General features: G+C 32.4%; 8 protein-coding genes and 1 long non-coding RNA gene across 12 annotated transcripts in view; 2 read left to right on the forward strand and 7 right to left on the reverse strand.

Annotated features, from left to right (window-relative positions):
* LOC105160592 (beta-fructofuranosidase, soluble isoenzyme I) overlaps positions 1-4,354 on the reverse strand; it is a 5,695-nt gene extending 1,341 nt beyond the window's left edge. Inside the window, exons 1-4 of one of the 2 annotated variants that reach the window (XM_011078035.3) lie at positions 3,891-4,354; positions 3,744-3,752; positions 276-1,135; positions 1-35 (exon numbers count right to left, since the gene is read on the reverse strand). The exon at positions 1-35 is cut by the window's left edge and continues 127 nt beyond it. In XM_011078035.3, the coding sequence (XP_011076337.1) occupies positions 1-35; positions 276-1,135; positions 3,744-3,752; positions 3,891-4,305 (1,319 nt within the window). In that variant the 5' untranslated portion in view covers positions 4,306-4,354. The remainder of the gene's footprint in view (positions 36-275; positions 1,136-3,743; positions 3,753-3,890) is intronic. The other variant, XM_088879693.1, reaches the window with a different exon arrangement.
* A 3,774-nt stretch (positions 4,355-8,128) lies between these two features.
* LOC105160593 (trehalose-phosphate phosphatase A) lies at positions 8,129-13,373 on the reverse strand. Its single transcript, XM_011078039.3, has 14 exons — positions 13,187-13,373; positions 12,991-13,073; positions 11,076-11,120; positions 10,495-10,971; positions 10,271-10,411; positions 10,089-10,160; positions 9,849-9,971; positions 9,694-9,750; positions 9,495-9,596; positions 9,301-9,378; positions 9,129-9,198; positions 8,973-9,043; positions 8,791-8,883; positions 8,129-8,657 (listed from the first exon to the last, which is right to left on the reverse strand). The coding sequence occupies exons 4-14, from the start codon at positions 10,783-10,785 to the stop codon at positions 8,604-8,606; spliced, it is 1,152 nt and encodes a 383-aa protein (XP_011076341.1). The 5' UTR covers positions 10,786-10,971; positions 11,076-11,120; positions 12,991-13,073; positions 13,187-13,373; the 3' UTR covers positions 8,129-8,603.
* A 7,210-nt stretch (positions 13,374-20,583) lies between these two features.
* BAG7 (BCL-2-associated athanogene 7) lies at positions 20,584-23,570 on the reverse strand. Its single transcript, XM_011078041.3, has 3 exons — positions 22,725-23,570; positions 21,537-21,818; positions 20,584-21,034 (listed from the first exon to the last, which is right to left on the reverse strand). The coding sequence occupies exons 1-3, from the start codon at positions 23,427-23,429 to the stop codon at positions 20,804-20,806; spliced, it is 1,218 nt and encodes a 405-aa protein (XP_011076343.1). The 5' UTR covers positions 23,430-23,570; the 3' UTR covers positions 20,584-20,803.
* A 3,422-nt stretch (positions 23,571-26,992) lies between these two features.
* LOC105160595 (ALA-interacting subunit 3) lies at positions 26,993-30,210 on the forward strand. Its single transcript, XM_011078042.3, has 9 exons — positions 26,993-27,107; positions 27,223-27,318; positions 27,664-27,722; positions 27,814-27,888; positions 28,066-28,200; positions 28,309-28,379; positions 28,517-28,814; positions 29,251-29,540; positions 29,884-30,210. Exons 2-9 carry the CDS (start codon positions 27,261-27,263, stop codon positions 29,936-29,938), a joined length of 1,041 nt encoding a protein of 346 aa, XP_011076344.2. The 5' UTR covers positions 26,993-27,107; positions 27,223-27,260; the 3' UTR covers positions 29,939-30,210.
* A 5,337-nt stretch (positions 30,211-35,547) lies between these two features.
* Positions 35,548-36,391, reverse strand: LOC105160596 (14 kDa proline-rich protein DC2.15). Its single transcript, XM_011078044.3, has one exon. It carries the CDS (start codon positions 36,303-36,305, stop codon positions 35,847-35,849), a length of 459 nt encoding a protein of 152 aa, XP_011076346.1. The 5' UTR covers positions 36,306-36,391; the 3' UTR covers positions 35,548-35,846.
* A 2,871-nt stretch (positions 36,392-39,262) lies between these two features.
* LOC105160597 (uncharacterized) lies at positions 39,263-40,315 on the reverse strand. The gene is made up of 2 exons (XR_016065389.1): positions 40,153-40,315; positions 39,263-39,614 (listed from the first exon to the last, which is right to left on the reverse strand). It is a non-coding gene; the product is annotated as an uncharacterized LOC105160597 (long non-coding RNA).
* Positions 40,316-43,000: 2,685 nt separating this feature from the next.
* On the reverse strand, positions 43,001-51,209 carry RIN2 (RPM1 interacting protein 2). 3 transcript variants are annotated; one of them, XM_011078046.3, is made up of 13 exons: positions 51,018-51,209; positions 49,690-50,123; positions 49,341-49,418; positions 47,717-47,803; positions 47,512-47,633; positions 46,357-46,453; positions 46,167-46,272; positions 45,454-45,611; positions 45,187-45,324; positions 45,038-45,105; positions 44,719-44,946; positions 43,930-44,275; positions 43,001-43,344 (listed from the first exon to the last, which is right to left on the reverse strand). In XM_011078046.3, exons 2-13 carry the CDS (start codon positions 49,927-49,929, stop codon positions 43,288-43,290), a joined length of 1,725 nt encoding a protein of 574 aa, XP_011076348.1. In that variant the 5' UTR covers positions 49,930-50,123; positions 51,018-51,209; the 3' UTR covers positions 43,001-43,287. The 3 variants fall into 3 exon arrangements, with proteins under 3 accessions (XP_011076348.1, XP_011076349.1, XP_020549016.1); XM_011078047.3 differs by lacking the exon at positions 51,018-51,209 and adding an exon at positions 50,938-50,956; XM_020693357.2 differs by lacking the exon at positions 51,018-51,209 and adding an exon at positions 50,348-50,366.
* A 1,345-nt stretch (positions 51,210-52,554) lies between these two features.
* Positions 52,555-53,012, forward strand: LOC105160600 (uncharacterized). Its single transcript, XM_020693081.2, has one exon. It carries the CDS (start codon positions 52,793-52,795, stop codon positions 52,967-52,969), a length of 177 nt encoding a protein of 58 aa, XP_020548740.1. The 5' UTR covers positions 52,555-52,792; the 3' UTR covers positions 52,970-53,012.
* Positions 53,013-56,344: 3,332 nt separating this feature from the next.
* Positions 56,345-59,614, reverse strand: G3PP1 (putative glycerol-3-phosphate transporter 1). Its single transcript, XM_011078050.3, has 3 exons — positions 59,450-59,614; positions 57,448-58,509; positions 56,345-57,365 (listed from the first exon to the last, which is right to left on the reverse strand). Exons 2-3 carry the CDS (start codon positions 58,451-58,453, stop codon positions 56,809-56,811), a joined length of 1,563 nt encoding a protein of 520 aa, XP_011076352.1. The 5' UTR covers positions 58,454-58,509; positions 59,450-59,614; the 3' UTR covers positions 56,345-56,808.
* Positions 59,615-71,434: the final 11,820 nt, after the last annotated feature.

Here is a 71,434-nt window from a genome sequence, read left to right on the forward strand (position 1 = left end):
GTCTTTTGGTCGAACACGACTGTCCTAGGTATAGACTGTGTGAAAGCGGTCACTATGATTAATTAATGCTATGCAGAGATGATCAGTCTTACCAAAAAATATTCATGCAAGTACTAAATCTTTGAACACCAAGCTTTTTGCCTTGTCCATATTATACAGGGACAGATATCTTAGTAGGTCGTGAGGCTCGTCAATCTTGAGATATTACAATCAAAAGGTTGAATTATCAAAAAGTTGAGGGGCAAAAAGGAAAAATGAGTAGGGATGAATTGTACCTGAACACAAGCCCATCCTTTCAAGAGATCAAGTTCTTCAGCATCAGTTTCTCTAATCCAACCCCACAAGATTCTCCTTTGCTTATTCTGGTCATAAAATGTCTTTGATGCATAGTATTTTCCATAATCATACCTCAACCCGATTCCCACATCCAAATCCGGGTCATCAGGGGTCCACTTGTTCTTGATCGGGTCATAGGTTCCAAGAGCATAATAATCGTTCTTATCATCGTCTAAACTTGCTTTCAAGACATGCTTAATACCCGGCCCATTTGCAGAAGTGTCCAGCCCATTTTCCTCCGTCAAAGAAACCGGATAAAAGTCAATACACTCCCACATACCCGTACCCGGGACTTGATGCAAGTACCCGTCCAACAACTCATACTTTATAAAGTCCTTGGTTTCGTAAACAAGTGATATACCCGTTTTGTCGACCTTCGAACCAATTGTTATACGCCATTTGTCACCATCTGGACTCAGCCAAGCGGTCGTCGGGTCCCTGAAGTCCTTAAGGCCAATGCCGGGTGGAGGTACCAAGACCGGGTTATTCGGGTCCTTGACCCATTCAAGAAGGAGGGGATCCGATAAGTTGGCGGGGTATGCTAGACACTGCACCTGCACAACATCGTAGGTGTCTCCGGTGTACAACATAATGATCCGACCATCAGGGAGGATTGTCGCGGACCCGGTCCACACTCCATTGATATCATACCATTGATCAGGCACCATGGCGTAGGGGAGGTGGAGCCAGTGGATCAGGTCCCTTGATACAGCATGGCCCCATGTAATATTGCCCCAAACAGCTGAATCTGGATTGTATTGATAGAACAAGTGGTACCATCCATTGTAGTATAATGGACCTGATTTTTAGACATGCACAATTTGTTACATTTGGTATTTGTCATTTTCATTCACATGAAAATCTGCTAACACATCTTGTCATGATTGCTACACATCTAAGGGTTCATGTGGTGATCAAAATGCTAACTCAAAACTTCATTTTTTTATTAAAAATAAAATAAACTTAATGGGTTCACTTCTCGTCACACCTACTAGATAGGACATTATATATCACTTACAAGGATACTTACATAGTCTTTATCAATACAGTCCTTACATCATTAGAAAAATCGAACACAACATTCTAATAGAAAGTAGTATGTTCCTAGCAGTTGAACCAACATCCTCAACTATCACTTTTAGTGTGATCAATATTGTGAAATTCTATATCGAATCAAATTCAAATTACAATTTCAAATAGATGAACATCCATTTGAAAATATCATATCATGTTCCAGATATAATATAATTCTCTTATATTGTGTTCCATTTAATGGATTTAGAGATCAAATCCATAATATTAATCCATCCAACTTGTTTGGATTATTTCATGCTATAAAGGATCTGAAGCATTAAATTTTCATTTTGAATTATATTTTTTAACATTTGAAATATTTAATTTAAATCATTCCCTCAAATCCAAGTTCTTCATATGTCCTCAATAATTTAAATTTACCTAACAAATTCCAAGACAAAAAAGTTCGTGTCTAGAAAGCGAACTTAATTTCCACATAAATAACTCCCTCAAGAAGTACAAAATCAGACATTCTTATCACACACGCTATATCCACGTGTGTATTGCATACCATTTTAATTTCAATTTAATTATATTTTTAATTTAAAAAATATAACACCACGTATCAAACACTCATTGTTGTAACAACAATGTGTAATAAAAGATCCAGAGTGTTGTTAAAATTATGTCAAGGCCACAGTTTAGATTCACCTAATCAAATTGAAGGGACAAATAACGTGCAGGTCAAAGACGCTAAGTGAAGATGATTATACAGAAATCAACAGACCAACATCAAATCAAACACGTAATTCCATTCCTGCCGTACCTAATCTCACATTCAACATAAAGACACTTCTGCCAATTTTTTTACTAGTCCTGTGTTCAAATCAATCAAACATTACCATTGTCTCGATCGCCGCCAACCTCATTAAACTAATGTCTGAAATTAAGAATGTTCAGTGTTCTTTATGTGAATATTTGTCCATATAGCTATGATATTCAATTATAAATAAAACATATATATAGTTAATGATAATTTTAATTAAACATTACCTTAATCATGATCGTTCGTTCTGAGAGTACTAATTATGACATTTTCTCCTCTAATCATGTGTGCCGAATAATTTCGTTACTTCTAGAAAGGCGGGCTGAAACCTTTTTTTTCAATGGTGTAGTTGTAATTATAATTCTATCTTGACATTTCAGCATTTCAACTAAAACTACTTTAATGGTTATAGCACAAAATTATACAAAATTTTTATTTGAAATTTGTCATAAATCACATTAAATATTTTCAACTGATCAGGAAACATGAAACGTTGTCCGGAAAAAATAAAAGTGCAAATTTTTATGTCTTGGAACTTCTTTTATAATTGAACACTAGTTATCAATGATAACTCCAAAATTTTACGTGTAATGTTTCAGCAAATATGATACATAAATTACCACAATTCATATATAATTAAATAGTTAATCAAGTAAAATACCATGTATAAAAATATTCCAATTTTAGTTTAAATATTACTATATGATAATCTAATAGTTAAAAATCAAAGTTGGACCAATTGAAATTCCAAGAAGCAGATTGATGAATGATGGAGAGACAAGATTTGACAGAGGCACGAGGGGAATGGGCGATGGAGTGGATAACTCTAACGTGGATCTCATCTATACCTCCCAATAATCTTGGCCCCTTATATCATTGCTCCATCACTAATAATTATAGCTCCAATTATTGCTCTCAAATATGACTTGCTGCATATTATATATATATATATATATAATTTTTACCGTAATTTTGATCACGTAATCATAAGTGTTTAGTGTTTTTATGCTTAAAAAACATGAAATTTCAATTTAATCCATTATTTTTATAAATTTTGCAATTTAAAGGATGTATTTTGCTGGAAAGAATACTTATAAGTCATATATATATATATGTATCCTCAAATTTAAATTGGTAGATGACGTACACCAGCTAATTTCAGAGAGATTTAGAATTTTTGCTAAAATATATTCTCAAATTGTGAAATTTACAAAATTAAAAGACCAAATCACAAGTTTTATTTTTTAAAAAATTAAAATGCCAAATACTTCTAATTACATAACCAAAATTGCAATGAAAACCCCCCTCTCTCTCTATATGTATACGTATACTCTCTCTCTATATACATATATATATATATATATACTTCTACTGTTTTATTAAATTAAAAATAAAATAGCATAATGGAAAAACCTGGAAATTTCTCATATGCGCTTTTACTACACATATATCTTTTAGCAGTTTCAGGAAATGGATGTTTGACTTGCTGTAATTAATTAATTAATTAATATTACCCCATTTTCAAGAAAATTAAACACGAAAATGAGTTGAGATTTGAACCACTTACCATCAGGATCTGTTCAGCAAAACCAGCCGGTCAGCCCCAGACATCAATGTAATAAGACCCAGAAAAAAAAAATCAGAAATATTTTACGTGGATATATATATATATAATTACAAGAAAATTAATTAAAAAGTAATTTTCGATATTTACCGTTCATCCAATTCTTCTCAGGTTGAAAATGGTAAGCCGTCTTCTGCCACGACAGCATGACATTGGTCCAAGCGAAGCTTAAATTCCCGCCACTGACTCGCCGGAAAGCCTTCTCCGACACCCCTTGCTCCACCCCTCTTGACGGCGGCTCAGCCAGAGGTCTCGCCGGAGAGAAAGAATAAGTGGGAGTTGAAGGGCTTTGATAGCTGTCTTCATTGAGTTTAGGTTGAGGGTCGGGTTCTTGCTTGATGATCAGAAGAATCAAGGACAGCAGAAAGAAACATGTAAACAAAATGGTGGCGAGGAGCTTCTTGGTCCTTGGCTGCGCCTCCGCTGGAGGGTCGCCGGGGATGGGGGAGTAGGAGGTGGCGCTTTCGAGGTCATGCGGTGGTGAGGCGGAGGAGGCGGTCGCCATCAGGTGGTGGTGGTGGTGGTGGTGGTTGGAGGGAGTTCAATGCAAGTTCAGTTTGATGTATATATATATAGTAGCAGAAGCACATGATTGGATAAGTGTGTGTGTGACTTGGAATTTTCTGTTTACATAAATAAATCGTGAGTTATAAATAATATTATTATTGCTATAATGAATTATTTTTTAATTTTAATTTTATATTAGAAAGGATCGGTAGGAGATACAGACACGTCTGCAATAAAAATGACCGGAGATTTGTCCATTTTTCTTTATCAAGTGATTTGGATTAATTAGAGCAATTAATACGATGATGCGTGTGTAAATAAAAAATAATAATATTTTTATGTTTTTGATTATAATCATATATTCATAAAAGAAAAATTAATAAGCAAAATATGTTTTCTTAATAGATTCAATAATAAAATTAGGGATAGTTCCACCTTCCACCCCTAGAGTTTAGTTTAATTACACATTGACCTTTTATGATTTGATAAATTACATTTAACATTCTTGATTTTAGTTTCAGTCTAACAAATAGGATAATTTGATTTTAAAAGAAAAAATATTTGACCTGCAAGAATAGTAATACGTCAATCATTTTATTCAACTTTTTTGTTAATATCAGTAAATTTAATGAATTTTGACTAATGTATGATTTATTTGTTAGACAAAAACAGATATTAAGGGTATTAGATGTAATTTTTCAAATTACATGGGATTCACATATAATTATATCAAATCTATCCTTAAAATTATGTAGAAATAACTAAAAAATTGTAATTAATAGAATTATATACGTTGGTAGAAATTAGCTTCTAATTGAAATTACATTTGTAGGTCTATTGGATAGACTTCCGAAGAAAAGAATAAGGGTATTTTTATCTATTTATTTATTTATTGCTTACCAAATTAATTTTTCTAAACCTATTCCTCTTAATTAATACTATAGATAACGTCGAATTATTCAATATTTTTGGTAAATTAAAAAAAACTAAAAATTAAAAATGATACCATACCTTATACTCGATTACATGTATAAAATCTGCGTCATTTATTTATTTTAAAAAATATCTTATACAAAAATTAATTGTGCATATACTGAATACAACCTCTGATGGCATCTCACAATTTTCACTGAAAAAATTATTATGAATTTCATAATTATTGATAAAAAAAAAACCCAATTGTTTATGGAGAATTGCTTCATTATTTGACTTATAATATTTGTCCGAAACCAACCAAAAATATTTGGACAAGAGCTACACCATCAGCATAGACACGTACCCAACACTCCATTAGGTCATCTAAATACCAAACTACTGCTGCAAACATTACACCCTCAAACATGTGTTAATGTTCCAGTGATTCTACCTACCTACCCCTAAAACAACTACACTTCTAAACTTAGACTATTTTTTTTTAAAATTTAATATAATTACTTAATAGTTCTAATTATTTAAAAAGTTGTAAAAATTTTCTTCAAAGGAAAATCAATTGTATAGCCCATAATAGTGATGTGAATATTACTATAACTTCGTTGGATTTAGAAAAAAAGAACGTTTGAGAAAAAGGGGGAAAAAATAATTCATACGGTATATTTTCCGTAAAAATATTTTACTTTTAAAAAAATATATATAATTCATAATTCAAAAAGAAATTTTAATTAGTTCATCATAAAAATTGAATGAATACCTAACGAGGCTGATGGAATGAACTCATTGTTAAATAAATATTAAAATTATTTGTAAATATGTGAAATAAGTAGATATATTGATGGGCATTTTTAAAATAAAAATATATTTACATTTACATGAGTACAACTCACAGTGTTTGTTTTTCCTTTGAGACATCAACTCCCCTTCACCTTTGATTTGACAATTCTGAACACATCAAAAGGACCACCTTCTTTTGCTACATTTTGCATCAAATAATTGATAAGCAATTTTAGACTTGTCTCATTTTACGTGAATTTTTATTATAATATTTTTATATTATATTAATATAATAATCAAATTGATATATTATTTAGTTAATATATAATTATGTAATTATTATTTCTATACAAGAAATGAGGAGCTACTACACATGTGTACAAAATAGGAGAGTGAATTCTTTTTTACTATCGTCATACCAATTTTAACACATATTTTATAATGCACTCCTGAATTTGATTTTAATATAAAATAAAAATATTTGATACACTTTTTTTACCATACAATTTTTAAATATCTGTCTTTATTTTAGGACGGGCATTAAATTAAAAAAAAAAAGCGTAGTAAAAACTATGAAGTACGTGGTAGTTTAAGTCGGTCACGTGGCGAGCAATCTCCAACTATCTCTCACGTGAGGCATGTGACGCGGTCATTTTTCACATTAAATTATAACTAACTCCTCCCACGTTTCCATATCTTATTCATTTCCACCCCCAAGAAAGCTTTTTGAGCAGTAACGTCATGCGTTGAGTTCTCACCAATGTATGGGATGTTATTTTATTTTAATAATAATTATTTGATATTAATAATTAGTATATAATTATTATAGTTGTTAGATATAATTTTTTTATATTAATGATTGTAGTTGATTTATTCAAAAAATAATAGTTCGTCACTTTGACTTAAAAAAAATATTGGTAATAATGCATATATTAGTAACATTTGGAACAAACCAACTCGAGTAAAATATACGCAAATTCTTACAACGTTTGGTCATTGCATTATACCTAGGGCATTTAATCATAATCTAAGTATAGTCCACATTAGATGCAAAAGCTCAATGCAAATTTAGAGGTGTTCATCTCCATAAATCAAATCGATATTTTGGAATGTAAAAATAGAAAATATTCAATTGAAATAACTGATTTAATTCGATAAATTTAATCCAATTCGATCCAATTGGTGTTGTACCGAACTAATCAAATTTTTAAGAAAAAATAAATTTAAAATTATTGATTCGGTATACAATACAAATTAAAATTTTTAATTCGATCCATATTCAGTTGATAAATCGAAGGGATACATAAAAAAGGAAAAGTCGACAAATTTTACCTAACACATGGACTGGCCCGATTGATTAAAAAGTTGTGGCGTAAAATCATCCCCCAAATAATAAAGTCAAAAATTATAGCTAATCATATCTTTTGCTAATTAATTGTTGCAAAGACCCATCCTCATATTTAAATTCCTCCATCTTTATCAGTTATATGATAATTTTATATTGATATTTGTTGCTAAAAAATAATAATGTTGTAATCACAAAAACTTATGAATTTGAAATATAGCCTTAAATAATTATATACATTTGAATTTTGATTATTCCAAAAATAAAGATGACTCTCTATGATTGAATTTTTTTTTTTTAAATAATTGCTATTTTGGATTATATAATGATTACAATGGTGAGTTGAAATCATGTAGTACGTGTTTGGCTTAGCTTTGGACTTGAAATATATTTATCGATCGATTGAAATGTTAGTGTCACAATTATTATACGTATGTATTTCTCAATCAATTAATCGTAGTTTCGCTACTCTGCCTATTCATAACATGTGAAACAATTATTATTAATGTGCGCAAGTTAATAATTTCAGATCGGCACGATTGTCTGAATCCACGCTTTGTGATTATATTTTCTATTTTAAATCTTTTTACATTCTTTATGTTACTTACACTATATGTATTAGTTTTTTTCCTTAAATAATATAAATGATGTTTTTTTTTTTTTATAATTTGGAACGAAAAACTCAATCCTAAACATGGAGGTAAAATACTTAATTTTAAAAAATACAAGAAATTAAATTGCTGTATTTTAAAAAATATAAGAAGAAACATACAAGGATACGATCATCTTGAAATTTCTACGGTTCCAACGTTATAACAAACAAGATGGTCATAACACTAACATACACATATCCTTTGAATGGATTCTAGTGCTCTCAAGTACAACAATAACCTAAGACAAATCAAAGTTGAAATGTTCAAACAAAAAAAATCAACAAATGAACCCTCATATACCCTCCCTTGGGGAGATTTACAAGGAACAATCAATGTTGGTGAGAGAACACTATGGGGTTTGAGGGCTTCCTTGGTGCTCCCAAGTGAAGAAGAGAAGAAAGAATTCACAATTAGCTCCGAGCAACGAGAAACGTAACTACTGGTCGCTGCTTCGTGAAGCTTTGATTAGGCACCTCCGCTCCCAACCCCATGCAGATCTTATAACGTAAAAAGAAAGGGAAAAAAAAGATATATTTTGTCGTATCATATATGTATCTTCAAAGCGTACGCATTGTTCCTATGTCAAGATAGTCATAGCGTGTTTTTCTGCTTCCACATCACTAAGGTCTTGAGGAACTCCATGACCTGCATGTGAGGCGAAGTTATTACAACCTCATACACAGACGCATGATGTTCTTTTACAGTCTTTAGATTATAATGTCTAAGTAGTTTCAAAAGTGCCGTGATAAGTTTGTAGAGACTGGAAAAGAAGTAGTACCTCGGAAGGATCTCTGAGAGAGTAAAATGCGCTGCTTTCCTTGGGCACAGAAGAGACTATAATACCGTAACCACTATTACCCTCTCTCAAGACCTGTAGCATGTGATTTTAGTTGAGATTCTCTCATTTTAATTGTTAGTAAATAATGGGAAATGAGAGATCTTCATGAAGTTCAAGACTACCTTGAATGCATCTTCATCAGTGCGATCGTCTCCAACGTATATCGGAAGAACATCATCGCAGTTTGTTAACCCTATAATATCATGTAACATTAAATTTCAGTAGATAGTATCAGAGGAAAGCATGCACTAGAACAATAAGTAGTTGTTTCTACTCACCAAGTGATTCTAGTAGAAATTCTACAGCTTTACCCTTGTCCCAGTTGAGAACCGGTCGGACTTCTAACACCTGAATCGGTAAAGTTGAGTAAATAGAAGTATAAATAGAACAAGCCAAAAGCAGGCATTTCGAAATCAAAATATGCAAGTGAAATGTTCTTGGAAGTAACACCTTCCGACCATGTGTCAGTCGCAAACGGGGATACTCTTTCAAAATTCTTTCAACAGATTGGCCGACTGTTGTCCAACTCTGTAAATATTTAAGCCAACCCACAAAAAGGGTGCATTGGTCGTCAGTCCGAAAGCATTATTTTCAAGAGGACTCGATTTAATACCCAAGAGCAAGAAACCGGACGTGAGCATTACCTTCTCATCCACGTTTCGGTAGTGTACAGAAACGCAGAACTTGTTGTTCTCAACCTTTGCACCAACTATATCTTTTGTAATCTCAACAAGAGATCTGAAAACCTGGTTTAAGCATAACACTAGACGTTGTCATGTATCTGAATGAATAAGATTTCCTGAAATGATGCATTTTACTGAATAGAAAAAGACAGTTAAGTACCTCATTGATCATGGGTAAGAATTCACTAGCAGGCTGGAATAAATTAACTTCCTTGCCCTGTATACCCCGCAAGTAACTTCGTAAATATTAGATCCATAATTAATCGAAAATAGCTTGAGAACATAAAAATTGATAAAGATTTCTAGTATTGCTACCTGCTTGTCAGTCGACCTGACACAGTTCTTGTGATCACTGGAAGAGGGCCGAACAGGTCCCATGATGTCCATTCCATGACTTCCAGCATAGTAAAGTTCGGTTAGCCCTACAAACTCGTAAACCTGAACAAACGACATGAAAAAAAAATGAAAAAGAGGCCATATACTCAGTCTCCATAAATAACACATATACAACACGATATTAACACAATAAGAGTCGATCGGAAGCCAGCCAATCACCTTGTCACGGCTTCTTCCACTAATTATAGCTGTGGGGAAATACTTGGCCACATTGCTCACAGCAGCACGCATCTGGAAACAAATGATCCAGGTTCAGAATTGAGAGGACGAGAATAGGAAAAGGCCTTATATTAGTACTAATATTCACTATCGCCTAAAAGGTTATATGAATAGATTCTCACAGCATTTGACATGAAGGCATGATCAGGGTTGTCCACTATTGGGGATAAAGTTCCATCATAATCCAAGAACAAAGCTATTCTCTTTCCATTTGCACTATTTGCTATTTGATCAAAAGATGCAAGCGCAGATGGGTACTTGAGCTGCAGAATAAAACATGAATTTGAATACTCATTTTATGATAGAATAAATCTTGAAGGAGTTCAGAAGAGCATGAGAATAATACCATCCAGTTGCAGTAAGCAATATTGCTATCACCTAGAGTTGTCTCAGAGCTCGACTCTTTTGCAAATTTCTCATGAGTGGGGGATGATGATTTCATAGCATCAAACAGGCTGGACCTAACATCATCAAGAATACCAGGCCTTCTCCTTGGTATAGTTAGTAAGAGAGAGGGAGAAAAAGGAGAGCCACTGTGAGGGTACGGCAGCAGAGCCGAGTGAATGCCTAATCTTGTGTTATTCATTGGAGCAGCATCAGCAAGAACAGGTGACGTATGATTTGATTTTAGGTCCATTATATCCAGATTTCGGGTTCAAATATACAACTCAATTAACGTGTCAGCTAGAAGTCAGATGCTAAGCTTCTTTTTGCTCTAAAATCTTTCACTCGATTTAACCAACCCTTTTGTCAATAAAAAACCACTTCTTCAGAGCGTATTTATCACTGCTGCAGGGAAAGCAGTCCATCAAGCAGAAGACATCTGATGCATAATAACCACACCAAATGTTAATAAATGGAAGCAAAGTTAAAAGCCAGAACAGTTATAGTGCCGCCACTCAAATCTGAAAAGAGCATCTCTCTTACTTTGTAGGTTGTGACCAAATGTCTCGTCTCAGGCGATTGAAGTAACTGCAGGATTTCAAGAAAGATCCCATCAGTCATAATAAATCTTTTTGCGTTAAAGGTTTGCTCCCCTAGAAATCAGAAAAATAACTATGCAAGTTCAAGGTCCATGCCAGAGAGTGGGAATACATGTATGTCACGGAAGAGGGAAGCTAAGTGAAAAATCGAAGATCTATTTATGTATAGAAAGTAACTAAAAGATACTTAGAACAGAATATACAAAAAAACCTACTCAAACTTGAACGTTCCTAGCTCAGCTATTAGGATGAACTTAGATTTGCATGATATCTCTTATATCAAACTGAAGGGTGTATATTAGAGATTGCTGACAACTGGCAAGAGTTGTTCAGCAGTAGATGGTTGACATTTGAAGTAACCAAGAAGACGAAATCAGAAAAGTTAAGAAGATTTTTGAGATAAAAAGATAAGCACAACACAACCACCAATTTCTGTTCAACATAGTTCGGCAGATTGGCAATATCACACCAGCAGACGAGTTAATGATGCCATAACCAATTAAGATGAAAAAAGACCTCAAAGAAAGGAAGAGAAATAGAAGGAAACAATTACTCACATTATCTACCAAACTATATCCCTTCAAACCAAGAAAAATTGCCTCAACGAAAGCCGGAACATAACTAGGAATTCCGAGAACTTGACCACTTAAAACTCTATAAGTGCATATTCAAGGGTTTATCAGAACGACGGTTGATTGCATCCTTTTCTAGCCAACATCAAACAGAGGAAACACTATACTCAGCCACATATTATGGCCCTACTGAGCAGCATGGGGAGCATTAAACGTATGGCCCCAGCACATTAAAATTCAGAAATGCAACAAAACCAATTTATTCATGAAAGGTATTGAAAATTCAGGTGTCCCCATAACGTAGTTGCTATCACATAAATGTCTGTGACCACCAGATAGTATAATTTTTCGGGACAGAAATTTTTCATTCGACCTTCTTCTTCTCATCCTTCTTTCTACTATAGAAAATTATTTTCAAGCACTAAAGAATAATATCTTAGCACATCTGTACAACCAGTTATTTATTGTAGATCAAGACTAAGAAGATGATTGGCAATAATATCGACAAAAACGTTGGATTCATTTGATTATATAATGCACCAACCAGCCGACAGCTTGAAAGGGACTCCATAAAAAATTGGAGGTGAAGGCAAATGAGTGAATCACCTCAGACTATTACTAATACAGCTCTATGGCCGACAAATTAGAATCAAGGTTTAGTCTTTATGTCCTGCCGTTGGGAGAAAAACAGAAATAACTGTAACTCACCATAGTTGAACAAAGACCACAAATTTAGAATTAAACTGAATTCATAAGTAAGATCTAGAAACAGGAAAAATGAAACTACTTCAGAAAGCAACGTATTATTACAGCAGAAAATAATACCTAAATTTTGTGGCAAGAAATATAGAAAATAATTAAAAAAAGGACATCTTGGGCCTAAACACAAGATAGAAGTTATACTCTCAGTTTTTCTTTTCATTACAAAGGCATCGAAGAAACATAAAAAGATTTTTTAACTTCTTCCACTATAAACATCATAAAATGGAAAACTCCGACGAAAAAAGGAAAAGAAAGAATAGCAGCGAGCAAGATATCAAGAATTTAAAGAAATGGCTAAAACTTCTTTAATACAAACAGAGCAATAACCAGCAACCAGATGAATCGCAACACAATGAACAAGATATCAAGAATTTGACCCCCCACCACACACACGCACATATAAAATATATATATAGATATATATCTATATGTATAGAGGGAGAGAGACAGAGGGATATACAGCAAAAAAATTCATATGCTACTACATTGAGACATGCATGAAAACGCATAAATGCAGGGCCATACCTGATTTTTCTCTTGAGCCCGACGGAAGAAACGTATGAAGAAATGGTACGGGGCGAAAGATCCTGCAAAATGCGGGTTAAACCCTGAAAAAACCACAAAAAAATAAACGTCAGCGAACAGCAATCAGACAAAAGCATTGTGAACAGAGTCATGGCTCAAAGAACAAGATTCTAGTAATAAAGAGAGATGACGTCACCGTTTCAAACTACAACGATCCTTGGAAATAAAAAAGAAACGCAGAAACCCAGATGAAAAAGATTCACGGAGAACAATGAAAGCGTATGTATACAGAAGTGGAGAAGAAATGTACGTATGCGTTGTACGTATATGTGCGTGTATGGAGAGGGATTGCGGAAGAGACGAAAAGAAGAAAAGAAAACTAAGAGAGGGAGCGGTATATATAGAGGAAGAGAGAGAGAGACGTACGCGATAGAAATGGTAGGAATTAGGAAAGAACAGAGAACCGGAGGGTTGAAACCACAGACGACTTTGCTGGTGGAAAGCTTCAACACTGCACGCGATTTGACCACTATACAACTGCTGAGTCCGTGTTTGTGTCGTGTCTCCAATCCAACGCTTTTACCAACCTAATGCTTATTCCCACAAATATATATATATGTAGTATAAAATATAATTAAAAATATTAATATTATTATTATTATGATTAATTTTTTAAATAAACTAAAATATAAATTTAAATATTTAATGGTAGATATTTGCAAAATGTTTCATTTTATAATAGTCCAAACATCCTCTATTAAATTTCAGCCGTTACCTTTCGAATATCATAAAACAAAATTGTGTATTCTAATTCAGAAATATTAGATTTTCTATTCAGATTTTAGTTGTATTTTTTTTTTGTTTAATATTACATAGGAAGTGTCGCAAAATATTTTTTGAAATAGAATAAATGATATTATACTTGTATACATAATGTATATATGTTAAATAAAATAAAATTTCAAATAAAAAATATCCGATTTTTCATGTGCAGTGTTGCTAAGAAATTAGTAAAATTCAAAGACGTTTATTGTACTTTTCACGTTTTATTTTCACAATTATGTACTGTCACTACAATCGTCTTATCAAATGCGAATAACGTTCTGTACATTCGATGCACAAGGAAGTGGAACCCGTCCTCAAATGACGGCATTAATATGAGTAAATTTCATTTATTACATAATTGGTGTAGAGTATAAATAGAGTTGTAATTACACTAAAAATAATATTTACTATGTGAGTGGTCTGTAAATTGTACAAAACCTTTTTAAGTACTCAGTTTTTTAATAGAATTTTATTTAAATTGGCGTACTTTTCATTGAAAAACTCATCTCAACTTTCTCCTTTTTGTCATTTTTCAATTTAAACGAAAGTCTTGAGTTGTATATTTTACTTTTATGTATTCGAAAAGCACCCTTTTGATATCTTTAATTTTTACTTTTTTTTCTCTTTTATCAAATTTTCATCTCTCGACTTTCTCAACTTCTACGTCTCTTATCTTTTTTTTTTCAATAATTTCTTATAATTTACTTTTATTTTTAATATATTTTTACTCAATTAATATATATTCTTAAAATAATAAAATATTTTTTTTGATTTTAAATTAATTATAGACACCACGTAGAGTAAGTAAAGCAGACAGTAGTTTTGGTATGATTCTAGTAAAGTGATTTACTTTCCACCAAACTTTTTAATTATATATTAATTAACAATAACAAGAATTTAAAAGTCTTGACCAACTTAGAGTAAGTGTGGGGCCCATACTAAAATCTTATGGGAAAAGCGGGGCATAACACGTGGAAGTAGGACTTGGAGGGGCGGGGGCTAATGGCGCGTAAAGACACTTGTGATTGGTGTCAGGGCTGACGTGGCCACGTTGCCAGTGGGCCCACTTATTGTCTGGTCGTTTTCCATGCCAGCTGGATTTACGTCGGTTGAAGCCCTAGCCCCAGTTGTTGTTGCGCACTGCCCCACCACTACCCCCCCTCTAAAATATTTAGTACTACCTATATTTGTACCCTTTTTATGTGCTAAAATTATATTTTTAATCCCTATAAATTAAGGTCTTCCATGTTTTTAATTATTTATTTTATGAGATAAATTAGTCACAAATTTTGAATTTTTTTTAATATATTTAGTCCTATATTTTATCAAAACTTTTAAAATGGTCCCATAAATTTAAAAAAAAATGATGCATTTAGTTTTCTATTTTATGGTATATCAATTCTTTTTAATTTTTCAATTACTTTGAAAATCTTATAAAGTAAAGAACTATAAGTTTATGAGACAAAAAAGTGTAATTTCGCCTTTTTTTATTTATCATTAATCTTTAATTATAAAGATAAATTACATATACACTTTTTAAAATTATGTCTAATTATATAAATATTTTATTATTTATAAAATTGCAATTATATTGTTTAAGATTATAGTTTCTAATTTAAAATTGATATCTCTATTCGGATGAAATGAATTTATAATTTTATAAAAAATAAATAAATATTTATATAATTAAACTAATTAATATTTGAGGGATTCATCATAATTATAATTGTAAAACCCTTCATTTTATATACAAACACGTTTTAAAAAATAATACTATTTCTTGAAAAATAGTTACATGTCACTTTATTTTAAAACGATCATATTTAAAGAGTACAATGTCAAACAATCATTACCAAAACTATTGGTGGGTTGAAAGTGGACACCAACTTACCTAACAACAAATGTACACAGCATAAAAAGGGCGGGGGGGGGGGGGGGGTTGGATTTATATATAAGAAAAAGAATGTGAAAGAAGAGTAAATATGTGGACAGTAATCTTTGGTGTTGGGACATTACCCCCAAAAAAAAAAGAAAAAGAAAAAGAAAAGATTGAAATTGACAAATGACCAAACCACGTGGTGGTGATGTGGGGCCAAGATGAAAACGTGCATGGGAGGTCGTGTGGGCTGGGGCCCAGTCCAAGCTGGTAAATGGGCCAAGTGGAGACCCAACAACCAAGAATTTATTGTTAGGTCAAAGGTCTCTCAGCCTCTGCTCTCTGACAGATACTGCCAGAACTAAGATTCGTTTACATATATAGTAAATAATGACAATTTAATTAGTTTCTGTTTTTGCCCAATGAAAATGGCTATCGCCAATGCTTCCTCTCCAATTTTACCCTAATTCTCATTAATTACTTGCCTCATTTTTTTATTTCAGTTTTCTTGTCAATTTCAATTTTGCGAGATTTTTATTATGCCATATTAAATATTTCTCAATCAATTTTTTGTTGAAAAAATATTACATACACTGCACATGTGATATTTAAGAGCAATAAATGGGTAAAATATAATTTACACTTTAAAGAAATATGGGTATCTATCAAAGAAATAATATAAGTTAGAGGCATTTAAGTAATCGACAATTATAGTGTTACTGTAGGAGTCTCTCCCTTAATAAACAAAACAAGAATCATGAAGGGAAGATTCGAGTTTTATACTTTTAATTTATTTTAAAAAGTTGTCTTATAAATAATTTTTAAATTTATAATAACTCAGATTTTATTTTAAAAATAAATTCTTGAAATATTACGATTATTGAACTTGCAGATATTTATGATGACAGTTTTTGTAATCAATATGATTAAAAATGTTATGACTAAAAAAAATGTTTGAATTTTTTTATTATTTTTCAAACAGCTTATGAAATCATAATACTTATTTTTAGATATTACAAACTCATTTTTCTTAAAAAAAAATAATCAAATAATTTCAATTACTTTTATGAATTTTAAAGTATTTTATTATTTATTTAAAAAAATATAGAAAAAAAAAAGGGGAGCGGGACGCTGTCGTGAAACCAGTTACGAATGGTGTGGGTAGGTTTAATTTAATGAGGGTTGTTGTAATGCACCAGGATTTGTATTATACGACAATCGCCACTTGACTTGCATGGTACTATCACACGATACAATGTGCTTATATATATTAAAACGTCAATTCGATATATCAATAATTCAAATAAATGAATATATTTTTTATATAAGACGGAAAAAATAATAAATTAATATAAAAGTAAAAATAGTATATATTCATATTTTGATCAAATCATCATAAAAATAAATAAAAATTAACGGACTGATTTAATTGTCGAATGTCCGTTAAATCAGTAGAGTATCGATAATTTCTCAAGTAATGAAGGAATAGTTATAATTATGTCGAATTTCAAAAAAGCTCGTTGTAATTTATCCTATAATTTTATCAACAACTTAATAGTATAAACATAAAAATATCTATAAAAAAACTTATGAAAAATCAAATAAACTTAAATTTTACTAGACCTGATCTCCAACTGTACCACAATGGATTGTTCGAGGTTAGTACAAGCTCATAGTGATGCATCAAAGCAGACCTGTCAATGAATGAGTTAGTATTTTATTTGAATTTGAATTCAATAAATACTCGTAATTGTCACTTATATAGCCTATTCAGACCCGTAATATGCAAAGTGCGTTTCTTGGTGTGTTATTCATAGCATGTACGCGTAACCTTTTTGATCAATGAAATCGCAAAAGACAATAGTAGCAACTTTTTGACCAGATATTGGGTATCCAGTCACGGGAAGTCGTGATTTGATGAAAAGTAATCAAGTAAATATATATATATACATGTCATGTGTTTCAATATTTTAGGCAAATTTAGGTATGGTGTGGGCCAAGAAATTGAACTGCTACGACTTTTTTACATTAATGTGAGCTCTTATATATATATATATAATTATCACATCAATAAATAAAATATATAAATAAAAATTACTCAATTTGTTATTGGTTTGGGTCCATGCATCTTATAAATACTAATCATAGTAATTTTTGTTTTTTTGTATATATTTTTAAATATGTAATTGTCGCTGTCTTATATATAGTTCTTATTATATTAATTCCTTTGGAAAAATTAATACCCATTAAAAGTTACTTGAATTTTTATTTTTGTTTTTATTTGGTTCAAAATAAAAGTAACAATCTTGGAAAAAAATAATTGTATCTATAATTTGTAAATTATAGAAGAAATTAATTCTGATGTGGAGACAATCTTCTGAAAGTCGCGTTCAAATCAAATACTTCCTACTCTACATTTGATTAAAAAATATGCCATGATCTGTGCCTTTTTTTATTTCAGGTCGTTCCTTCAACACTTGGACCAGATGCGAATCCGAGTATGTATGGATTCACAATGACTATTTCATCAATTCCTAAGTATGTGGTTAAAAATCGTCATCTAGAAAAATATATAATATGAGAGCCTTACATGCTCCAGGTATAATTTTTGTTACTTTTATATTTCTTACAACCTTAAGCATTTATCTTCTATATTTATATATTTAATTTAATTATTAGAGTACTATAATTAGAATCTTTCCTATGCTATATTCTATCTTGTAGGTCTTCTATTATGAAAATCTACACATTTTCATATCATTTGGACAAATTTCAAGAACGATTTTGTGTAAATCTTTCACGAAGGGCAAAAGCATTTACTTCATAAAAGTTTTTACTGAAAAAACATGAATGTAATTTGAAAAAAATTCAAACGTACCTATATAAAATTACCAAATGCCAAGTCTCCTATGAGATTTAACATAATTACACGTAAATTTTTATAGCTTGAAAATTACATTTAATACCATTTATGTTTGTTTTTGTCTAATAAATAGATCCATCCGTTGGTAAAAATTTACTATATTTGTTGTTATTAACAAGAAAAATTGAATGAAAATCGATATTTATCCTCGATTGACTTATTGCATGTCAGACAAATCTTTTGTAACTAAACCACCTTATAACAGTAAAGATATACCTCCTCAATACATCAACATGTGAAGATGTGTTATAGTAATCTGAATCATAAAAATATTCATTTAATTTGCAATAAGTCAGTAATAAGTCAATTGATGGTAAATATAGATTTTCATCCAAATTCTTTTGTTAATATCATCAAAATATTTGGTGAATTTTAACAAACGGGTAAACTTATTTATTAGACAAAAGCAAATCTAAAAATATTAAATATAATTTTCTAATATACAAGAATTTACATTTAATTATACCAAATTTTAAAATAGAAAAGTGTAATTATTCATTTCTAAAATGAATAAATTCCAAATGAAATAAGGAAATGAAGATGGCGGGAGACGCCTTTTCTAGAAGCAAAATAGTCTCACACGCATTGAAAAATTCGTGCTTGCCAAATTCTTGGTGACTTGTCGATGGTGTGCTGCTGCTCTCTGTCTGCACGCACACATTTCTCTTTTTGTACGATCAATATGTGGGCTATTTTCAATTTCCAGACCAACATTAATAATACCCAAACAGCCAACAATCTTCTAGCTTTGTGTTGTTAATGTTTTCATTTTCAGTTTTCGGTTATTTAAATAGTAATTAAAGTCAAAGTAAGTTTGTTCGTACCTATTATTTTTGAAAAGTTGGATTGATTTCATACTACAGTTCAATAAAAACACACAATCTTATTAATTAATTTAAATGTATTTCCCCTTTGTGCTGTAATGAACAAGAAAGCACCACCACCAATGGTTGTGGTCAAATGATTAAGGTCGAACGCTGTTTATAAAACGAGTTTGAATTCTTACCACAGAGTTTGTTGGACCTAAATGGGCATTTTGATTTATGTATTGATCATCATGTAATTAGGCCTTAATTCTTGATGAAAATAGATCAGCTATACAAAAGTTGACGGACATGCATAGCACAAACGTAGTCCTTCATGATGGATCTATATGTGGGGTTGCCACCCCCTGCATTTCTATTTTTGTAACAAACAAATCACATAATGAAACTATTTTAATTGGCATTTTAAAAGGATAATATTGAAAAAAGAATTTACATGGATTGAATTTGGAAATATGAAATAGTGTGGCTTATATCATAACACCTTCAGATTAAATTTAACAGTTAGTACAGTATAATCTATACTGTTTGATATTTTTACGCTCGATCTCTATGTATATAAATAATAAGACAAACTGAATAACAATATTAAGTAGTAATAACGAAATATTTAAAAAGTAAGATACTCAAGTATTTTAAATAGAATAAATTATTATGAGGTAAGTAAAAGTGTTTGATACGATATAAGCATAATTAAATAGCTAGTTCTATTTATAAAAAGAATTTTCGACTATTTTATTTTAAGATATTATAAGATCATAATTAAATATTTTTTTGAGTGAAATATAAAGCTTCTCAAGGTACATTTGAATATGTTCTGAAAAAAGTTTGAGCCCAACCTCTTAATTAAAAGCTAATACAAAAAGTGTGCCTCTCAGCTCAGATCCAGCTTCAGTGGACTTGTGCATAAACATAATAAGATTTGCATTCTATATACAAAACATAGAAGACATTTCAAAGGGTTATGATTCGGCCTTCAGGAGCCCATTTCACTTAGAGACACTCCTCTCCGCTCCTTGTTTTAGGAAACAAATCTCATCAAGAAAATGGTTTGACAAGAACCTGGAGAGAAGGGCTGTCTCTCTATAAACCTAGGAACTGAATGCTAGAGGGATGAAGGATTGTCATAATAAGGAGAAACGATAAAACAGGGGGAACACCGATAAATAACACAATAATGTTCAAACCATACACGCATAAACTTTAAGTACTATGAGGGAATGCAACAGCAAAATGTTACACAAAGGGAAGTACAAGCCGACCAAGCTCTTCAAACTAGCGTCCATTAGTAAAAGTCCCGACTAAAAGTTACTAGATAAGCATCTTCCACATACAAGGGGCAAGATTTAACAAGACAAGGCGGAGTTACAAGCATGCTTCAAAGGTTTCAGAACCGGTTGCCTCCTGATCCAGCATCTGAACAACCTGAGCAACACCGGCAGCAAGTTCTTTGTTGATCACACCATCAGGCATATCAAATGTTCTCCTCCTCATGGACAGAGATTTTCCAGGGGGTTGGGGGTCCACAACGTCGAGCATTGCTTCCAGTTCATCCACCATAGACTTTTTTGCGGCTCGGACCATCAGATCAGCACCCTAGGGGATAGGAAAGAATAATAATAAAACGAATGAGCATGCTTACAGGCCTATTTTACAAAGCACCCAATATAAGCTTCCAAGAGGTGAGCTATTATTGTTCAATGCTGGAAGATAATAGAAAATCGAAATTCTGCAAATCCATTATAACATAAAACAAGAGAACGAACATTTACATAATTGATACCTCAATGAGGAGATACTGGAAATGGATTCACAAACTCTATGCAGAAACAAACTAGTTCAAACTGAACCTTGATCACTCTAAATACAGAGGTGTGCCACCGTATATCGGTACGGCTCTTTTATGCTTATCAATTAAGAAATCCACATGTTAACAATACCCATCATTTATTACCAGCTTATGTTGAGAAGTGATAAGGAATTCTATATACACAACAACAATTTGTCAAGACAGATTACTGAAACTATGTTCTTTTCAAAATAATGATTAAAATTTTGACAAGGAAAAAAATCAGGCAAAGTAGGCACTTTCTGCTACCTCAATGGCATCAACAGTAAGAAGTAACACGATAATCTTTTCAGAGAACCTCTGACGCTCTTCTGCATCGCGGGCAAGACGACGGCGGTAAGAGAAGTTGTTGAACAAAGCCCTGAGCTCCTTCAGCTTTGTCTTGGCAATGGCCAGCTCGCGAAGTGCACGTAGAGCCTGAGACCTTCGGATAAGATAAGCCCGGAAAGTCTTCTGAATCAAAGCTGCAGCATCTTGTGGAGACAACTCCTTGCGCTTACCCCTTCTCTTTTCTACTCTCTTTTCAAAAACCTGTCACCATAAAGTATGACGTAATTAGTACACAAACGAACACAAAGTGTGCAGATAAATAAGCTTAGCAAAAAAGTTCTTAGAAGAAGTACAAATAATCTCCTATCATAGTTGGTCCTCACGTCTCCTAGCAGGAAGCATCTTTACCTAGAAGTTCAATATTCGACAATTAATTTTTTCCTGGGAAGGGCAGTATGGTCCCTCCAAGAGATCAGTCTGTGAAATTCAAGTGTGCCTTGAAAGAATAACACCACTAGAGAAAAATAAGCCATCGAAGAACCTCAAAGCAAATGGTAGATGGACTACTCAAATTACTGAACCCAAATCTATAAGCACAGAACATGATTGGCCTAAATAATATCTGAATAAGCCAGTATCAGTTGATCAACAGACAAGATCGATGCATAGAGCAAGCATGCTAGAAGTCATAAATCAAGGAAAACTAAACAGGTAACAACCTTTGCAACTTAGATAACAATGCAAAGGACACAGAGTTGTCTCCATTGCCGATTTGGTGAACAGAATATACCAATTATGCTTGTCTTACATATGCATACTTGGTTCACAACATTTAGGTTTCATCCCACCCAAGTTTTGCTTTAAATCTTGCAAATCAGTAGAATTAACACCTTTGTTATCTTCCTTACACTCAGTAACTTTCAAATGTTAATGATCACTAGCATAGAAATCATTAATAAGATTTTTCCATATCAAGATAGAACCAAATGGATCTCAATCAACAATAACCATTGATCTGAAACCAATCAAAACATTCTTGCAAGCTAAACCATCAATCTAGCACATTTAGACAACAGCAAGCAACAACCAACAAAATTTTGCACCGGCAAACAACTCAACCTACCATGATGTAAGAATCGAATTAATTAATGCTTTATTAATACCAACCTGCCTTAAGACAATGGCCCCATGGTCAGAGGGCTCTTCAATCTCAACAATGCGAGTAGTGGACCCCACTGATTTACCTTTTCCCTTTCCCTTTCCTTTCTCACATTTCTTCTGCTTCGTCTTCTCCTCTGATTCGCTGCTGCTGTCTCCACTGGACACTTTAATCGTGTACGTCTGCTCGATCGGCAAGCTTTCACCACCTTTCCTCTTAATCTCAGCAGTCCATTTGTAACTCTTCTCCGGCCCTTTCTTGTCATCCTTCCCATCCTTAATCTCCGCCGTCCATTTGTACTTCCGGTCTTTCTCCGGGCTCTTTATCTCGGCGGTCCAAGTGTACTTCCTCTCCCCAAACTTGTTCTTCTTACTCCTCTCCTCCCTCACCAGCCGGTTAAACCCCAGCTCCAAAGCCGAAACACGATCACTGAGCGTCTGTAAGTAGAGCTCACCGAGCCCGACCCGGCGAGTAACGCGGCGAGTCGAAGTGTGGAAAGGGGTTTCCTCGATCTGGATCAGATCGGTGATAGTGTCGAAGTCATCCAGCAAAAGAGGTGGATTGGGAGTGAAGGTAAGCAGGTCGAGCTCGTCTTCAACAATGGGGAAGGAAGGGTTTAGCAAGAGGGTTCTTGGTGGGGTGAAAATGGAGGTCTCCTTGAGGAAGTAGGAGGGGGAGTGTTCAACAATCTCGAATCTCCTGAATCTACTCATTTTCGGCTTCAGTCAAGAAAATTCTTCGGTGGTACTGACCGATAATATCTGGGTGATTGTATTCAAAGTCTGAGAAGAAGGGGAAAATGGAGAGAAAGAAAGACGAAAAGGGAATAAAAGGGAGATTGAAGTCAGAGAAGAGGGGTATAATTGGAATTTAGGTGGATTTCGCAAGACAAAGATGGTGATGACGAGGAGGACAGGAGCTGTCCTTTATTCGGAATATAACATTGGTAGGGACCTTTTGGACAAGAATAGGGCTGAGGTACTATTAATGCTGGATAAAATTCTCCAGAATTTTTTAATTACTCAACTTTTCATCATTATTTCTTAAATAAGAATTAAATTAAACAAATCTTCAATTATTCCTTATTTTTGTGATAATTTTTTAAATTAAATAAAAATACCATGATTATTGATAATATAATATATCCACTTTTAGACTTATACAAATTAAATTTGATTTCAAATTTTAATCCTAAATTATATTTACACTCTCCTATTGTTATATTTAATTACATAAATACATCATAATTTGTGTACATTCACTAAAATTGCAATTGTAACTTACATTATGAAGAAAAATGTCCCTTGAAGTACATTAAATCAATACTTTTTATGTGAATATAAAATATAGTGTTTGTATTATTATATTTATTTTTAGGAGTGAATAATGTGATTTATCCAAGAAATTACAGAAAGCTACTTTCCACCTTCTAAGTTGAGCACATGAGGCTATATTCACCATAACAAATATATTAATCTATAATTCAATGTAATGACATATACTTTCAAATGTATATTTTGTCATTAAATGTTTTTGTAAAATTAATATTGCATATTGTAATTTCATTAATATATGTAATTGTGAGTAAGACAAATTGCACCACAATTAGTTTTAGATTAGAAATTTGATTGGCTTATAAGCCTTGAAGCTCCATCTTCCTAGTGAGCCGAACATAATAGGATAAAATTATGAAACTCCTATATATGAGACTGAAGTTAAAGTAAACAAATACCTCACTACAGGATTAACTGGGCTCAAACTGAATAATAGTTCACCCAATGAAGCATTGATCGAGTTGTCAGCTGTATTTTTTGGCGTCGTTTGTGGGAATGAAACTAAAATGAATAATACCTCGAGCAACGAGATACCGATCTCGTAGCAGACCACGTCATTTGGTGCCGATGTGGGAACGGGACCATATATCCATCCCAAGCCTCTCGTTTAGGATTGATGATATAGACAAACGTTCTACATTGATTGCAAACGAGAGGAACATAATAAGACAAATTGTGCATCTCCTCCTTATGGGATCGAAGCTAAAGCGAATAATACCTATCCACGGGACTAGTTAGGCTGAGATCTCCTCCTCCCTCCCTATGAGACTGAAGCAAGAACAGACAATATCTCGCACAACGGAATATCGATCAAGTCACGATTTTTATCAGTTATGTATATCATTGTTTTTAAAATATATAATAATACAAAATTTTGTATATGTATATATTAAATAAAATATTAGACAGTATTGTTGTGAATTAAATTTCTTATTGCCCCCTCTTTCCAAGCCACATCCCTTAGTTGAGCTTAAAAAGTGTGGTTGGGGCAAAATTGGACTTTGAACATTAGTCGTGAACCCAGCTGGATAAAGAGCGTGGGGACGACCGTCGCAATGGCGTTCGCCGCGTAGGGAGGAAAAATTTTAGGACGGAAAAGGGCTTGAGGCGGAGGTTAAATTACGAAAAGAATGGCATAGAAAATTTGGAGTAATAAAGAATATTTGGTGGTACATTGATTGAATGTGGAGGAGCACGTGGATTTCTGACTCCTTTCACTCTCTCACCAGATGTTCAAATAAATAAATCAAAATAATCTCAATCCTAATTTTATAACTAAAACTAAATAAAACATATAATATACATTTTGTTAATCTCTATAGAAAAAAGGTGTTATTTTATAGGTCTTTTTGTTTGTCTTTTGCAACGATGTAGATAAGTGTTTCACATCAGTCATAAATAAAAAAAATTGATTTTATAAGGTACAGGAGTGTCATTTTTCTAATAAAATATATTTTTAAGACAAAATCCTAAGATTTTTTACAGTGAGAATGCTGCATCTACAAAGTTTTAAGATAATTTATTTAATTGCCAAACTCTTTTAATAATTTTCAAATTTCCACTACCCTTTTACCAATAACTAAATTTTAGTTTACAATATGCAGAACTCAAATAATATGTTTTATAAAAAAGACGAGCTCGACATAGATCTTTATCAACATGAACAACATGTGTATTAAAAATTAAATTCAGAATCCGTGAATCTACTTTAATAACATATGACTCAATTTATTAGACTGAATATGATATATATTTGTCAAAGAAACACTTTTCACCAAGTGTATTTGTCAAAAAAACATCGCATACAGTGCACATGTGATATTAAGGGTTATGTGACGTGATAATTTTCACATATTCACAACATGCGATATTTCCAGTAGAAAAATCGATAAAAAAGAGTCGTATGTGGTAAAGTGTAAATTTCGTAAAATTAAAATAATAAGTTGATATAAAAAAAATTAATAACAAAATATAAAAAAACCATAATTCATATCACAAAATGTCATTTACCCAATAAAAATATGAAATCAAATAGCCTTAGCATAAAATGAAGAGTGCTTTATGGGCAAATGGTGTGCTTTGGATTCTATGTTGATGGGAGGAAAGAGTGGGCGCTGATCTGATGTCGCATTCACATGGTTTCTAAGGAACGAGTTTGTCCTATTCAATTAAAGTTGCTCAACATGTGAAAAAGGTTGTAAATACGGTGACCCTACCCAAAGCTGTTGCTCGCTAATCACTGTATATTTCAAAAGGGTACACTACATTTTCACCTCCTAAATAATATTTATTTTTTAAATTAATAAATATAATGCTTATTGTTTAATAGGATAAAATTGCTTTTTATACTTCTCAATCTATTTTAATAGTATTTTACGTATTAAATTATCGCTAAATTATTTTTTAATTAAAATAATTTTTAATAATTAAAGAATTTAAATTAAAAATGGAATAATAAGTTAATCAAGACTTATATATAAAAATAATTTATTTTGACATATAAATAGAGATTAATGACGCCGCAATATTATCTATATTTTTACACTTATTAAACAATTAATAATTTTAAACTTATATTTTAATTACATAATAAGTATAACATAACTTTTCATATAACCAATTTGAAATGAATTTGATTTGCATTGACTTTTCTTTTTAATTAAATTAGATTTAAAATTAATTGGTTAAAATTTAAATTTAAATTTTTTAACTTTTCTCAAAATATTTATAAATAAACTCGAGTTTACGGATTTCAAGTCCTAGTGGATATTTATCTTATTTAATATGAGTGTATAGTAATATGAGTTTAATGAGTTTATTATTATGTGAGTTTATTAGTCAAATGAATATATTTATATATTAATATAAATAATTTGATGAACGTTTCTATAATAATAATAATAGAAAAAGACTATTTCCACAAAATGTAAATAAGCAAGAGAAGTTCTGGGCACAAACCAAAATTTGGAAAAAAAAAAAAAAAATCCCATTCCGGCAAAAAGGAAGAAAAAGAAAAGGGAATTTTGAGGCGCAATCAATCCACGTAATTTAACAGCAGTAAAATTTTCTCTTCCTTTCCCAAATCAAACAATTCTAAAGAGAATTATCTCTTTTTATGATCTGATTAATAATTTTTTATTTTTCTGTTTGTCATTTCTAAATTTTTGGAAAGATCCATCCTGAGAAGTGTTTCGTTGGTGAATTTGCGCAATGCCCTCTGGAGATGGATCGACGAAATCTTCTACCAAGACATCCAAGAAGCCCCAATGTAAATTTCTTTCGTTTCTGTATTGTTGGATTGCACATGTTCCTGCAAATGTGCAATAATTTTATGTAATTTTGTTTCTGCATTGCATCTTATCTCTCTGTAATGTTTTCTTATATCACAGCTCCCGACAAAGCAATTTTTTTTTTAATCATATCAACCTTTGTAGCTTTTAATGTTTTGATTATGTGCAATCGTTTATTTATTTATTATTATATTTTTTTGTGGGGTGGGGGTTTGATGACAATTGGAGTTTCATCCTGCATTCGTCAAATGATATAGAGTGCATGTTTGGGAACTATTTAGTGATGGAATGACTCAGAGTGACGTTTTTTGTTTGTTCTCCAGATTCTAGGTTTACTCAGCAAGAACTTCCAGCTTGCAAGCCAATCTTAACTCCTGGACTGGTATACAATCTCGGTGTTATTGCATCTGTGTTTCCATTTAAGGTTTCTTGATTCATAATTTCAATGTTCATTTCTTCTCATCTTTTTCCAGGTAATGGCAGCTTTCCTTATTCTTGGCCTAGCCTTCATTCCAATTGGTCTCTCCCACTTGTCTGCTTCGGACAATGTAATATTCTCTGTAAATCGTATTTTTGTGTCTATCTGTCTCTCACAGTTACTCTGATGTACCATGTAGAATGTACAAGTAATATACATGTTATTAGCGAGCATGCATTTGTTAAGAAGTTCCTGTATTTGATGTGTCTACAAGGTGATTGGATGATAGTCGTTTGCTAATATATAGGTGGTTCAGCTTATAGACCGTTACGATGAGGCTTGCATTCCTGCCAGTAGTTCCAATCCTGAAGAAGCGAATGGTAAGAGGATCAGCTACATCCAGGACGACAAGACAGACAAAACCTGCACCCGGAACTTGACTGTTAGTCTAGTTTTCCTGATTACAGTGTTTGAGTTCAATGATCCTTAGCTTGTGTGAATCTTGTTTTCTACCTCTATTTTACGATGAGACGGTTGGATGTCATCCCAGGTCCCACAGAAAATGAAGCAACCTATTTTCGTGTACTATCAGCTTGATGAATTCTATCAAAACCATCGCCGGTTTGTGCAATCTGTTTAGGTTTAATTTGTACAGAGTATTATAGGATATCATGACAAACTGTACCTAAAATATACTAGGAATAGATCAATTTTACATTTAATCTGTTTTTGAGACTCAGAATTCTGTCTTGATGCAGATATGTAAGAAGCAGAAATGACCAGCAGTACAGGAGTGCATCAGCTGAACGCAAAACAGCAAATTGCGATCCAGAGGCGGAAGTCAACGGCAATCCCATAGTCCCTTGTGGCCTTATTGCTTGGAGCTTGTTCAACGACACATATAGTCTCTCGAGAAACGATATTGCCCTACCGATCAACAAAAATGGCATTGCATGGGAAAGTGACAAGACTAGTAGGTTTGGGTCTGATGTCTACCCAAAAAACTTCCAAACTCGAAGCCCCATTGGAGGTGGGAAACTCAATGAGAAGATTCCTGTAAGTCTACTCCATGTTTTCTTTTACATGAGTTTTCTTGTCGAGGAATTGAGATGATTCATTCCATTTGCAATGTGGGAGAGTGGCCAAACAAATCTGGATCCTCTTCCCTTGTAGATTAAGGAGGGTGTTTGGGCGAGCTTATAAGTTCTTTAAAACATCTTATGCTTAAAAGCTTATAAGATATCATAAAGTGTTCCCTGACTTTTTAAGTAAAAAGGGCTTATAAGCTCCAAAAATAAGATGTTAGGAGCTTACCCAAATACCTTCTAAGCTTTTGTGGTTTTTTGCGCTCTCCTGCACTTATACTCTACCGTGTCTTGTCGACTGATATATTCAGCTCAGGTTTATGCTATGGCTTAAGCTACACTTCGAGATAAGCTTGTTTAGCATTTCTATCCAGCATTCTACAATAATATGTTTGGCTTTGCAACAGCTGAACCAGCAAGAGGACCTTCTTGTTTGGATGAGAACAGCAACGCTGCCGAGTTTCAGAAAATTGTATGGCAGGATCGAAACGGATCTTGAGGAGAACGAGATAATAAAGGTAGTGATACAGAACAATTACAACACCTACACTTTCAGCGGCAAGAAGAAGTTAGTGATTTCGACCACAACGTGGATTGGTGGGAAGAATGATTTCCTAGGCAGGGTTTATGTCACAGTCGGCGGAATTTGCTTGCTCATTGCTATAACTTACATCATCTTCTATCTCGTCAGGCCGAGGTACCTAGTTCATCTGCTTCTTTTCCTTACATATATTGTCAGCAACTCGTGCAGATTCATACATGTCTGTCATGTAAGAAACTTAGTTTATTGAGATACTTAATAGCTTATTTTTCAGAAAAAAATTAACATCTTATAAGCTGTAAAACCATTTTATAAGATGTAAGAGTTTATAAAATTTTGAAGTAAATTTCGTTATCTTGCCTGTTCGTATCGTTGTTTGGATCGATCTTTCTGCATACCTTATGATCGTTCAGGAAACTCAATTTTATCACATTCCTGTTTCGTTATCATACTTATCAAATTTGTTCGGGAGCTAAAACGATGCATAATCTTCATGCAGGCCTTTAGGGGATCCAGCATACCTGTCGTGGAACAAAGTTCCAGCATCCAACTAATTATTTTTCAAGGGCACACAACGAGATGTCTATACGATGCTTCTGTCAGTCGCCAACATTTGTAACATGTTACGTCTAGGAAAATTTTAATAAATAGGTCTTTGGTCAAATTTACATTACTAAATGCAGTTTTTTGTCATATGATTAGTTCAAATTTGACCAAACTTGATAGAACGATCAGTGTTAGAATTTCTCGTTGATCCTACGCAGACCTATTCACGGTTTCACAAAGGAGCTATTTTATTGGAAGAGGAATTTTTTTAAATTGATCACTGCTTGTGTCTTTTATTTAGATTTTCTTCAGCCATCTGAGAACTTTCAGCTATGTGTACTTTCGATGCCCTAAGTGCATTTGGCCCCATGAATTTGAATTTTAGGAGATGATCTGGAGAAAATTTTTAAATAACTCTATTTAAAAAGAATTTAATTTATCAATGTTAGATAGTTCAAAATTAGAATTGAAATTTATTTTTTGATATGAGAATTGAAGAATGTGGAATCATTTAAATTTTGACTTGTCCAAACATATTTAGGGGTATTATTATGGATTTAAAATTCATAATTATCTAATCTTTCAATTCAAATGCATCCTAATTGTATTTGACTATGATCATGTCATCGTCCTAAATTTGTCTTTCGTTTCTCCCTCGTTCTATTTTTTTGAGAACACAAAAAGAAAAATTTGAAATTAAGTTTAGTTGTATAAATACTTCATACTCTTTGACAATTACAAGTGCATATTTAATATTATCGTTATAATTACAAGTATACCCGATAAAAATTTACAGACAGAGTGTGATTAGGATTGTATTGTATAATTTGGTGGTGGATTCTAAGATTAAAATCTGTATAAGGTTTCAAAAAGTTAGGTAAGTCCTTATTTGACGTACATGATCCACAAGAAAGGATCACATGAGTATAATATCGGGAAACCCTTATTTATAGTCATTCAATGATAAAAAAAAGTCGTAATGCAAATAGAATGAGCTCGTAAGAAATGATGTAGGTATCCAAGATTATACTTGGGATATAAAGGGTGAGTATTAATCTTTTTTCCTAATTTAAGTTTGGTCGAACCAAATATAATGTAAAGTAAGTTTTGATACACTTGTCATGTGATTGTTGGCAATTGCATGTCAATTACATAACAAGCATATTGTACCTTTTATATAATTGGTTCACGTTTGACGAATACAAATTAAGTTCGAATTTTCCTCATGAGTATTTACAATTAGACACCAAATATATTAATGGGAAAAATGCAATTCTAGTTCTGTAAGTTAGGAGGGATGATATTTTTAATCATGTACAAATTGATTTTTGCAATTTAGTTGTGTATCTTTATAATTTTGACAATTTTTTAGTCCTCTTTCGGCCAAAATTGACTGTATAAATAAATTCATGAAGGACAAAAAATGCTAATTCTCCTAAGTACTAAAAATAATAGTGCACCCTAAGTTACAGGACTAAAATTACAATTTAATTGAGTCATGTGCAAATCACATGCAATTTCTAGCCAAATTGATCGGCAAAAGGATGAAAATTGCCAAAATTTTAAAATTACATAATTAAATTATAAAAATCAATTTATGCAGGATAAAAATTCCACCTCATAAGCTACGTACCGGACCAATTTGCTAATTAATTCCCATATTACTAATTGACATAAGATAAACAAAAATAAAATAAAATGAAGTTAGGTATAACTTTTCGATAATTAAGCACTCTGCACATATAATCATGTTAGTCATACATTGAAGTATATTGAATTTTGAACAAAAATAAATATCCAGACAACATTTGACTATGTGGGAGGAAGTCGAAAAGCTTCATACTGCATCAATTGATCTAAGTAAGAAAGCAACTCCACCATGCAGACAGCCCCCGCAATCATCCCACAACCAAACACTCCACAGTAGTTCCCCACTTTCCCCCACATTCTCCCCTCCGCCGCCGCCGCCGCCGCCATTGCCGCCGCTTCTATCTTCACATTCTCATCCTTCCCCACGCTACCAAAGCACTTGACCGGGCTCTCCGCCTGGGAAATTGGAGATCCCGATTCGGCAACGGCGTCGTTGAGGAGCGCCTGAGTGCAATCAGAACATACCGACGGCGTGTCCTCCAGATTACCGAACGCACCAGTTCTGTACTTGTTCCAGTCGCGGAACTCGTCCTTTAGCACTGTGAGTCTCTGCCCAACCTCGCGCAGTTGGCCGGAGGTTTGCGGCTGAGAGGCAACCTCCGCCGCGAGGAGGTTGTCGAGGAAAGCGAAGCGGTTCTCGACGTCGTCGAAGGACAGTTGTCGGCGCGGGTCGGAGATTGTGGTGTCCAGCGGGCGGCGGAAGACGTCGGTGAGTTCTGATTCAAGTTCGTGCAGTTTCTTCTCCAACATGGCTGATCTACTCGCCATTCTTGATTTGCAGTTGTTTCGATTTCCTGTCTTTCAATTCTGCGCTGATATTACTTGAAAAGTTTTGTCTGTTCAACTAAGGAGACGGTTCGCTTTTCGACGGTTGATGCTTGTCTCCAAGAGCGGTTATTTCCGTTGGTTGAAACCTTAAGTAATTAGTAATTCATGCACACGCGATAAGCAAATGAATAAAAAAAATTAAAATATATTAATTAATTTGTTTAAATTATTTATTTTGGTTAATTTCATCCAAATCTTTTTATCAGTTTCATTCAACAAATATATATATAATGGAAAAAATGCAAGCAACCCCCTTGTAATATTGCAAATGGGTAAATTACCCACTTATGAAAAAATAAATAGCGATTTACCTCCCTATTTTTTAAACTACAACAATTTATCTCCTATAATTTTTAAAATGAAGCAATTTACCTCCCTGTATATGGAGGTAAATCGTTTTATTTTAAAAAGTATAGGGGGTAAATTGCTATATTTTTTTCATAAAAAATACTCGTTTTCAATTTGATAGGGAATAAATTGCTATTCACCCTATATAATTAACAAAATACACTTATAAATATAAACAATAGCTTTCACAATATTTCATAAAATATTAATAAAAATTATTAAAAGAATTGACCTTTGTAAAATTCCACCGAAGCAATTATTTTCTCACTATCAAAGTATTTAATGTATTTGTAATTAAAATTAAAGAGAGAGAGAGAGAGAGAAAGTGATGCGGCATAGGCACTGGAGGGAAGAACGGCAAAGCATATACTTTGGTTTTGGTGGACTGATTCTTGAGGGGGATTCCTACAACATCATTACGAGTCTGTCGAGTGCTCTCCTCTACGCCCCCCCTTCTCTGGACATAAAACACATGGCCTATCAATGTAATATGGCCAATTCAGTAGCCCATACATAGCTACAGGCTTTGAGGATGGACTGTATTCACATATTCCTTCAAAACATGTTGGCACAAAAAAAAAAAGGAGATTTTCCTTTGGTTTTTTTTTTTTTTAAATAAGAGTGATTAATTATTATTAATTGAAATATATAGTTACAATCATTCCTAACGGAGAAACAACATCACATGATATCCTTACACGTGGAGTGGAGTGTATATGTTGAATGGAGTAACGGAAATTTTACATCTTAATTAGTTCAATGCTATTTTTTTTATTGTTGTTGACCACTTTTAATGTAGTGAAAGAAACCGGAATGTTCAGATTAATGCCCAAAATGTTGGCTCTAATGGCTGTGCAAACACATACCGCGGCCTAGCAGGGGGTGATGGGAGGGTTTCCCACCACCACTTCTACCGCTCCCCGAGTAGATTGGCGCATACGCCCGAGCTTCAGGGTATCTCTAGGGCAAGTTGTAGATTCTTGATCTGGGCCGGCCCCAGCAGACCCGCCCGATGATAGGGATGGATATGAAGGGGTGCTGCAAGTGCCACATGCGGTAGCCACGAGAATGTAGCTGAGAGGTTCATGTATAGAAAAGGGTTGTAATTAGCTTTTCTCAAATTTCTGGGGAGAAAATCAATTGAGGAGACGCGTGTTAGTTGAAGTTTCAAAGGTTATGAGAGATTTTATTGCATGATTATTTGATATTAAATTAGTATAAACCGTTGAATTTTTGGAGTGGTTTCGATGTAGATGCGACGATTATGTAGACTTTCGAAATCCTGTGCTTTGGCATTGCCCTAATGCAAGTTGCAGTAACAAAGTCCCAGCGCTTGCCTAACTTTCTTTACATGGAAACATCACATGTAAAGACACACAGCTAAATGACTTGTTTACCCATACCCAAAATTCCATTTTACCTTCTACAACTAAGTGTTTTTGTATTCTCGTTTCATTATTTTTAACTCACCGCATTATATTCCATAGTTGTAAAAAAAATACAAAATTTTAGTCCCAAACCTAAATTCTATTAAGTTTCTGACTAAAATAGCACGGCCTCCGGTAAGTCTAGAAGGGGAATTAATGAACAGAATTCAAACTTTGGGACTAAAACTATATATAAAAAAACATAGAGTTATGAGGAGCGATGTGATTTCAAAAATAATGGGGTCATAATTACAAACATGCTCATAATGTTTGGATTCATTTTCTGAGTGTTTTGTTGTGTTTTGTGGAAATAGAGAGAGAAAAATAAAGATAAACAAGTGTGTGTTAGAGATAGTATGTATGTTTGAATTTGTTTTTGGAGATAATTTAAAATAAGTATTATATATTTAATGTTGTGTTTTGGGAGACAAAAATTACTATTCATTGTCAAATCATGTCTTTGGTGGTAATTTAAAATAAGTATTATATGTTTAATGTTGTATTTTGGGAGACAAAAATTACTATTTATTGTCAAATCATGCCTTTTTTATATATATTTATGTATATGTGTGTATATATATGTATATTTTTATGCTAAAATAGTTAAAAACACCTAAATAAGGTGTTTTTGAATGATGGCAAACATTGGGTATGTTTCGACTTGTCTCGGAAATAAGTTAAAAACGAAAACAAACATAGTGGCTATCTATAATTTATTTTGAATGTAAATAATTTTAATTTAAAAATTTATCTAATACTTTTAGACTAAATAATAATTTAATTTCAAAAATAGTAAAATAGATCCTAGAAATTATCTGAAATAAAAACCATTATAAATTTAGAACTATATATTATATATATTAAAATAAAATTTTCCTAATATTTTTACTTTTGCATTTCAAAAAAAAAATATTTTAATAGTGCCAAAAAAATATGTTTTTTGTTTTTTCTACCATTAAACAAAGCTTTTGAGTCAAAATCAGTCAAAGTCACGTGAATCAATAGAAGTTAATGGCCGTTAACGGCCTCTGGCGTTAACTTGGGACCAAAAAGACGTGTTTTCATATTTTGTGAGATCAAAAATGATACTCGCAACAATTGTGGTACCAAAAATAAAAATAATATTTTTTAAATGGACCAAAAAAGAATGTTGCCCCATTTAACCATAATTAATCATTATAATTAAAAAATAATAATCATAATAAATAGTATTAATCACAATCAATCTACTAACCATAATAAATCATAAAATATTCTTTTATTGATATAATTTCAAAATGTGATAAAATATCTTTCACCATATTATAATTCCCGAGTGACATGAACAATCATTGAGCCTAATTTGGATACAAACAAAACCAGAATAAGACAACATTTCCTGACATTAAAGTTCATTATTTTCAGACAATTAGTACATTGTAATACAAGACTCCAACAGAATTCACAAATCACTCTTAATTAACCAACAGACACTTTATTTCACCCATCACACAGTCTTGCGAAAAACTAAACAATCCCCAAATCGAACCCTTCAATTAACCCTTATTAACTTTCACTAATCACACACCCCTTTTTAGAAATCCAAACCACACATCATGGCTTAAACACCAGATTGAAAACAATTAACAACACAATTAAGACATGCATGCATGCATGGCCCTAATCAAGAGCAAGTAAAGCCAGTTGGAGGAGTTCTTCCACACGCATTCAGCAGCAGGCTGAGAGACACCGGAATGTTCAGATTAATGCCAAGAACGTTTGCCTTGATGGCAGTGCAAAGGCACACCGCCGCTTCCAGATCCACCAGCCCCGCCAGCAGCGAACAGCATGGGGTGGTTGGAGGGTTCCCCACCACCACTCCCGCAGCTCTACCGAGTAGATTGGCGCATACACCAAGCTTCAGGGCGTCTCTTGGGCAAGTTGCAGATCCACCAGACCCACCACTGCCAGGACTGCCACCACCAGACCCGCCGCCACCAGAACCGCCGCTGTTGGGCGGTGTTAGGGATGGAGATGAAGGGCTGGGGCAGGGGCCACATGCGGTGGCGACAAGAACATAGGAGAGAAGGTTGAGGTAGAGAAAAAGGTTATAACTAGCAGTTCTTGAGGTTTTGAGAGCCATAATTTTCTTGATTCTAAAAGGGTTTTCGGAGTTCAAATTGTTGTAAGAAATGAAGAGATGGGTGTGGAGATTAATGATCAATGAGGGTGGCCTTTTATACACAAAAAACATGCAATAAAAAAAGGGGAAAAGTCAAGAATTACAATTAAAAAATTCAATTTTTGTAAATAATTTTTGGGGGAGAAAATCAATTCACAAGATGCATATTAGTTGAAATTCCAAAGGGTTTGAAGAGATTTTATTGCATAATTATTTAATTGTTATAAATTAAGGATTAGTTAATCTTGGAGTAGTTAATTTTGATATTGTGATGGGCAATGATTATATATAGAATTGGAAAAGTTTTGGTGTTGCCCTAATGCAAGTTGCATCAACAAGACACAGAAGGCTAGTTAGTTCTCTTACATGGAAACATCACATGTCTAAAGATATGCAGATAATTGACCTGTTCACCCATAACTCCTCTCTAGTAATCTCACTTGAGTCATTCTTATGTTTCAAGTACACTCTTAAGCTGCATTCCAGGCACCATCATAACCATGTACAATGTTTGGTTAAATAATCGGATTGATCCCATCAAAATTAACCAAATCACGTGATAAGTGTAATCGTTTGTGTAAAATGCAAAATATTTGTTATATAATTAATTAGCTACTTACGATAGATCTGATATGATTCAAAACTTTTAGTTAGATTTAATATTTCTCGTGTACATGTGAGTCTATGTATTGTCAATCAGCAAATGTCGTCGGCATCAATTTCGAATGGAACTCTATGTACGAGCGATATTTAATTTATTTTTTTAACTTTTTTTTAATTTTCATGAGAAAATAATTATTAGAGTTAATTACACTTATATGTCTTCGAAAATGAGCAATACATTTTTCCCAAAGAAGTTTTAAAATTACATGTACATCTCTATCCCCCTTTTGTTATTAGAATTTGAACAAAATATTTTGATGTTGGCAAAAAATTTACATAAATTTTTAATTCTACGTCTCATTCATCAATCCTATGTAATAATTTTGTACTTAAAAGGAGAAAAATTATAATGATGTTAACCTCACTCCATATATATATATATATATTATATTTATCCTTTTATAAATACAGAAATATACATGAAAATATTAAAAAGATTGCTCAATTAAAATTATATATATATATTTGGCAAATGTCAGTATTTTTTTATCAAAATCCTAACAGAAGGGAAGTCATAAGGTGTAAACGAAATTTTTTTTAAAGTTGTGTAAGTATAATATTAAAAAAAATTTGAGAAAAAATATAATTTTATATTTTTAAAGGGGATTTTAAGTGTAATTATCCTTAATTATTAGTTTACAAACTATGTAGAAAATGGTGATCTTGTAGCATTATGATTTGGTTCAAGTGATGAAATGATCCCTCGTGAGTGCTTGATCATTTTTGCTTTAGTAGTAATGGTAACCAGCTCATCTTCCACGACATTGCTAACAACTTATTTAGGTTGTCTGAGTCTCACGTTCATGAAGAACAGATAAAGACTGTCTATTCACGGGGCACGCTAATCATTACCAAACCAAAAAATTCATTGAGCCAATTCCCTACAAAGCAAAATTGCTTGACTTGATTTCTTGATTATTAGTTAAGTAATCATTAGTTTGTTGTTAATTGGTATAATTACACTCCAATTCTGATATCAATAAGATCGAGATCATAGATTCGCGTCAACAACAAGTTTATCGTCTATTATTTTTAATACATTAATGTTGTTAATTAGTATAATTATAGTGTTCACAATACGTCTACTTTTTAGGGGGCACCTGCCAAGGTCACCCGTTTTTTTACTTTTTAGGAGGCACCTGTCAGGGCTGCCTATCGAGTGTTTTTGGGACCTCTCGTGACTTGGGCCTCCTAGGCTGTCACGAGCCTCTTGTTTCTTTCTTTTTTTTTTTTTTTTTTTCTAGATCGTTTGGGTTTCTTTGGGCCAACATTATTTTATGCACATCAATTGCAAAATAGTTTATTTTTATAAACGAGACTAAGCATCAAACTCAGTTAAGCTCATTGTAAATGTTTTGGGCCATAGCCAAGAATCATGGGCAGATATGTTGATTATAGCAGAGATAATAATAAGTTGATTAATTGTAGTCAGAATTTAAATTTTTATTTAGTCATTATGAATAATATTAATTTATCATCATGATTTATAACTCATGATTAAGTAGGAACCTAACATGATAATCTTGTGATACATAAAATAAAGGGTAAAAAATATTTCGTCCTTTGAACTCTAAGTTTTTTTGTAATTTTTTTTATATCTAAACTTTTGTTTGTTTTTATTATAGTCTTTTTTAATGCAATAAAGTTATATAGTGTCTATTTTTTTTTTTTATAAAGGGGTATTTTTCATGAATTTGTCTTGGTATCATATTCATACCATTGTATTGAATGATCCCGACCGGTTGCTTTTCGTTCATATAATGCATACAGCTCTGGTTGCTGGTTGGCGGGCTCTATGTCTCTGTATGAATTAGCAGTTTTTTTTATCCCTCTGACCCTGTTCTTGATCCAATGTGGAGACAGGGTATGTTCGTTCTACCCTTCATGACTCGTTTAGGAATAACCAATTCATGGGAAGGTTGGAGTATCACAGGAGGGACTGTAATGAAACTACACGAGTTTTGCAAATTACTAACTTAGACCTCTTATCCTACTGAAAAAAGATCACATGCAGTGCACATGTACAAGAATCTTTCTTATTTCAAAAAAATCACTTATGGGCTTGTTAAATTTTATGTTGCATTTCATTCTTTGTTGTAAGAACAGGTACATTTCTCAATGAAAGAATCAGATTCGGGACTTTTCATAAAAAAAATAATATGTCCGTTGCACGTGACTCTTTTTCAATAAAAAAATTCCATTAGAAAGTGGTATAATATGATAATTTGTAAAACTCGTTGAATTGATATGGCAAATTAAAACGAAAAAAAAATAGATTACAAAGTACAAAAATCGGCCAGAGTTCAGATAATAAAATATTTTTTTACCCTAAAATAAAATAGGGACTAAAATGTAATTACCTAAAATTCGACAAATTCATTTGTTATGAATAGGAGATCTTCGATGGGGTGGCTGATAATCTGTCTCTATTAAGTCTCCTTCGCTGAAATGCAAAACCTCTCCTACTCTATTACCTTTGTTTTTCTTGCAATTTAGTCCCTCATCTTTTTCTTCCTTTCTTTCTGAACCAACAGTAGGCATCCTGTTACCAATTGGATTTTGACCGAGATTCATGCTGACTTTGAGCCTCTCCTCACTCTGCTTTAACTGCAAACAATTAACATAAATTTGACATTTTCATTAAATTACCAACCATTTTACATGTACAACACATGTTATATAAATGTGAAAACTAGCATTATCGATCCTGTACGAATTGATTTTTGCGATTAATCTTATAATTTTAAAATTTTTGCAATTTTAGTTCTTTTTCAGCCAAATTGGGCGAAAAATTACGCACATGACCCAATTAAATTGCTAAAATTTTAAAGTACATGACTAAATTACTAAAATTCATCTGTGTAAGACAAAAAATATCACCCTTTACGTTACAGGACTAAATTGCATCTTTTTTCCTATATAAACGCATGATAAAGAAGAAGCAAACACGTTCTAGCACTATAAAGGATCTTTATCTTACATTCATATCATGCACTGATGTTACACTCACACGTTTATTCTATGAAGTCGCACTTTTAAATTATATGTAATGAAATTAGAAGCCGTAGATAGTGAAGTGAACTCTAATCCATTACAAGTAATACTGGACTGGATCCCTTGACGGAATGGACGAAACTATACGTACCTTGTCCGGAGAAAACTTGTTCTGAAAATCTGAGGTAGAGAGTCCGAGGAGTTGATGAGAATCACATGCATGCACTATGAAGCATGTAAGAAAGATGAAGAAACATGAGCTTAGAGGCATGTTTGGTGATGGTAGAAACTTGTTTTCTCTCTCAAGAGATATATAGAAGGGAATGTGGAACTAAGTACGTGTGAATTGTGAACCAAAGCATTAAATAAAGAGTTTTATTTCTATGCTCGAGCTCAGGTAATTTTGATATTAAATTGAATATAGATCAAAATAATAATATATTTTGAGACGATATATTTAGTAACTTTATTACGAAATCAAACTCAAACAGAAAAGAAAAAAAAACATACAGCAATTAAGTTTTGGCACACTGATCAGTCGTATATCGTAATATTATTATATTTATATTTGTAATGCATTTTGTAAATTATACATCAATTACATATAAATATAATTTCTTTTAATTTAAATTTAAGGGTAAATTATACGATGAGCTCTTTTGAGGTTTGACATTATTACAAATATTCGGTGTTTTTTGAAAAGTTACAAGTAGCCCCCCGATATTTAATGAAATTGTATAATCCTTAAATGGAGGTATGAATTGTCGACTTTACCTTATATTTCTTTCTTTTAAAAAAAATGGACAAAGTAAATGAAAAAAATTGAAAAATTATAATTAAAAAAAATCATTAAGAAAACTGAGAAATTTTTTAACAATAACTAAAATTATAATTCATAACTACAAAAGCATTTTTAATCCTTTCACCATCGAAAATAGAGGAAAATCTAATTGAAACTAGTAAATTTGGTTAATTGTTAGACAACTGTTATAATTAATAAAATATTAATAATTTCTTAAATAATAAAAACATATTTTTAAGTATACCAAATTTTAAAAAACTAATTGTAATTGATCCGAATTTAATAAACTCGACTCGCTCTGGAATCTTAATTAAACAAAGAGTTATGTGTTTGAGGAGACAAGAAAAACTGTTGGAGTAGAAGATGCAGTTACGTGTTTGAAAAGACGTATGATTGAGCAGGAAATGAGTGTTCAGGTGGCAGTGTCTGTCTCCCCCCACGAACCTCACATTCTCCAACAGTTGATAGTTCAGACAGACCCCAAGCTACAGGACTCACGTTCAGGGCCCAAAGGCTACGTGTTGCCTCCATAATGCATCTTATCTTTCTTGCATTTACTGGTCAATTAATTCCTTGCATATGAACTAATCCATTGTAATTTATGCTGTACAGGTACGAAGTAATTTTTGTTTTTCCCTTTCTTGGAAGACTATATGTCGGACTTCAATCAGCAGCATTGATTAGTATTCAATTCAAATTGGGGCCTTCCTTTTCTAGAGGGTAAATTATATTGATTAAGGTTAGGATGATATATAAATATTTTAAGACTTTTATAAAATCATAAATATGTTTATCGAGATCATAGTTGTAATTGCAAAGCAGAATTCACACAAAACTTTCTGAAAAATACTATAATGACATTCCTCATAAGGTATGATGTAACTATAATTTTATAAAAGATAAAAAGTATTTATATATTTTAACTTAATTTTGAAGTGGGTTGTGAATGCTTTTCTAAATGAAGTCATTGTTTGGGAAACATGATGTTTCATGTACTTGTTGTAGTGTGTGGGTGTGTGTACGTTTCATGACATCATTTTGGAAAAGAAGTAAGTGGGGTGTAGGGAGTAGTAGTACCCCACAAACAAATGAGAGGATTTTCAGGTGTTGGCTTCACCTAGGAAAAGTCCCAATCACAACATGTTGGTAAGATGAAAGAGTTGGAAACATTTCTGCATCTCTTTTGTATTAAAATATGAGAATGGTGTTATACTCTCACCCTCACTCATGTAATACTAATTTCATTTGGTTTTAGTGAAATGTTTAATAGAGTCAAAATTAAGGTTGCACAGTATATACAATTATAACTATCATGTAGGACGTATCCCTGGCAGGAATATAATTGTAATCATCTAGTTAATGTTTTCTTGGATCTGATATCAAACCTTGATATCTGCTTTCCACTTGCACTTGCAGCTCCAAATCCAAATCCATTGCTTGTTGAATCTAGCTATTATCTATGTGTAGTGCTGATACAGTTATAGTTGAAACTAGGTGAGTTAGACTATTTTGAACTCCATTAATTATTGTAAATGTTTGTAAATTGACGTACAAATCCCAAACATTTGGTAAAACTTATTGAGCTATCGGAACAGCGTCAAATAAATACAAAAGATTAAGATTTGATGTACAAATCCCAAAATAAATAATGAAAAAGACTGTTTACAAGTACTATAAATATCCTTCCAACAGATACGGTTCAATTAGATGATTCATTCGTCAAAGTTAACAACATATTAAAACTAATCAAATACAAATAAATCTCTAAATCAAAGCATGCACTGTGAAAGAGAAGACTCGTACAGACAAGAAAATGGGGTCTACTCAAATTCGGACTCAGTTGTAGGATGTGCGCATATTTTAGCATCTCATCTGTATCAAAGGTTGAGAAAAGAGAAAGTCGAGGAACAAGATAGTGGATACCATGCAATAAAATGTGAAGAAACCTCTAGGATATCAGAGTTGGAAAGCTCTGAAAGCCAAGCAAACTATATACTTCAACAACATAAAAGTAAATGAAACCAATCTACTTTTGTCCATTCCACTTTCTCACAAATTTCTCAGATGCTGGAATTTGATCACCATCTTTGTGAAAATTAGCTTTTGTGCCATTGATCACGAAGTTACAAGTGAGATCAGATGTAACAATCAATTGGATGAGCCACAGGTCAAGGCGTCGCAAAGGATACTCAAGACAAGATCAAGGCTGATACACCATTGTGATGCAACAAAAGCCCACTTGTCTGGGCATTCATAGTTTCATACAGAGTGAAATTATTTTATTTCCTTACAAGAGTAACTATTTGCACATTTCCCCAAGGAATGTTTTTGGTATGATGCTTCTATGTACAGCAGTAAAGCTTATAGGTTTATGCACAAAAAGGCGCAAAACCAGATAATTTCATGCATCCCGAGCCTGAACCTGCTTTTAGCCTTCACTAGGTCTCAGAGAAAAGAACTTTAGAGATAAAAGATCAATTAGCATCACATTTGCAAAAGATTATTCACAGTGACCGTCACAGAATTTGTCCGTTGCAAATCCTGCAAATACCAGTAAATTGAAAATATGAGAAGGTTCTCAGGAAAAGGGGAAAAGAGGCAAGTGTAAGAGGCCGTCTTATATTGAAGATAACATGAATCCCACCAATCAGACCCACAAGTATGCCACATAGTTTATGATGCAAACAAGTATGATTGTTTCTCTGTGAAATTGTGAAAGAAACATTTTAGACTTATATTATAGTTGGTCCTAATGTAATAATATCATTCTCGTTCTCTGATATTATCGTCGTAGAGATCCTAATGTGTATGCCCATGATCTTGCTAAATGGGCACGAAGTGTAATTGGTTTGGTAGCAATCAGCCGCCAGATATATTTTCTGGGACTATTGGGTAGCTTATCCATATACTTTCGTGTATTTAATGGAATTTGTTTACTGAAGAAAAAACAACAAAGTGTACAATTCCAATAATCATGGATTAAATTATGACAACAACAGATATTAATGTGAAAGACAAGTAGTTGGAATCAGGATGTAAAGCTAGATGTCACAAGGCATGAGAAATATCTAAAATAATGCAGACAGAAAATTCTCTTCAGTATAAATATTGAGCTGAACTTTATACCTGGAAGATTATGTCATCAGGGATGTGGGGCAGCACCTCCCGAACTGTTTCAGCCATGGCAATCATATTTGCTAAGTTGTCATTTGGAACACTTGATGTCGACCTTACATGCAATCCACCAGCATCTCTAGGATATCGTATTGGACCAGCAGGGGGGATGGCTGATCTGGATGTACTAGCCTGAGAGGAGTTTGGAGGAAACAGACTCCATGCAGCATCTTCAAGGGCAGTCTGGGCATAAGTCTCTCCGACAGCTGCAAGTTGCCTCATTACCATCTGAACACGACTAAATCCAGATGGTCCAGCTCCGTCTAAACCCAACCAACTTGAATCAATTCCGCTCCTCCTATAAGGAAAAGGAGCGCAAAGGAAAGCAGAAAGAACTACCATTAATTCTAAACTCTGAATGAAGAAAAGTTGGTGGACAGAGCAGGCCAAATCAGAAACCAAAAGTATACAAGCAAAAAAGTGAGATGCACCAGTCAACATGTACCCATATTTAGTAAATTAATCGCATGAAACTTGCTATAAAACCAGCATTCAGTTATGCCCATTCCAGTACCCAACCTTTTCTTGTTGAACTTATGTTCTTGTTAAATTTAGGAACTTTGTTCCGAAATAAGAACATTAGATAATATGACAGAGAAACCCTACAGTCACAGCAATAAGAATAATAAAGTTAGTGGCATCTGCTATCTTCCTCCCAGCTAAATAAATAACAAGTACTCGTCTTCACATTAATAAAGAAAAGGTCCAAGTGAATGAATTGACACCAAGAGCAAACCAGACCTCCAATCACCAGTTTCTGTATTCTGTGACGGGTTATTAAAGACTCCAGGATGCGTATTATGACCAGGAAGATTTGGCCTATCAAGTCCAGTACTCATTTGACGAGCAAGTTGCTCATCTCTTGAAATTTCTGCAGCCGTGGTGTTGACCACATTCTCAGGTCTGCCCGTGAAAAGTGGCTTCCGACAAGTGGGGCAAGAGTAACTCTCACTTAAACCCTGGTCCAACCTGTTATTGGATCAATAAAAATTTTACATCTTAGAATAAATAAATTACAACAAAGAATATGTTTACAAGACAGCAGCTTATACCAACATACCAAGACCTCAAGCATGCAAGATGGAAAAGATGTTTACAAGACAGCTTCTTCGCTTTTGACATCGGTTCCTGCCAATTTTCAATGTATCACATGCTTGGATATTGAATAAACTATATGAGATATGGAAGAAAAACATTAGTTAAAATTACCCTACAAATAGCACACTCATCATCATATGCTCGGAGCTCCTCAGATGTAGCATCAGGAAGGGCCCCATGAAGGGTTCCCAGAGCTATACGTAGTTTGATGAAACCTTTAGCACGTTTCAAAATTGCACTTAAAAGGGCCTAAAACAGTAAGAGGTACTATAAGTACAGACAACAAATGAGGAGGATAATAAGATACACCTGCATAACAACATGATCAAAGGGATTACATGGATTGTAAATGCAGTAGTAATTAGAGAGAACATTTACACGGATATTCAGGAAAAGGACAGCATCAACAAGATGAAATGCCATGCCATGAAGCCACCAAATGTGCAGATAGTGAGCTAGAGCCATTAACATTGTCATCATGTCAAGGAAAAAGCCAAAATTCCGGATGAGGATGCCTTTCCATTCCCCCAAGGAACCTAGGACAAAAAGTGCAGCATCAGAGAACTAAATGGCAACATATTGGATCACGACTAGCTGTAGTATAGGACAAATGTAATTATGCACATGGGATACAAGCCAGAATGAATTTTTTTTCCAAAAAGAATGATAAAAGAGAATTGCAAATGGAAAGCTCCAATATCTGCTGGCATTCTATCAAAAAGTTCCACATCAAAAGTAGGCCATTCCCTCTTTCAACATCAGCAGATACAAGCTAAACTCTAAAGCACCAGAAAAATTGTTTTCGAAGCTGTCCACTTCAGCATGACACCTAATGTGGTAACAGTTTTGTATTAACTGCATGTGGATATATAAGTTTACTTCTGCTTCACAGAAACAAACTTATATGCAGAGAAGCAGCAATTTGGAAAATTAAAAGAAAATCAGCAACAACTTTTTCATTGAAGACCTGATTATAACAAAAATATGTTTCTTCAAAGATGGAAATGGAACTCTGGAATATAAAACCCTAATTAATTTTAAACAAAAATAGCTATACTAAAAAGGCAATTGAAGAGAACTTTGAAACTTACCAGCAGGGGATACATCAAAAATTTTTGATAATCGGCAACTTGCACCATCTACTGCCGAGTGATGCAACCATATTTCAAGCAACTGAAACCCATGAACCACAATGGCCTACAGGTTAAAGATAGCAAACTGTCAGCAACGATGGGAGCTGCATATGATAATGCCGTCAGTTCTAGAAAAAGCCAGCATTACCTGCAACGTCTCAAAAGCAATGCTTAAAGGCTCAAAAAATAACAACAGAAACATTGATGAACTTGCTGCATTGTGTATTGTCAGACACAGCAATATCCTGGAATAACAGATGAAATTAGTTAGAAGTTTTGGGTAAGCCCACATAAAGAAAGCATAGACTTGTGTGCAGATTAACTTGAAAAGTTTGGGCCTGGGTCAATATTTGGTGTAGGAAACTATAACATTTATTGCAAGAAATTGAAGAAATCCATACATGCACAACGGACATGTATGCTAGGAATTAGCAAGGTATGTACTAAAGTCACCACCAATTATCACTCCACATATCTAAAGTCCCAGAAGTTAGGTACTCTCTTGCCTGTATGGCTAATTAAATGAATTTGTCCAAGGATTTCTGTATATTGAAAAGCACCCCTTAATCTACAACTACAAACTGTGCACCCAGTATACAATTAAAAATGGAATATGGGTCTTCATTCAAGAATATATCAAGCATGCAAGATTACAGCATCTTGACATGTTCGCCCATAGCAGAAGGCAACTTGAAACCAAGTGACAGATCAAGAAACAAGAAAATTGGTGGCATCATGAGACTGGATGGAACTAAATAGGTTTGCCCACAAGAAATAATACATTTCGAGAGAAGTGCAAAGGAAGCATTATCAAAATCATTGGGAAATATGGAGGTGTTTTATGCCAAGAATAAAGGAAAGGGTGAAATAGAAAATAAGGAACAAAAGAACTACTGACAGGACAGGGTGCTGAGATGGATTTTAATGGCCTCAACACGAACAGGCTGGGAGGAGCACACACAACATGAAGCTTATTGAGAGATTCTTCTGAAAGGTGAAGTTGCTTCCTTTCTTACATAAAAATAATGGTATAGTAAAGCTCCTCAAGGAAGCTCTTAAGGATATAGCTACAGAGAAAATAACCTGCATTTTACATACTTGTGTAATAAATAAACCCTAACAACTAGTAAACATAGAGAGAATAGAGCAAATTTGGGGGAAACTTCTATCCCACACAACACAATACTTTCTTAAGATTGTTTGCACTGTCATGGCCAACCATTTCATGTTCTTCAACTCAAATACAAGATTAACTTTTGTTCTAATGAAAATAAAATTAAATAGCAATTGCACTAGCAAATACCAGAGCAAGTCAACAGAGAGAACAAGCAACAGCGCAGAATATACACGGAAGTATGTCCATGGAGTAGCAGAAGGAGAAGCATTCAATCGTTCAAGACGATCCCTAGCCAAAGCTTGAAACATCTGTTCAATGTGCATGAATAAATTCCATCAAATATAAGCAATCACATAAAGCCTATATCTGCTTGCATAATTTCAGTGAATACCTTCAAGAAACAAAGCACACCTAACCAAGTTGACCATAGTCCTGCTTGAAATACTGTTGGTGGGACTACTAAGGGAAGAAAAGTTCCCTGTAAAAAGCTAATCAATCACAGCTCTTGAACACGCAAACAACTGTAAAACAAGATTATCCAGAGGACAAAAAGATACAATCATGTATATTTGGTAACTTGGTTAGTCAAACAGGTACAATTATCAAATTTCAATTCAACCACACTTAGCATTCAACTTCACTGATTCAAGCTGCAAAACCATGCATGATAGTAATTATGGAGTTAGGGTGCTCCTACTTGTGGACATGAGCTTACGCATTTAGGGCCACTTAGACCAGTACCCAACTGTGTTGACAAGGCTTGTGAAGTGCATTTGTGCGTCTTCTCCACAGGAAAAAGTCATCAACCAAATTCATGCCCTATTCTGTGGAACTATGAAATATGCCACCAAAATTTATTGAAAAAACAAAACCAAAAACCCCCCGTGCCCTATTCTGTGGAACTATGACAGTGAAGGCTTTTCAGTGAGATGGAAAAATAGGAAGAAGAAGTACATTTTGGGTGGTGGAAACCAGTGAAGAAAAATTCACGGATAAATGATTGAAATGGTTGAGGCATACTCAAATACTTCTAATAGTAATTGAACTGGTATTTTTGGTATCCTAGAAAAGAGGTTACAAAAAAAATTCAAGCAATGAGGTAATTACAAAGGACAGAAGTTGTTCTTAAAACTTCACAATGGCCTTTCACTAAGCAAAGTGTACAAATAGGATCCATACAGCCCACCAGATATAACAATGAGATAAGGCATTGTACTAATCAAAGCTTTTATTACCTTTTGAGTTAACAAATAACAATTGGTAAAATTACCAAAAAGAAAGAAAGGGAAGGTGAAGAGATATTTGAAATGACAACACATAAACGAAAGAGGAAAGGCAGAGTGGAGAACCAAAGCAAGGTCACAAATCTTTTTCAATAAGGTGCATGCTCATCGACTTAATTTAATCTCATGGTTGATACATAGAGATCATTGTGGTCAACAAACAATTTCGCAGGTGGAGAAAGACAAAGTTTTAGCTGGTCTCCACAGCCTAGCCTCAAGGAGCAATGCAATTTTGGTATGAAATTGTGGATAAAGGAAGCAGGGGTACACAGTAAGCTCAAAGAAATCTAATTGCTAGAGATAATACAGTTAAAGCATTAAATGAATTTTGAGAATTTACAATCTCGAGAATATCCAGAGAAAAATAAGCTCAAAGAAATCTAATATCTGATCATAAATGATCGGAAAAATAACAATCTGGCGAATAACCATAAAAAATTTTAAGCATCTATCTGAAATTAACATGGAGACTGGAGTGCTTTTCTTTGTCCCCTACTTGAAGCATGAAAAAGTAATCATCCCCATCCCAAAGTAGCATATGCTTCCCAATAGTTACCCAAGGAAAAAGAAAAACAGTGTAGCATCCATAGGACATATCTAAACCATACAATCTTCCTGGCATAGAAAAATATTTCCAAGAAAGAAAAGCAAACAAATGAATACAGCTCCAAACCTGATTACGTGTAGCAGAAAAATCATGCTGTAATTTAAAGTATAATGCAGCTGAATTACCTTGTAAATGACATAATTAAGGAGCCGTTCAAGCATTTTCCGTATCTCAGATGTATACAACTCTGAAAAGAATATTGTCTGCAATAGAAAGAGCAAGTGTGTGAGCATTCTTATTGTTTGCTGAAGAACCCCGACAATACAGATTTAAACAATGACCATGACAAAGCAGAAATATCAATAAATTCCCGCAGATTCAAACAGAATGCTATAACCTCCAACAAGATTTTAAAGACTTAATACAATAAGACTAGTTTCAACACCGAATGGTGTGCCATTCGGTCCATTCCATTTCAATAGAGTGAAAAAAAAAATAGAAATTAAATTAATCAGATAGGTTGGAGAAAATTACCTTCAGGCTTAAAATTATCAAGATAAATACATTAAGTGCAAAACTGGCCACCAATGCAAGAGTGGTGTATGAACCCAATAGCAGCTCCAAGGCATGGCTTGCATCCTCCGAATTGATAAAATCATCAACAATCAAACCATCTGATTTATATTTTTCAAGTGACATATCTGTCCAATACTGGAGGCCAATGAGGCTCATAACGGTACAGACCACAGAAATGGACAAGAAGTTCACACCCATGGGAAATATATACAGTTCTTCTCCCAAAGCCAAATTCCAAATTTTTCATGAGAGTAAATTCAGCATTGTCCCTCCTCCACAAAACCAACCATAATGTATCAGCAACTCAGAAGCACATAACAGAGATTAGTTAAAAAGTTTCAAGGGAGATCCCTTCATATTATCTAGAGAACATCAGTCCGCAACAATAGCTCCTGCAAAATGAGCCAGATAGTTCAAGATCAGATCAGAAGATGAGAAATGCATAAAGAGGAGTAAAACCCTTCCGAATTTCAGATTTCAGAATGACAAACTGTTACTTGTTTTTCTAGCATTTTCGTTATAATAAAGCAAAAGAGCAGTCAAATTGCAGAAAATGAAGTCAAAACATTAAATAGAAAAGTTTTAAGGATATTAAAAACCACAGCCTTACACGTACATTACCAACCATAACGAACTGAATCCAATACTATGTCGATATCTACTCTTCAGTCAATGAGAAGCAGCTGCAAGATGTGATACTGAAAAAGAATCCTTAGAGACTAAAATATGCATATCAATTCAAAATTTAGATTTTAGAGTATGGTTACCCTGACTCAAGAAATTTATTTTACTGCATTTTCCTCTTCTTTCCATGTTTTGGTATCGTGGAATCCATTTTTAACTCTAAACATAAATAAGATAACCATAACATTTTCCATTCACACAAGCATTATTGCATAAGCACAAAAAACAAACCCAGGCCTGCAGAAAAACATTAATTCTCCATAAATTCCCACAGAATTCAAACTAATTTGCTAGCAGACAACACTGAGTTTTCTGATTAGAGACCTCATTCCACAACAGTCAAAACGGGGAGCACGCAAGTCAAACCCTAAGAACGAAATGCAAAATTCTACACAACATTCACACCATCAGAAAACAACAAGGCATCAAAAAAATCGACAAAAAAGAAACAGAAACTGATTGAATCATAAACATTAAACAGTTACAACAGTAACGAATCAACGCACGAATCAGTCGGCATACCTATACGAGTAAATACCCAAATACGTGCGAATTCTACGAAACAAAAACGAGAACAACAAGATTCAACAAAAATTGCTTACAATTACAAAAGGAGAATTTGAAGGCGTCGGCAGATAAGTAGAAATCTGTGATCTTTTTCTCTGTTTTTATGCGGAGATGAGAGACTTTTTGCGGGAAAAGGTAATTGCGGGTAAATTTTGTTGTATATATATTTTATTATGGGAGTAAAAATATAAAAATATCAGAACGAGATTCTGCAAGCAGAATTATCTATCTACCTTTATTTTGTCCTTTACTTAAATCTCTTGTTTGGAATCGGTAGTTACCCTTACCCACCCCTCCATCTCCATGCCCCTGCTTTCTTTTCTCTCCCATTTTACAATTTTTTATGCCTATAATTTTACCACTAAATTAAACTCTTTTGAGTAAATATTTTTACTTTTTGGAAATTATAGATATATTTTTTTTAAAGGTGTTAATGTAATTAGTAATAGCAACGGGACGAGCGTGAGACGCGTCTATCGGGACTGATGAAAATTATCATGCCCGACAAATTCCCATGAATTTATAATTTTTATATTTTTTACACAACTCGTAAATAATTTATATAATTTTTTAGTGTGTTGTTATACATATTGAACTTTTTATAAAAGTAAATTTTTAATACAAATTTAAAATATTAAATTGAACTTATATATACTGTAAAATCTGTAAATTTATAAGATAGTTAATATATAATATTCTATATATATTTTTAGTATGTGGACATGTAATTGAATAAAATTTATAAGTTAATAAATTTGGGTATAAAAGTGAAATTAACCCACATAATTTATTTACTTTATAAAATATATTTGCATATATTGAGCTTATAAACATTTCTTTACGTTTCATAATTTATAAAAAATTATAAATTATAAATATCATTTTTAAAATAAAATATGAGTAAAAATTTATATCACTAAAAATAGTTTCGAGAGATATTTTAATAAAACATATTTTAGAAAATAGAATAAAAAAAAAGTATAAGGGAATGATATTTTTATCTTATCAATGTCAAATTATTTTGTCAGGATATTTTTGTTACCTATCATACTTTAAGGGTATAAATAAGATAAAATGCATATTCAGAGACACAAAGTGTATTTAATCTAATAATAAATAGTTTATTTTAGATAATATTATAGAATTTGCATACACATAAAACGTGTCACAAATTATTGATAGATATTAATGTAGGCACTTAAAAAACGATTGATATACATTCTATTACTTTTATATTTGTTTCTTTTTATATAATATTATTCGAATAATATTACAAGTTAATAATATTTAAAATTAGAGAAATGTGTAAAAAAAAGGTAAAATAATAGTGGGTATAAATAATATATTCTCTTACTAAAAATTAGTGCCTACATATAAGAGAAGCATATTTTAAAATAAAAATAATGTCAACAATTTATGATATTTTATACAATAAAACTAACTAAAATATACAATAAATAAAAAATGTTGTTAATTATTCATTATCTAAACTAAATTATAAAGGAAAACAAGATTGGCTACTCTTTGAAATAATATTAATTTGAATTAATTAAGTGAAAGAAGTGGCATTAGAAGCTTCCAAACACGGCTTTAGCAACCACTGGCATTTTATCAGACACCATCAAGCGGAAACAGCCGAGCTGCGCGGGGCGGACGATTCCGGGGGAATTGGCCATTTTCTAGATTGCTCTCGAATCGTTAGACAAAACAAAGTGGTGAGAACCCAGAAGAAAGCAAAACCCTGATCTCTGTTTGCTGCTGTTATTCTACCGAGGAAGAAGAAATACAATAGTCAATAGTGCAGTGGGAGATGGGCATAATAAGAAGCAGCTTCTCCTTCATTGCGGGAACAGTCTGCGGAATTTACATAGCCCAGAATTACAAGGTTCCCAATATCAAGAAGGTCGTGTACGAGGCCCTTTTTACTGCCAAGCAAGTGGAAGAAAAATACCGCAAGCCTAAGAAGCCTGGCGATGACGCCGTATGACACTCCCCCTCGGCGGGGCTGAACTTGATTGACTTGATTACAGGTGTTCCCTCGAAGAATTCTTTCTGTTCCTTTTTTTAGAAATCATTTTCATTTAGTTTTGTGGATAAACCTGATGTTTGTTGACTTTATTGTATTTCAAGCGCTCCGCCAAGTTCATTGAACAATGACTGCGTTGTGGCTAGTTTTAGATTGTTCAGGATAAGAATTTGATTGAGTGATTTGCTATGTGATAGGATTATATTGAACACGAATGCATTGAAAACGTATGCCACTGGCATGAGGTTCAGTCAAGTTCGCCCATTAGCCGTGGCCATAAGGTGTTGGAGGGGATAAGTGGGATCCCTTTCCTTTGGTGTTGGGTAGAAGTGCTATTTGAGTTGTTAGCATGGATAGAAACTCGGAAATACAATAACAGGGTGGTTTCAGAATTTAAGACTGGAGTTGGAAATCTTGAGATTATAAATTTATTCCTATTGCAACATGTCTTCACCTAGTGGAATGACATGATAAGTTCTCAGTTTTACTCGCGTTTACAACATGGCAGGATATCGTTTGCTCCATATAATAACTGAAGTCCCCTGGATCTTAAATAATGTGCCTGCCTGATACATGACAGTCAGTGTAGTTGATTGAAGTAATGGGGAAATTCTTCTATAGCCATTTTCCAAGTGCGCAGCATCGAGCACAGCATTTAGTTTCAAGAGTTTTCGACAGCTAGTATGTCAATTTCTTCTCTTTATTGATCTTGTAAGCTATGTTTGTTACAAGTATTTTGCGAGTAAAAGAAAAGAAAACACCTAGAGAAGATAACTTTGGTTGTTTGCATACTAAGGAACATACTGAGGAAAAGAAAACTTGAGCGAAAATATTGTGTAACTTGGGAAAAATGAGAGAAAAGTCTATATGGTCATCTCTCCTTCCAACACTCACCTTCTTTCTTCCCATTTTATCTCAACTTATGGTCCGAGAAAACTAAAGAAACCTGAAATCTATATTCTTTTGATTTCATAATTCCTTTTTTCCTAACATTTTCCTTTCCTCATCAAAATCTATGGACCAAACAAATTGGTAATTTGTTTGGGTTTCTCATTTTACATTAGAGAGCTAGGATTTGAGGCATCCATGGCTTATTTACTAGTTTGAATAGGATTCATCTTCTTGGAGCCTTTATTGCTTTGCTTTCTGGTTGGTTATTGCTCTCTTTTTTCTTTTAGTTGGTAGAGAATAAAATCTACAGGAAACCTAGCGAGCTTGACATGCTAAGCTTCAATTGATGTTGGAAACCGGAAAAGGATGAGGTAACTCGAAGGACATAACTTTTGTCTTTGTCGGCTTCATTTCTCCAGAAAATGCCGATTCTTGGTAAGATATTATAAAAAAACATGAATTTGTGCTCTGGACTATTAGAGTTTTGGTAGTATATCAGAATCTAGATTTGCAAGATCTAGAAAAGTTGGCTCAAATAAAGGATCAAGGAGAAAGGTTGTGGCCTTGTTCGACAGGAAGAAATGTCCTTGAAAACTTGAAGATTTGTTATGACTTATACTGATCCTGAATAAGTCAAAGTTACTCCTAGAATCAAATGATAATGGACTGAGTAGGCAGAGAATGTGATGCTGCAGTACACCTGCACTTGCTCTTGTATTCAGTATACTGTCCTGTTGTATCATACTCCTTGTGGGACATGTACAAATATATGATCTATGCTGGTGTAATCATGGGGTCCTAAGTTAGGTATAACAATACTCATTTCAGAAACAGTTGTCCGAGTTCTCTTCTAAAGTATTTTCTCAGTTTGATAGATTTGTTGTTTGCTGCCTTTCTGCGGCTTCGTATTAATGAATTTACTTTCTGGGAGCCATCTTGCTTATTGGAAATTGTATATTAGAAATTTCACCTAGAGTTTCTTTGGAATACTAAAGTTTTATAGGAATTAGAGAAAGAAATTAAGATCCAAACTTTAATATTCAAAGGTCAAGGCTTCTTGTGATAAAATGTCCAAAATCATTCTTCACACCTTCACAACCAAATTGTTAGTTGGAGCAAGTCAATTGATTTTGTGATTTGTTACTTTTTAACTTTTTGTGAATGATATAACATTTCAAATTTAAAACTGCCACAAACGTTCGAGTTTGTTTCCTCTCCTCAGCTCTTTCCGTACCATTGCTGTATTAAATTGCAATTTTGCGGATCATGGTTTTATTAGTTCATCAATTTGCACGCATGCGGATTGCCTTTATCCCAACCATTTAGACATGCATTTTACTAAAAGGGTGATTACCTTTCTATTGTTGCAACAGAGAAAAATAGAGAGACGAGATCTGCAGAAGCATTAGAAGTTTGGAACTAGAGCTGCATATAGTTTTGGAGAAAGGAAAAGCCAGAGCACAAGGACTTTTCTGTTAAACAAAACAAGGCTTCACTAATTGGATGTAGGTATGATAAGTTGTGGTTTTGATGTATTGTTAATATACACACAACTTTCTGGATAAAGGCCCTTCTGGTATTTTCCCCAAAATATTAGAGAAAGCGTTTTTTTGTTTCCTTTGGGTTTGGAAAACGACTTCTTGTTATGTCAAGTTGAGACTGATTTAACAGGTCCTTCAAGAGTGTGAAATACCAGAATCATTCAAAGCCGTAGCTTTATTTTTCTGTAACCTTCTATCTGCATTGACAAAATTAATTATTCAACATCAGTATCTTCCTGAAGGGGCTGTTTTGATCCGAAAGCTAATCCCTTCAAGAAAGCTTGATTGAGTTCAAGAAAGGGCCCACGGATCTTTAAAGCTTGATGTTTGAGTTTCAAAGTTTCACATTGTGTAATAAATCATTGTGTTGTATATCCAGTTTCTTCAAAATATTGCTGCTTTTCAGACTTTATCAATACCAGAGTGAAGCAGGGTTGGGGCTTATGTGCTTCTTTCTCATGAATTAATCCAAGTAGTTTGAAATATTGTTTGTAGAGTTATTTATAAATTTCTTTCCTTGTTCACAATGTAGAATCCCGGTCTCAGGGCTATGCTGTTGGTATTAACACTCAAGTTGCAGTGGTGAGGAACTTGAATTGTACTTGCCTCTACAAAATATACATGTCGAATGGGACCTAAAATATTTAATGGAGTGGTCCAGTCTCTACTCACCTAATTCTTAGATTACAAGAAAACGGACGCTGAAAAATGCAAGAATTTGACAAGAGAAAGCAATCAAGAGAGGAGAGAAAGAGAGGAACACTGGATCTCAAATAACTATATCATTTTCGATGAATAGTTGAGCTTCAAATTCAGTTGTAAAACAACCTTTCAAGTTCTTGAAAGAGGGACCGACTACAAGAACAGCTCCTCGAAGTCTCACAAGGGCATCCAACTACACAAGGAAAAGAAATGGGAAATACCCACTTAATCAGTACGTTTGAGTTCTAGTAGTTTGATACAATAATGCACATCACATCCAAATCACAACTGAAAAAAGACATCGAATTGGACGGATGTGTACAATTAATCCTTCTATCAGACAAACAAACACATGATAATCTGCAAATCTTGATAATCATTTCCTCTAGCCTTTTCTTGGGGGACGATGGCCAAACCCATATTCATACAAGAATATACAACGAAGCCATGTTTTACAAGTGAAAAACAAGTGAACCACTACTTCTTCCCATCACAATTTCAAACCATGAAGAAGGATGGATATAAAACACCTTCTTCTTTCTGAGATAGCAAACTCTCAAGTCTTTTACCATTTCTTCAATCATATCGACTGCAGTAACTCATCAAAGAGATAATTGATGACATTTAGTTGTAAGCAATCAGAACATTTACGGCACCTTAGAACAACTATACTTCTGTTTCGGGAGACCTCGACCTTGTTAGCTCTGACCTCAACCCTTGAATCTTTGCAGCCACCTCAGCCACAACCAGCCTCGTTAGAAGCAGACCAGCTATCAGGGCTGCACCCATTAGCATTGTGAAAACAGCACTCCAGCTCTTAGTTGAAATATATCCTGTTAGCAATGGTCCAATGGCAGCCCCGATAGAGCCCGTTCCATCTATAATGGCGGTAACTGTGGCTAGTGCTTTCGAGTTGCCCTTTAATGAGCTGTGTGTTCCCAGGTCAGCCGAAACTGCAGTCGTTATAAGAGCATAAGGCCCATTCACAAACATGCCCGTGATCAACATGAGTATGATGTTTAGAGTCATCGAGACGTGCCCGTAGCTTCTGTAGAAGAAGAGAGCTGGAATGGCACAGTACATGAAACTCGCTGCCGTTATGGCTCTAGCACCTAAACGATCAGAAATATGGCCTGCCAGGATCCCACCAACCACCCCTCCGACATCAAATAACGTCGAGAGGTTTCCAGACTCCTCGTTCGATAAGTATCTCCCTTCAATAGCTGCAGCAACAAGAACGAAATACAATGAGCTTAGGTGACATAAAAACACTGAAAAGATCTTAAACTGGGAAATTTCATGTACCTGTATGGCTAATATAGAATGGTAGCCAGTAGAGGAATGTGTACGCCACCAATTTAGCAAAGAAAAGACAAAGTGCAAAGGGGGCAACCCCAGGAATTCTCCATGCTTCTAGGAATCCCACAGCATCCTTATCATCTGACTTTGCTCTCAACAATGGTTCTGTTACTTCCTCTCCTTCTTTCCTGGGAGACAGCAACTCATCGTCATCCATACTAGCTCCAACAGACTCAGGGCTAACCGGTAAGAAAAAGAACAGCACCATGCCCACAAAAGCAATTCCTAAACCAGGGACAACCATGGACCAACCCCATCCATACTTCAACAATATTGAAGCAACCACAGAACCGGTAATGTTACCAAGAGATGTATGAGCATTCCAGATACCCATTATAAGTCCTCTCTTCTTCTTACCAAACCAATTGCCAACTACCGCAACGACTGAGGGCCATCCAGTAGATTGGAACAAGCCAGCAAGCATTTGGACGATCAAATAATAATAAAATAAGTGGACGTTCGCCCAGTATCCAATACCAAAAAGGGCCGTAAACAAACCAGTTCCGACCATCCCTATAGTTAGAAAAATTCTGAGATCCATCCTATCTCCTGCATGCCCAGAAAAGAACATCCCCACAGCATACACAAAGAGGAAAGCAACATCAAGCTCGCCAAGCAATGCTGTTCCATCAGCACCATTAAACGGCGCCCAACCAGCTCCAAGAACCCATGAATTCCTAGTGCTTTCTAATGGCTTGTGAGAATAAGCCCTTCTCCACGAGAAGGGCGATTTCAAGTCTAGATCGGGAGACTGGGGATCAAGAGCACTTTTTACAACACTCGTTGTTTTCCTAGTAGCATGGTAGGTCAAGTAAGCGAAGAAGGTTACTATAAGGACAATGGCTTGATGAGTCTTGTAAGAAATGGCCGATCTTTTTATGTACTCTATAAATCGGATTCCTAGGGGCTTGCTGTAATTTACTTCTGGCGGTGGTTCTGCAATTGAACCCATTGATTAATAGCTTAAAAGCAACTTCGCCCCTCTTCTGCAGACAGAGAACTGGGAACCTGAAACAGGACGAAACAATCACAATTAAGGACTCGAAATCAAACATAAAAAATAGAAAGGTTTGCTTATATAACTAATTTAATTGAAAAGAAAAAAAATCTTCGAAATTTAAAACCCATAGAAAATATTGAACAACAAGAGAGAAAAATATTCAGGTGGGGCATATGAAATTCATGTTATATAATGTAAAATTCTGGAATAAATCTCTGCTCGTTAAAAGTCAACCATTTTGGTCTAAGGGATGACTCCGAAAATTTAGCTTAAAATACAGCAATTCAGACAATTGTTTGAGCTGCAAGTCAAAGTATTCCCCCTATATTCCCGGAAAAATTCTGGGCTTACCAGTCTTCTGTACTAAAAAATCTTGACAGAGCATTTGCTTCACACACACACATACACTAACAAATATAGGTAATCTTATCCCGATCATTCACGACTATATTAAACCCAAAAAAGAGGAAAAATTCGTTCTCTAAAAATTGACCAATCCATATTGTTGTTCTGTAGCAGGAAACTTACATACGAACAAGAAAAAGAATAAAAAACCAGGGGGAAAAGAAAAAGGAAACCAACTAGACCCAGAATTAATCAACCATAATTCTGCACCCTTCATCAGCCTGAAAAATAAATTCCAGGAACATGTTGCAGAACGGAGAACGACGACAAATTTTCAAAAAAACAGATTCATAACGTCAACGAGAAAATGAATTCTGATTCCAGGGTGCAACAGGCAAATAAATTCTCAAGAACCACGGAGAAAGAGATTCGGAAAAGCAACCAAAAAAAGGAATGAATCCCACACCACATACTACTCAGAAATGAATGCTAGAAAACTCGTATAATTGCTCAAAAATTTCTGAAAAACAAAAGTTGAAAGAAAAAAAGCAAAATATAATGAAAAAAAACCATGAGCATGGATTCATGGATGAAATGCTTTACCTGGACTCGCCTGAGCTCAACCTTATCTCCTGCTCTGAGAGAATTCAGGCCTCCTACTCCAAAATCTCTCTGAATTTTTCGTATTTCCTCTCCTTTTCTTCGCAGTTCGCTTAGCGAACGAAAAATGGCTCACGTTTCTCTCAAAGTAGCTGATACTGAGAGCCGAATGCAAATGGAGGTTTCATTTATTTAAAGCTGGAGACACTGAATATTGATTTCCAAATATACCCTTGTCAATCTTTTAATTCACCCATTTTCATTTTTCCTTATTTGACATATATGCCCCTCATTGTGGGTAATTATTTCATTAAAATTTATTCAAATAGCTTCTTTATCATAATAAATTTAAATTTTGAAACCCCAATTCAAATTATTTCAAATCCACCCAATATCAAATCATTAATTCTTTCATCAAATCCTTGTATCCAAATACGATTCTGTATTATATTTAAATTACTTACATCATAATCTACTGAATATTTTACGCGCGACAAATATTAATCTTAAATGAGGTAATAAAATTTCTTAAATTTAGTCCGCAGAGATTAATAAATACGGCTTAACATCGATAAGTTTTCATTAATAATTTTGTTTTATGTCAAAGGTTTCATCATTTGGAGTTATCAAGAAAATATAATATGTCAAAAACACGTTTAACAACCCTTTCATATCCGTACAGAAAAATTGTCAAAGAATTAACAACATTATCAAAAAATGTAATCACGACAACTTCATCTGTACTTTTATTAAAATTCATTATCGGATGCTAATATAATTGATTGTATTAAATAATTTAATAAATAAATTTTAAAATATTTATAAACTACTTAATTATAGCCCAACACTTAATGTACACCTCCATTAAGACCTACCCTATATTTATAGCATATTGATGAAATTATAGAATATATTTCAGCATCTCCAACTTTTCCCTTATAGTGCTTTTCATATTGGGAACGCAACAATTCAACGTGCAATGTTCTTTACTTTGTGTTTGTTTTGTTGGTGTCCGTTTGGCTCTGTGATTCAAATAATAAAAGGATATTTATAATTATAATAAATCTCATGAAAACTCATTGCAATTTACCCTGAAAAATTATATCAGTTTTTTACGTCAATTATGTGAAGAATAAAATATACTAACAAATTATGAGCTTGTCTTATTTATTAGATATTAAAATTAATAAGTGTCTAAGAAGTTTTTTAGAAAAAAGTCGGGTTAAGTTTTTTTTTTTTTTTTAAAGAGCTTATAAGATACAGAATATTTTAATTTATAATCTTATAAGCTCTTCAAAAGAAATTTTGCCGAACGATTTTCAAGGATTTATAAGCTTACAAATATCTTCTAAAATATTTTGAGAAGTTTATAAGTTTATCTAAATCTATATTTTGAGTGCAAATACAATTTTTATATTGTTTCACCCATTTTTTTTAAATAATCACTTTTGTAATTTATTAAGTTTAATCAAATTCACATTTTTATAAAAACTACAATTTGTAGCTTATAATTTTTTTATTATTATATAATCTTTTAATCTCTTCGATTAACATAAGTATGAGGTTAGTTTTAGAGTTTAATTTCAATTTAAATTTACAAAATCAATTATATACATTTGTAATTACGGATTTTAAATCCCGAATAACAAATCCCTTCTTTTATTTCAAAATCAATTATACAATTGTGGAGCCAAACTGACCATTTTACTTTTTTGAATTTCACTTTTGCCCCCCTTTAATTTCTATTTTGTGAAATAGTCAGCTGATGTATACAAAATTTGGACTTATATGTATAGTTGATGACGACTCATTGTTTACGGCCTAAAAGGCAGTTATGAAATTTTAAATTGTAAACCATAAATTATATAAATGTGCAAATTTACATATTTAATTAGGAAGAATTTTAGCTTTTCAGATATTTGAATTTAATATTAAAAAAAATAAATAAAATATTTATCTGAAATTCCTTTTTATGATCAATTATAAGAGCACTCATACAACTATAGGTTAATTACACTTTTACCTCTAAAAATTGCATAATTGCACTTTGCCCCTAAATTTTAAACTTTTATTGTATCCTTTATTTTTTTTTTAAAAAAAAGAAAATAATTAAATAAAAACATTGTTAAATGTCGTTCTGCTTTAGGTATATTTCACTGTTAATTATAAATCAGCTTTTCACTATCATATTTGTTCCCCCACTTTCACTCCATGTTCACTGCTCCAGTTTTAATTGTCTATTAATTTTTAGGGATAATTATATTGTCCTTCCCTAACATTTAATATAACTTATTACTGATATATTGCAGGTCAAACAAGTATCTTTTAATTAAATTATCCTTATATATCTTCACACATTAATGCATGAGATGGACTATATCTTCACCCTTGTAAGGGTATTTTAGTAAGAAAAAATTTGTTTGACCTACAATAAATAAATAATAAATTAATCAAGATAAATATAGATTTTTAATTCAACTTTTTTTGGTTGATATCAATAAATTTCGATGAATTTTGATTAACGAATAGATCTATTTGTCAGACAGACTCAAACGCCAGAGATAATTAGATGTAATTTCTTGAATCATATGAAATTTACGTATAATTACACCAAATCTAAAAAAAAAAGACGGTGTAGCTATCCTTAATTTTTGTTTTTAAAATTTGTATCGTTTTGACTAATATATAATAATAAAAATACATGTCGGTATATATACATCATATTAACTTGTCACCACGTATAGTTATTCATTAGAACACTATGTTAAGTTACGTAGAAAGAAAGGAAAAATAGTACTTGGCGTGATTTATGATGTTTGGGGCACGAGGACAGGTGTGCTTTCGGGCTATCTACCTAATTTCCAACCGTTGAATTCAGAGCAGCTGGGAAAGTGAAAGGTTTTTTAGGCTGAAAAAGTAGTTCTTCGTTATATATAGTTTAAAGTCTAAAATTTCTTCACCACAAGCTGTCAATTTAAGCCAAGGGCTTTTGAGGTGGGGAGGGGACGTGTGTGTGTATATATATATACTTGGTGGAGGTTCATTACAAATATTAATTTCTTGAATTTCATTTCGATACAAAATAAGAGAACAATGTATTTTAGTACATAATATTTGGATGAATAGAAGTTTATATATTGGTAATTAAATATGTGTTTGCCTGTAAGTCTTAAACTATTCTGTACATTTTTCATAAGAGAAAATATAGTAAAAATGACAAGTTCACCGTTTAGAGAGAAAATTCCTAAATACTTCAGGGATTTGCGTCATTTTGAGCAGGTTGGGTCCTCAATCGATATCTGAATTGTCAACTCTTGTTTCTTAGCCCATACGATGTTAACACGATGACATGTGGCCCGTATTGATTCTGATGCAGGAGTCTTATAAATAAATTGGGGATCTATTCACATATATGCATTATCAAGACTCCTAAAATCTTGAATGGATATAGACTTTACCATCACAAGGTTTTAGTTAAGGGCCAGCTAAGTAAGCATAACGTTCTGTGTGCAGACCACCGTTATTCGTCCAAATTGGATGCTTCAAGTTCACCCCGTTCAAGGAGTCGCCAGGTCACAAGTATCTCAACCTAGATTATTTTTTTATTTTAATTTGAAAATAGCTCTTAAATAATCTATTTTACACATGTAATTATTTTTCCGTCGGAAAAAATTAATGGTGTCACGACTTGCGCTATTAAGGGCCAAAATTCGGTGCGAAATTTCACTTTCTTCACCATTGTCCATATGTTTTTTGAATTGATCTCCGATTTTTTTTTTTTTTGTAGTTATCTTTTGGATTTAACATTTTGTTATATTATTATCAATTTTTTTTTTCGAGAGGGTTGAGGAATTAATTTGATCCTCTTTAGAGAAAGAAAGGGGAAAAAAATTACTACATATTTATTAGAGCATTTTTGGACCAATTTTTATGTTAGATTTAAAATACAGTCTAATTTATGGCATGTTTGATCTTAGTTATAAAAGGTTTATAAACAAATTGAACTCTAAATGACTTTTTTGCCTTGGCCATTTTTTTATATTCCGAAAATACCCTTAAGGAATAGCTTTATCTACCCCACTAATCAGAAAAATTTAAAAATAATTTGGTAATTTTACAAATATGGTAGTGTTACACCACCTGTTTTACCAAACACTTTCTTATCTACTTTTATTTACTTAAACTACTACGTTTAAATACTTTAGAATTAATTACACTTAAACTCCTTCTAAAATGTAAAATTTACAATTTTTTTTCTAAAGAAGTTTCAAAGTTAAACTTATACCCCCTCCTAAAAATGTTCCTTTACACTTGACACCCTTCTGTTAGGGTATGAACTAAAATGCTAAATCTAACAAAAAAAATTTACATAAATTTTAATTTGTATCTCATTTTTATGTATATTTTTGTACTTATAAAGTGATAAATTATAATATATATATATATTTACATAATGCGGTTAACATCATTATAATATTTTACTTATAAATACAAAATTATTACACGAATGTTAAATGAGGGGTTAAATTAAAAATGAGATCAAACTCTAACGAAAGAGGAACAAGAGTAAACAATGAACTTTCGAATGGGTGTAAATATGATTTTAAAATTTTTTAAAAAAAAAAATATAATTTTTTATTTTAAAAAAAATCTACGTATAATTAACCCATACTTTTAATTTTTACATTTTAACTTATCACTTTTTTCTTTATGAAACTTAGAAAGAGGCAAGTTTGGTACAAAATGATTGATGAAAATGTCCAAAAAAAAGTCAACGATTACGTTGAAATCATTGTATTACTATTACATTACCTCTTAATCCTCCCACAATATCATTAATTATTTTTGTGGGACATTCTCCCGTGATTATTCAAGAAACCCCACATAATTGCGCTCCATTTCTAGGAAATTCTAACAATAACTTGAATGTTCTTACTATTTCCATATGACCTTGTCTCTTTTATATAAATTTTATAAATAATCTTAACAAAAAAAATTAATAATAAAAAATTGTGAATAAATTTTATAATTTTTTTAATTAAAAATTTATTTACTTTTAATTTATTCTCTTTTAAAATTTAAAAAATAATAGAAAAAATTGATGCTTAGATTATAATTTGAAAAACACCACAAACTGAGCAAAAAATAGCAATTGTTTTTCGATTTAAATGAAATTTTCGTTAAGTTAATTGAAAATATTAACGGAAGGACTAAAAGTGCCAAAAAAGTTAAAGTTTGAGAATCAAATTTGCAATTTTAAATTATTTGACGACCAAAATCATATTACTACTTATATTTGAGGATAAAAAATGCATTTATCATGTATTTTTCTATCAATTTTTTGTAGTTTATTGACACTATTCTTCTTTAAAATTTGATATAATTACACGTACAATCAATATGCTTTAACAAATTATGTTTAGGACCTCTGATGTTTATTTCTGTATAATTAATAGATCCATCCGTTAGTCAAGTTTCACTAAATTTTCTGATATCAATAAAAAAATAAAATGAATGAAACTCCATATGTATCGTTGATTGACTTAGTATTGACTTATTTGCATGTTGAACAAATATTTTCTAATCAAACTATCTTAATACATTTTCATACTCTGGTGCATGTGATCATGAGATATATCTTTACCTTTGTAAGGATAGTTAATTTGGTTATAAAAGATTTACTTAACTTATAACAGAACTGTAACTCAGTTTGGCAAATTTTCATTCAATATTTTTTTTATATGAACAAAATCTGTGAATTTTACTAGCAGAAGGATTTATTTATTTGATGTAAATAAATATCAGGGTACTTGCTATAATTTTTTAAACTACATGAATTTTATATATTATTACTTCAAATTTCAGGGGATAACGATGTCATTAATCCCTTAATATTGAATATTTTTCCAAACGCTCCACCCTCAACTTATTTTATTATTTTTAATTTTATTTTCAAATACTTTAAACTTTTATTATTATTTAACTTACAATATATATATATATATATATATATATTGATAAATTTAATTTATAATTTATTTCCACCACAAAATACAGAAACTATTGCAAAGATCCATGTAGTATTTTACCACATAAGAAAAGTAGATACAAATGTATCAATTCTTTATAAATACGTAATGACTTATTGGCGATCAAAGCGCTCTCAATGTATATAATTTTTATTTTTTTAATTATAATTATTTAATTTAATTAAATATAATAAAATTACAAATTAAATGAATAATTTATATAAACTAATAAAATAAATTAACTCTCAATGTGATTTGACGTTTTTGAGATGTACGAGATTTTTTTAAAATAAAATAATGTATTGGTTTGTGCAAGGATATTGATATTTTAAAAAATGTATGAGTAATTTCTTACAAAAACAAAGATGATTTATATAAATAATGTTGAAGTTCTAATAAGTGTATGCTTAACATTTTAAAAGATAGATGTACTTTATATAAATAGACCATGGATTAAAAATTATAAATATAATTATCCTTAGATTAATACAACAGTGATCGGTCGATATACAGTACATGCGTTATTATTATTATTTTTTTTAATGCAAACACAAACAGTAAGGTATATCATATATGTATTGCACTTGATAAACAATTTTCTTTTTAGGGTTAATACATTTTGTCATCCGAACTATGACTGTTTTTATACTTTGGCATTTAATTTTTTCTTATGTCAACTTTACGAGATTTTGCACTTTGCCATTTATAACTTCTTTTGAACCATTTTTTTTTTTTTTGGGAAAAAACATCACATGCAGTGCACATATAATATTTAAGAATCATGTGATGTAATATTTTTCACATATTGACATCATATGATATTTTTCTGGCAAAAAAATTAATAAAAAGAGAATATATATAACAAAATGCAAATTTCGCAAAGTTGAAATGATAAATTTGACACACAAAAAAAATTTTGATGTCAAAAATATAAAAAAAAAGTATAGTTCGAATGACAAAATATAATTTACAAATATTTTGTGAATGTGTGTTAACACATCAAGTATGCGACAGCTCGTACGCTGTGTATCGATTCAATTCAACCTGGATCTATCACAATCATTTTGAAGAAAAATGTTTCCATATTTTTATGAAACTGGAAATTTATATGCATGAAAAAAAAAATAGAAAATTAATATTTTTTAGATAATTAATTCGTTGACTCCCACAAGAACGAGAACATATGAAAATATATATGTCTTCTTTTAGGGATAAATTTTTTTGTGAGATTTGACATAATCACGAATATTTTCTCATTATTTTAAAAATTACAAATACTTCCTTCAAATATTAAATAATTAGATAGTCTTCAGACGATGAGATAAAAATTATTACTTTGCCATTGTCGATTTTTATTGTTTAAAAAAAATAGAATATTGAGAAAATATAAAAGAATATTAGGATGAGTAAAGTAAATATCCATTGAGAATATTGATTTATAAAAATATTTTAAAAAATTCTACAAAGTATCTAAAATTATAGTTCATAATCCAAGAGGTTATTTTGGAAAGTTCACCACTAAAATTATAAACTCATGGGGGTATTTGTAATTTTTCAAATAACAATAATGTATATATAAGTATATCAAATCTCATAAGAAGTGACTATAAATTATCTTTTTTTTTTTAGTAATTTCAAATAGTTTGAATTCGAATTTCAGAGATGGAAATACTATAATTATATATACATATATATATATTGCTTTTATTTATGTTTTGAATTTCAGAAATGCGTTCTTTTTCACTCCCTTTTTTTTTGGCTAAAAGTTTAGGAACTACAAATTAATTTTCCAAATTTGGAAAAGAAGCGTTAATTATGTAAAAAAGAAAAAACTATCTAATTCCATCAAAATTAATCACATAAACCCTCTAAAACCAAGGAGGCCAAAACGGTAAATCCATCACCTAGCAGCACACACAACTGCGACGGATCCAAACCCCACAAGAGGGGCAGCGTCGTCAATTCACTCTGCCGGCTTGATTGACACTGAATAATGGAGGAAAAATGGATATTCGCATATAAGGGAGCATAATTCCTTGCGTGCCAGTGTATATTCTCTGCTACGATTCTCTCCACTGATCCAACAGCGGCGGGGGTCCCACCAATCCTACGTGGAAAATCCTGAGCCAACAACCTGATTACGTGGAATTACTACTGGACGGCCTCTCTGGCTTCCTATTGGAGGGCGCGTGGTCACCGTTCTTGGCTATCTCGTGAATGCTTGTCCGAATCAGAAGGGAAACGCCCCAATTCATTACACCATTTAATTAGTATTATTTTGTTAAAATATAATTAAAACCTAATTTGTTTCGGTTGCTTCATTGGTTCTTGATTAATTAAGATTAATTTATGCTTAAGTGGGTTTGTGGGGAAGATTAGCAAAAAGAATTTTCAATTAGGGTTGATGTTGATTTATAGGAAAACAGGCCAACAGTGCACCCAGTATCAAATACCTCTTTCCCGCCTCAAAAAAAAAAAAAAAAAGCAACAACGCTTACTGCCAGCAATAAATATTGAAAAAATTGAAAATCGCACGTCAGGAGACATTAAACTCTAAAATGGTTCAGGCTTCATGAAATCTAGCGTCTGCTGATACTAGTTGGCATGGCAAACAACACATTTTACATACCCTTAAACAAAATTAGTTTATGACTAGTAGAATATATATGGAGTTAAAAAGTTTAAACAAGTAAAATCTTAATTTTATAATTCAATCAATAATTTTGATATTCCTAGAGTGGTTTAATGAAGATTACAATTGACTAAAAAAAAATTATATTTTTATTCAAATAGGATCATAATTCTCATATTTTTCTTTATTAATTATACCTTTTTATCCTATCATAATTTTATTTTTTCGTTAATTGTATTTTACGACCCATAACTCCATGGGCTCAAACCCATGAGAGCGCATCGAACAAAATTAAAATCAACCTGTTTTATAAAAAGTATATTTTAATTTATTTTATTATTATCTATGGTGTACATAGTTTCGATCATTCTCCACTTTATCTTGACAATGACGATACTTTTATTATTATTATTATCTTTCTTATTTTCTCTGGAGAAGTTGGAAATTTTAGGGCAGGAGAAGATAACGTAAAATGGGGCTTTTGGGAAAGTAAAAGGAAGTTTCGTAAGTTGGTTTTATTCGGAATGTAAGTTTGGGATGTGAAATAATTAGATTATGGGATGGGGGGTAGCTCATCATCCTCTTGGGCGTGTCTTTATATATGACTTGTCATAAAATCAAAAGGCTTTGGGCCTATGCTATTTCTGTCTGCTTCCATTGTTGGATTGAGTGTGACAAATTCAATCAGAGCTGTCTCAATCTAGATAAGGGATGTCCACACACACACACACACACATATATATATATATATATATATTATTTAAGGATAAATTATAACCAATTTTTATAAAATTTATCATAATTATCAATATCATTTTATTAATTGAAAAACTATAAAAATATCCTTTGGAGATTAACGATTGTCTAAAAAATACCTACACAATGAACTATCACAAGAGGGTATTTGTAAGATAACTGTCAATTCCAAAGGATATTTGTATTTTTTTAAAAAATGATGAGGTATTTAATTATGACAAATTTCATGGGAGTTTGTTGTATTTATCTTACATAACTTAAATGGTATAGGTATGCATGTCACTTTAGCTGCCTACGAGGATAACTTGAGCAGGTCATAAGCTTTACGTCGTCTTCTCCTAGCATAATGTTTTTTGAAAATAAAATTATAAGATTCATGTGAAATTAGAGTGGACGATACACTAAGCATCATTTGATGTTGTTTATGAAAACAAAGTCATGTGCTCGTCTCGAGCCCCTCTTTGAGGATATAGGCATGCGTTCTATTTTAGTTGTAGACGAGGAGTTTGGCCGATTTATAAATTTATATTCTTCTCTCTCAATAAGGCGCATTTGTTTTTTTTAAAAAAAAAATTCATGAAGTTCATAAGAAACTAAATGAACAAATTACTCTTATTATTTATATAATTACATAAATAACCCACAATAATAAAAAAAAAAAAAGTTTTGTGCAATGATGTTAATATTTTTGAAAGGTGTGTATAATTTTCTGAAAAGTAATGATCATTTATATAAATAATATTGACGTTTTTAATAATAAAATATATAATTTAAAAAAGCATAAATTATTTATATATATAAATAAAAAATTAATGGTGTAAATCTAATTTCCCCTTATTCTTATTATGGCCGTTTGTTCTGTCTTCTACCAATTTTCTCTTTTATTATCAAAAGTTGATGTGACAATCAATCAAGAATGTGTAATTATTTTTAATATTGACTAGTGATGTTTGATACATAGAACAATTTTTTTTACTAATGGCCGATTTTTTATTCTTTTTATGGTTAAATACATTTTTTTAAACAATTCTTAATATAATATTTATTCCCTAAATTAATAAATTCAACACTTATCTCCTACAACTAAATACTTGGTCAATATTATCCTTATTATACACACACACATATATATATATATATATTAGCTCAAAGGATTTTTTTTAAAAATATTTTTTGCATTTTAAGTTTAATTATTTTTTTTCTTATGAAAAAAACTATTTTAATTATAATAAAATATAATATAATTAATAAATTAAATAGTATAAAGTTTATTATATTTTACATACTCAAAGTTAAGTAATTAATAAGTACAATAAATACACCAAAAAACTTTCATGTAAAATATTTTATTTATTTAGTAATAAAATTATGTTATAAATATTTAATTTTAGAAATAAAAATGAGTAATTACATATTATTTTTCGAACATTTTTTTTTAGATATAAAGTATGATAACATAAATTTATCTACTTTTTTCTTAAAAAATATTTAACTTTTGATTAAGCATACATATTGTCAATTTATTTGCAAAACTATATACAAGTTGTTGGAATATTATATTATTAAATTCTCTCTATTATATATATATTTATTATTTCATTTTAAATTTAAATTATTTATTTATTAAAAAATATTTTTAATTAAAAATTAATTTGGTGATGATTTAATATGTAGAAAATATGAAAATATAAGAATAACAATTATCCAAGGCATGAGGGCATTTTTGTCCAACCAAAGGGGTAAGTGTTACATTTGTTAGTTTATGAGGGTAAATGTTGCTTTAAGAATAATTCAGAATGACAAAGCGTATTTAACCCTATTTTTTACTTGAACCAATTACTAATTATTGAACTGAAAATATTTTGTATATAGATTAAATTTTTTTTTCAGTGAATCGATTATAACTGTATCATGAATTTTAATTATCAATCAATATACATCATATATGTATAACTAACTATTAAAATAGGCTAATACCAGTATATTAATTGTCCAAAAACCCAGACCCATGACCAAGATATCATAGGATATTAATTTCACAAATTAAATTAGACTTAATTAATAATTTTAAACTAATCATTCAAATATATTTTGATATCTGTACTATTTATTAAATGTAAACTGGTCAGAATAATTAACTTATTTTGACAATATGCCTTAAAATAGCCTCAAATATTTTATTTTTGTAGTTACTTGGTTATACCTATAATTCTATTGATATATATTTGAAGTCAAAATATTTTAGTAATTATGATAAGTTATTTATTGTAATTTAATTTAATATACAAAATATAAAAATTAAATTACTCACACGCGTAGAAATTATATGTACTTCTGATGTTTGTTTTTTATCTAATAAATAGACCATTTAGTTAATTAAAATTCGCTACATTTATTAATATTAGCAAAAAAGTTAATTGAAAACCTATATACTTATAATGATTTATAGAAGGTCAACAAATGTTTTCTCACCAAATTATTTTTGTACATGGTCACAAGAAAATGCTTGTGAGAAAGTATATATATTCACCTTTATAAGAATAAATTGATCAGAAAAAAGATTTGTTGACT

The sequence above is a fragment of the Sesamum indicum genome, linkage group LG4 (assembly GCF_026168435.1).
Source record: "Sesamum indicum cultivar Baizhima isolate 11 linkage group LG4, ASM2616843v1, whole genome shotgun sequence".
In the NCBI taxonomy this organism is placed as follows: domain Eukaryota; kingdom Viridiplantae; phylum Streptophyta; class Magnoliopsida; order Lamiales; family Pedaliaceae; genus Sesamum; species Sesamum indicum.

Bases quoted from the DNA above. Each gene is read 5' to 3' on its own strand.
- LOC105160593 (XM_011078039.3), bottom strand. From the start codon at position 10,785: ATGGACCTAAAATCAAATCATACGTCACCTGTTCTTGCTGATGCTGCT. The intron at 9,379-9,494 runs GTAATGCTCACG...AAATATTTACAG, and splicing joins ACCGAAACGTGGATGAGAAG to AGTTGGACAACAGTCGGCCA. The intron at 9,199-9,300 runs GTGTTACTTCCA...TTACCGATTCAG, and splicing joins GACTGACACATGGTCGGAAG to GTGTTAGAAGTCCGACCGGT.
- BAG7 (XM_011078041.3), bottom strand. From the start codon at position 23,429: ATGAGTAGATTCAGGAGATTCGAGATTGTTGAACACTCCCCCTCCTAC. The intron at 21,819-22,724 runs GTTGGTATTAAT...TTATGGTGACAG, and splicing joins GGGCCATTGTCTTAAGGCAG to GTTTTTGAAAAGAGAGTAGA. The intron at 21,035-21,536 runs GTAGCAGAAAGT...CCTATCCCCTAG, and splicing joins TTACTGTTGATGCCATTGAG to GGTGCTGATCTGATGGTCCG.
- LOC105160595 (XM_011078042.3), top strand. From the start codon at position 27,261: ATGCCCTCTGGAGATGGATCGACGAAATCTTCTACCAAGACATCCAAG. The intron at 27,319-27,663 runs GTAAATTTCTTT...TTTGTTCTCCAG, and splicing joins GACATCCAAGAAGCCCCAAT to ATTCTAGGTTTACTCAGCAA. The intron at 29,541-29,883 runs GTACCTAGTTCA...ATCTTCATGCAG, and splicing joins TTCTATCTCGTCAGGCCGAG to GCCTTTAGGGGATCCAGCAT.
- LOC105160596 (XM_011078044.3), bottom strand. From the start codon at position 36,305: ATGGCTCTCAAAACCTCAAGAACTGCTAGTTATAACCTTTTTCTCTAC.
- RIN2 (XM_011078046.3), bottom strand. From the start codon at position 49,929: ATGGGTGTGAACTTCTTGTCCATTTCTGTGGTCTGTACCGTTATGAGC. The intron at 47,634-47,716 runs GTATTCACTGAA...CACATTGAACAG, and splicing joins GTGTGCTTTGTTTCTTGAAG to ATGTTTCAAGCTTTGGCTAG. The intron at 43,345-43,929 runs GTATAAAGTTCA...TGGTATTTGCAG, and splicing joins CTGATGACATAATCTTCCAG to GATTTGCAACGGACAAATTC.
- LOC105160600 (XM_020693081.2), top strand. From the start codon at position 52,793: ATGGGCATAATAAGAAGCAGCTTCTCCTTCATTGCGGGAACAGTCTGC.
- G3PP1 (XM_011078050.3), bottom strand. From the start codon at position 58,453: ATGGGTTCAATTGCAGAACCACCGCCAGAAGTAAATTACAGCAAGCCC. The intron at 57,366-57,447 runs GTACATGAAATT...TTGTTGCTGCAG, and splicing joins ATTCTATATTAGCCATACAG to CTATTGAAGGGAGATACTTA.